General features: G+C 36.8%; 3 protein-coding genes across 19 annotated transcripts in view; 1 reads left to right on the forward strand and 2 right to left on the reverse strand.

Moving 5' to 3' along the window:
* The window catches only part of LOC125669604 (disks large homolog 5-like), a 44,382-nt gene extending 26,230 nt beyond the window's left edge, over nt 1-18,152 (forward strand). For all 3 annotated transcript variants that reach the window (XM_056162132.1, XM_048904238.2, XM_048904239.2), the window contains 21 exons: nt 1,284-1,419; nt 2,627-2,754; nt 3,146-3,245; nt 3,448-3,520; nt 3,627-3,730; nt 3,876-5,194; nt 5,377-5,726; nt 5,817-5,901; nt 8,759-8,921; nt 9,252-9,354; nt 9,452-9,581; nt 10,577-10,754; nt 11,120-11,222; nt 12,582-12,804; nt 13,210-13,424; nt 14,554-14,595; nt 14,790-14,891; nt 15,173-15,300; nt 15,605-15,714; nt 15,860-15,969; nt 16,648-18,152. In XM_056162132.1, the coding sequence (XP_056018107.1) occupies nt 1,284-1,419; nt 2,627-2,754; nt 3,146-3,245; nt 3,448-3,520; nt 3,627-3,730; nt 3,876-5,194; nt 5,377-5,726; nt 5,817-5,901; nt 8,759-8,921; nt 9,252-9,354; nt 9,452-9,581; nt 10,577-10,754; nt 11,120-11,222; nt 12,582-12,804; nt 13,210-13,424; nt 14,554-14,595; nt 14,790-14,891; nt 15,173-15,300; nt 15,605-15,714; nt 15,860-15,969; nt 16,648-16,754 (4,009 nt within the window). In that variant the 3' untranslated portion in view covers nt 16,755-18,152. The remainder of the gene's footprint in view (nt 1-1,283; nt 1,420-2,626; nt 2,755-3,145; nt 3,246-3,447; nt 3,521-3,626; nt 3,731-3,875; nt 5,195-5,376; nt 5,727-5,816; nt 5,902-8,758; nt 8,922-9,251; nt 9,355-9,451; nt 9,582-10,576; nt 10,755-11,119; nt 11,223-12,581; nt 12,805-13,209; nt 13,425-14,553; nt 14,596-14,789; nt 14,892-15,172; nt 15,301-15,604; nt 15,715-15,859; nt 15,970-16,647) is intronic.
* Nucleotides 18,153-33,467: 15,315 nt separating this feature from the next.
* Nucleotides 33,468-59,986, reverse strand: LOC125672422 (myosin heavy chain, striated muscle-like). Of its 15 annotated transcripts, XR_008802278.1 has the most exons (41): nt 59,019-59,986; nt 57,497-57,789; nt 57,100-57,243; nt 54,964-55,120; nt 54,698-54,725; nt 53,176-53,296; nt 51,034-51,126; nt 50,407-50,470; nt 49,515-49,613; nt 49,225-49,328; nt 48,926-49,064; nt 48,644-48,762; nt 48,408-48,557; nt 48,151-48,321; nt 47,750-47,932; nt 47,430-47,556; nt 46,518-46,585; nt 46,226-46,313; nt 46,020-46,137; nt 45,203-45,460; nt 45,009-45,090; nt 44,530-44,913; nt 44,171-44,380; nt 43,932-44,077; nt 43,645-43,735; nt 40,409-40,465; nt 40,153-40,239; nt 39,897-40,063; nt 39,275-39,353; nt 37,945-38,387; nt 37,451-37,800; nt 37,107-37,347; nt 36,596-36,788; nt 36,239-36,499; nt 35,903-36,142; nt 35,563-35,763; nt 35,281-35,442; nt 35,040-35,132; nt 34,820-34,848; nt 34,402-34,421; nt 33,755-33,903 (listed from the first exon to the last, which is right to left on the reverse strand). XR_008802278.1 is itself a non-coding variant. In XM_056162141.1 (39 exons), the coding sequence occupies exons 2-38, from the start codon at nt 57,698-57,700 to the stop codon at nt 34,404-34,406; spliced, it is 5,847 nt and encodes a 1,948-aa protein (XP_056018116.1). In that variant the 5' UTR covers nt 57,701-57,789; nt 59,019-59,986; the 3' UTR covers nt 33,755-33,903; nt 34,402-34,403. The 15 variants fall into 15 exon arrangements, 13 of the variants coding, with proteins under 13 accessions (XP_048764625.1, XP_048764626.1, XP_048764624.1 ...); XR_008802277.1 differs by lacking the exon at nt 34,402-34,421; XM_056162141.1 differs by lacking the exons at nt 34,820-34,848; nt 35,040-35,132.
* On the reverse strand, nt 40,445-43,462 carry LOC130054023 (uncharacterized). Its single transcript, XM_056162142.1, has one exon. It carries the CDS (start codon nt 41,864-41,866, stop codon nt 41,345-41,347), a length of 522 nt encoding a protein of 173 aa, XP_056018117.1. The 5' UTR covers nt 41,867-43,462; the 3' UTR covers nt 40,445-41,344.
* Nucleotides 59,987-72,089: the final 12,103 nt, after the last annotated feature.

Raw genomic sequence — 72,089 nt, forward strand, 5'->3', positions numbered from 1 at the left:
ACTTGCTGCACATCATCTAGTTATTGGATCAAAGGCTTTGCTCCTAATAATTTCTTTGTTGTAATACATGTCAAAATGGTGCATTTTCCAATCAAATCAAGAGCAAATTTGCATGTCTAGTTCATTTATAAATGAACTCCATAGAAAAAAATGCTTTGTAGCTAATGAAAGTATGAAATACTTATGCTGTAGAATTGTTCAAAATATGGAAATCAACAGCCATTTCATGCATAAAATGAACTCAGTTCTTTATTCCCTTCAAAAATGATTAGAACTAAGAAGGTAAATCTTCTGTGAATGGAATGAAAAGATGTTCTTGGAGTCTTTAAATGTGTGTGTGGGCTTGTATTCCTGTGAATATCAAACAAAGCTCATTCATGTTGTACCAACCCGTCTAATATATCTAGAAGAAAAACATTCTGAAATTGATGTTTGAGAACTAATTAATGAAAATACATCAAAAATCAAATTACATCAAAATGTCATGTTTGATAATTCACCTGATTGAGCTGCGTGGATAAGACTATTGTATGAGAAGAGTGCACCTGACTCTGCAGATAAATGTATGTTTGTACAGTACTGTATTATCATCTGTCTGTAATAGTCGGAGTTCAGGGGCAGTATTTCCAGATTCAGGGGAGAGATTAAGGTAAGCCACAAGAGTGAATGATGCAGGGAAAATGGTGCACTGAGTTTAATGATACAGAAAACAAAGATGAGAAATCAGCTGGGAGGGTTTTTTGTCGTCATGAATCACAAATTTTTATTGTCAGTTAGTTTTTGCATGTTAATGTATAGATGACAACTTCCCAAAGCCAGGCAGTGTTTTGTTGTTACTCAAGCATTTTATCGACTAGAGGATTTGCCAATTTTCTTTTTAACAATTATTTTCATTGAGAGGATGGGGATGGGGGGGTGGGGGTGCACAATAGATTGTAATTTGTTGGACTTTAGGGTTATTAGCTGGACAGATTCCACAAAATTTCATTTTTGCACCAAAGCAGACTAATCAGTATAAAGATTTCTACAACTCATCAATATTTTTTTATGAAGGTTTATTTGTAGTGAGTGAATTTGTACTTTTTTTTATTTGGACATTGATAATTTATGAGTTTTTCTCCTTTGAATATTGAAGATGAGGGGGAATTCAAAATCAATATTACTCAGTCATGATTCATTTGTAAATGATACCTTAGCACTGTAATAATGATATCCTTTATTTATACAGGATTGCACAACTGTAGAAAGTTGTTTTGCATTTGAATTGATACCTAATTTTTCAGAGAGAAATATGAATCAATTATGGAGAAAGAGGCAAGAAAAAATCAGCTGAATGGAGTGGGACACAACCACAGCCGAGACTCTGCCATTGATGCTGATTTGCAGGAACTGGAAACTGAGACAGTGCAGGTGGACATTGTAAGTGAAGGGAAGGATCTATAAATATAGGGGTGGATTAATTTGTACAAAAAACATAGATGGAAGATAGAAGGGAAAAAATCAAAGTATGTACTTTAACCAAAAATACTAAAGGGCCAGTAAATCAATATAAGAAAAACATGAGAGATGGTCAATATCTAAGGAAAACAGCAGAATGAAAAGTGGAACATGTATTTTTGGTGTAGAAATGTAGATATCTGACATGGGCTATGGTTTGAAAAAACAACACTCTAGTTTGTCCAAGATTGTTTTGTCTAGGGATTTTAAGTGCAGAAATATTTGACCAGAGAGTTTCTTATAATTAATCAACCTATTTTACCAATTACTACTGTTTCTGAAAATCTTCTTCTTCTTTTTTTTTTTTTTTTTTTTTTGGTGAATTCCCATGAGAATGTTTAGGTGTGATTAGCAACAAGGGATTTAAAAACATATTCTATGTTGTGGTTCAAGATCAAAAAATTTGATGAGATACTCTGCAGATTGGATAATCTACAAAAAAGATGCATGTATATCTATATGAACTTTGACCTCCCCTACCATTTCTCTGTGTGCCAGAACAGCTGAGGTCTACAATTAACTGAAATCTGTAACCATGATGTTCAGAGATAATAGGTTTCAATGCCAGCTACTGAAACCATCTCACACTTGGTTCACCAAAACAGCTCCCTGTGAAAAACTTTTTAATTCGTAAATCGAGATGTGGTAACATCAAACACTAACTTGTGCCAATTTTTGTCAGTGGGACCTGCTGTTTAATAAAGATAAAGTGATGAAACATTTTGATTTACTATTTGTGTGCCTGTGATTTTAGATCTACAGAGCTTTGTAAACAAAAAGTGTAAGGCCTAAATTTTTTATCAGATGTTTTTTATGGGATTAACATATTTTGAAATAAAGTTCTCTACAAACACACAGCATTAACATCATGTGCCAATAGGGAAAAAGTTACAATGTTATTAAAATTGGTTATTTATGTATTAGACGGTAAATCTGTTGTTTTCTTTTTTGCTTGGAGCAGTTCAGCAAGGACCTGAAAAACAATCTGCCATTTGACAATTCTTACATGAATGACTTTTAGATGCAAATCATGGCTTTTATGATCTTGATGGACTCTCAAACTTTGACATTTTCTTACAATAGTTGTATCTATTACAGTTTTTACATATATTTGAAAAACAATTTTCAGAGGGGCCTAACTCCTGATAACCTTGGTTTTGACATTGTGGGTGGGAAAGATGACCCTGTGCTTCCAAATGATCATGCAGTGTATGTCAACCATGTTGTTAAAGGAAGTGTTGCAGACGGCAAGCTCAAGTAAGCCTTCACAGAAACCTAGGTGTCATGTCCAAATTACATCTGTAGTTAAAAAAAAGCTTCTTTTTATTATATTGTGGAATGCATTAAACATGCAATAATGGACTTCCAAGCAATCATGAAAAATTGACACCTTCATGAGTTGATTTGTGATATTTACACTGTAGCAGTTGTTAATACAGTGTATTTTTCTGTTCAGTTTAACATTTTCTCTGCATTTGGATGGTCAAATCTTAAAGTTATGTCATAAGATGGATCTTATATGTCAGATTTAATTACCAACATTCCATGGAATTAAAGATTAAAACAATGCTGTGAAAAAAGCTAGTTTTGTTTCCTAAAATGGATATAACCATAGCACTTAGATATGTATCTTGAAATCTTTTTCCAGGATCAGTGATGTGGTGTTGAAGATCAACAACATGGATGTCACAAATGTTGAAAAACGAACTGTTCTCCAATCTCTAAAGAATTCATCACATGTATCACTGGTAAGGGAATTTTTAAATTTTATTATTTTGTCTTATTATTTTATTTTTTATTTTTTTTGCTTTTTACTTGACCTCGGACTAGAAATTACCCATATACAAGTTGATATTAGTGGTATATGTTATTACTAATTATTACTGAGTGATGGTTGTTTTTTTGTTGTTGTGAGTATGTCATTATAAATAGCATCTGGTACAATTTCAGCTGGTTAGGAGACGGCGTTGTGTTACACCTAGAATATGGCAGCCCATTCAACTTAACTTGTCACTGGGAAAAGGTCAGTATATACAGGTTTCAGTTTAACAGGTCAGAAAGTGCAGATCTTCTTGTGTAAGATAGAAATATTATCACATATTTCTAGAGCTACTTGAATTTTATTGTAGATATGGGTATACACATCGAGCAGGGCCTATACATTGCTCGTATTGTCCCAGGGTCCACAGTAGCCAAGGAGGGCATGTTGTCCACAGGAGACAGAATCATCTGTGTAAGTGTGAACTCAGAAATTGGTATCACTGGCTAACAAAGTGTTAGCATCATGAATATGCAAAACATCCATATAAATGGTTTTGTTTGATATGAGAACACATAAAACACTCATTGAAAACAGAATTGCTATGTTTAATTTTCAGGTGAATGGCACATCAGTGGAGAATTTCACTCCCACAGAACTTATGAAGCTCCTACAGGGATGTTCTGACCCTGTATCTATAGAAGTGTGGAGACAAATGTCACCCTTCAACTCCGCAGGATCTTCTCCCATCCCTCTCAATCATAAGGAAATATGTCAGGATTCCGGTACTCAACTATCGCCAACTTTCTCGAAGAGTGAGGACATGAAACATCACATGTGGGATGGAAATGATGCACTAGAGAACTCAAAAAGTACCAGCAAGGTCAAGACTAGCACATCTCAGACAGATGACCTGAACAATAGTCCAGGGTCAAATGACTGGACTGTGAAAGGTTCAAAAAGTGAAAAGGATCTGGACAACCATAAACCTAAAAATAGCCACAGGATTGAAAAAGCTATTGGGAAGTTTTTCAAGCCAAAATCTAAACACCATGATCGACATGACCATGATGACACCAATAAGAGACATAAATCTTCCCGACCAACTTCAACAATAAATGGCAATGTCGTGCTTGAATTCAGTTTGGGAGACCCAAAAGCAAATCATGGAACAGTGCAGAGAAAAAATGTTCAAAAACGTGAGTTTGACAATGAAAACAGTGGAACATGGCCTAAGTGTTACAAAATGCAGCCCATGAAACAAGGAACTGTCATGATGCCTTCTCCACAGAAATACCCAGACAGACCATCTATTACAAACTTCAATTTCTTCCCAAAAGGATCTGAAAAGATCCCCCCAACCCCTCCAGAGAGAACGGAAGCCTCACATAAAGCGGTTAAACAGAGCCCCTGTCACAGTCCACAAGGCAGTGACTCTACAATAAAACTCTCCAACTCCCCAATACACTCTCCCCCAATGAATACCAAATCATCACCATATGTACTACACAGTAACAGTAATTCTAGTGTACATCCTAATCCAGCCCCTTTTGTGTTTAACCCTGACAATGCCATGCCACATAATCATGTTAGGCACTTACCACCAAAAACAAAGAAGCGACCCCCCTCTAGTCACCACAACCATTATGATGTGCCCAATGTCCCTCCAAGAGAGGCATGGGAACTTAGCAGGGGGCCAAGGAATCGGCCCCGATCTGTGGAAAAGGACAGGGCACATCGACACAGTGTTAACTTGTCTCCATTCAATTCTAGTCAGCTTCATTCCTCAAATGACTCCTCTGTGAGTGGGATAGGGCTGCCAATGGGTGAATACCAGTCTGGACAGTCTGTGGTACGAAGTGATTTCTCAGCATTTAATTCACCACCCCCATTTCATGAAAGGCATCCTGTTCATAGTAACAGAATGCAACATAACAGGTAAATATACTAGTAAATTTTAAGTCTTTATATTATCTCACTAATGATACAAATAGAGGTCATCACTATAGATATAGTTAAATATTAGATAAAAAAAATTGTATTTGTAATTAAGTTTTATTTTTGTCAAGTTACAAAAACTATCATTAACTAGTAGAAATTGTTATTGCTTTTTTAAACAGCGGCAGTTCCTTGGTTGTGAGACCCCAAGCTCATTATTCAGTCCATGGCAGCCAAACAAGTGCCCCAGTTGTTGTCAGTCCATCTATTTCCCCAGCCTATAACTCACCCCCCGGATCATTCCCAGACATTGAACCTCGCCGATCTCCCTTTGACTACTGTAATTCACCTTGTCCCTCAGTCATGAGCTCTACCAGTGATCCTTATAGCTACATTCCAAGTAGAGCTTCCTCCGAAAGGACTGTGTCAGACATTGATGGATCTGTCAAGCCCCCCTATCCAAAAAATAATTCAAAACGGATCTACATACCTAATTTCAACCCCAGCAGGAACTCAGGCTCTGTGGAAGTTGGTAAGGGTATACCAGTGTTGTATTAAAATTGAAGTAAGGGACATATTGGAGTCCATGATATCTGGTCTCTAATGTTGTGTTGTGTTTTAGTTGCAGCAAGAACTAGTCCTACATCACCGAGCCATTCCGAAGAACCAGATACTAGTACAGAGTCTCTTCATCACAGAAGGAGAAAGTAAGAACACAATCAATACTTACTGTATGTGTATAAGTGGTATTTAAACCTTTGCAACATGTATATTAGTGATATTGGTATCTTGGTGGAGTATGTGTATTTTAGTGATATTGATATCTTGGTGGAACATGTAAAAATGGTATTGATATCTTGGTAAAACATGTGTACTAGTGGTATTGATATCTTGGTAAAACATGTGTACTAGTGGTATTGATATTTTGGTAAAACATGTGTACTAGTGGTATTGATATCTTGGTAGAACATGCGTACTAGTGGTATTGATATCTTGGTAGAACATGTGTACTAGTGGTATTGATGTCTTGGTAAAACATGTGTACTAGTGGTATTGATGTCTTGGTAGAACACGTGTACTAGTGGTATTGATATCTTGGTAGAACATGTGTACTAGTGGTATTGATATCTTGGTAGAACATGCGTACTAGTGGTATTGATATCTTGGTAGAACATGCGTACTAGTGGTATTGATATCTTGGTAGAACATGCGTACTAGTGGTATTGATATCTTGGTAGAACATGTGTACTAGTGGTATTGATATCTTTGTAAAACATGTGTACTATGGTATTGATGTCTTGGTAGAACATGCGTACTAGTGGTATTGATATCTTGGTAGAACATGTATACTAGTGGTATTGATATTTTGGTAGAACATGTGTACTAGTGGTATTGATATCTTGGTAGAACATGTGTACTAGTGGTATTGGTATCTTGGTAAAACATGTGTACTAGTGGTATTGATGTCTTGGTAGAACATGCGTACTAGTGGTATTGATATCTTGGTAGAACATGTATACTAGTGGTATTGATATTTTGGTAGAACATGCGTACTAGTGGTATTGATATCTTGGTAGAACATGTGTACTAGTGGTATTGATATCTTGGTAGAACATGCGTACTAGTGGTATTGATATCTTGGTAGAACGTGTACGAGTGGTATTGATATCTTGATAGAACATGTGTACTAGTGGTATTGGTATCTTGGTGGAGCGTGTGTATTAAACCACCACTGTGGTCTAGAGGTAGAGCGTTCACCCCGCATGTGGAAGGTCAGGGTTCGAATCCCGGCTGCGACAGTCTTAAGTCGTTAAAACTGGTAGTAAAAGTTCCATCGCCAAATGCTTAGCATCAGGTGTGAATGTCACGGGTCCTTCGAGATGACCTTAAAAGTGGATGTCCTGTGTCACAGTAGGTGTGGCATGCTAAAGACCCCTCACTGCTCAATGACCGTAAGCGATGAACATAGACCTAAGTTTGAAGCCTTTCACCGGTATGGGTGACATCTCCATATGAGTGAAAATTTCTCGAGATGCAATGGTATATTAATGGTATGATATCTTGGTGAAGTGTGTATTAGTGTTATTGATATCTTGGTGTGTATTAGTGTTATTGATATCTTGGTGTGTATTGGTGTTATTGATATCTTGGTGTGTATTAGTGTTATTGATATCTTGGTGTGTATTAGTGTTATTGGTATCTCGGTGTGTATTAGTGTTATTGGTATCTCGGTGTGTATTAGTGTTATTGATATCTCGGTGTGTATTAGTGTTATTGATATCTCGGTGTGTATTGGTGTTATTGATATCTCGGTGTGTATTGGTGTTATTGATATCTCGGTGTGCATTGGTGTTGTTGATATCTCGGTGTGTATTAGTGTTGTTGATATCTCGGTGGGTATTAGTGTTATTGATATCTCGGTGGGTATTAGTGTTATTGATATCTCGGTGGGTATTAGTGTTATTGATATGTTGGTGGGTATTAGTGTTATTGATATGTTGGTGTATATTAGTGTTATTGATATCTTGGTGTGTGTTAGTGTTATTGATATCTCGGTGTGTATTAGTGTTATTGGTATCTCGGTGTGTATTAGTGTTATTGATATCTCGGTGTGTATTAGTGTTATTGATATCTCGGTGGGTATTAGTGTTATTGATATCTCGGTGGGTATTAGTGTTATTGATATCTCGGTGTGTATTAGTGTTATTGATATCTTGGTGTGTATTAGTGTTATTGATATCTCGGTGTGTATTAGTGTTATTGATATCTTGGTGTGTATTAGTGTTATTGATATCTCGGTGTGTGTTAGTGTTATTGATATCTCGGTGTGTGTTAGTGTTATTGGTATCTCGGTGTGTATTAGTGTTATTGATATCTCAGTGTGTATTAGTGTTATTGATATCTTGGTGTGTATTAGTGTTATTGATATCTTGGTGTGTATTAGTGTTATTGATATCTCGGTGTGTATTAGTGTTATTGGTATCTCGGTGTGTATTAGTGTTATTGATATCTTGGTGTGTGTTAGTGTTATTGGTATCTTGGTGTGTATTAGTGTTATTGATATCTTGGTGTGTATTAGTGTTATTGATATCTTGGGTGTGTATTAGTGTTGTTGATATCTTGGTGTGTGTTAGTGTTATTGATGTCTTGGTGTGTGTTAGTGTTATTGGTATCTCGGTGTGTATTATTGTTATTGATATCTCGGTGTGTATTATTGTTATTGATATCTTGGTGTGTATTAGTGTTATTGATATCTTGGTAGAACATGTGTATTAGTGTTATTAATATCTTTGTAGTCAAATAAGTAAGTGTTCTAATTTATATTGAACAAAGAAATTAAAATGTTATTGTATGTTGTATAACTTTTAAAGCACTATGAACATGAAAAATCAGTTTTGAAAGATTTTTGTCTGGAAAATAAGCACTGATATTTTATTTTAATTTAGGTTGTATAATTGCTTAATGGTGTGAATTACACACACATGGAAGACACTGGTTTCTTGGAAAAAGGGGGAGATTTTTGGTTTGCATATCAGGCTTCCTTATCCCTTTGATTATTTTCAGGCCTTTGATGGGAGAGACAAGGAAGATCAACATAGAGAGGAATTCTCAGTTTGTGGGATTTTCCATAGGGAGTGGTCCCCATGGAGGGGTTTTTGTCTCCTCTGTACAAGAAGACAGTCTGGCCATGAAGGGTGGATTGGTCATTGGAGATCAACTCTTGGAGGTACAGTTTTTAGAAGTCTCATTACTTTGATTTATTGACCTTGGAGGTACAGTTTTTAGAAGTCTCATTACATTGATTTATTGACCTTGCAAAACAAATATTATTTGTAAGTTGGTTTTGTCGTGTTTTGTTAGATCCCCCCCCCCCCCCTTCAATTTTATATGTATTAACTGTTGCAATAAATCATTAAGGGCAAAAAGCATTTACATAATTCAGAAATGATATTGTCACTCATAGAAGTCTAAACTAAACTTATTGTACTGAACCAGCAGTGACATCAGTTTCATTGAATACTGAAAACTAAAACTAATAATTTACATAATTATGCAGATTTGTGGAATAAACATGAGAACAGCCACACAAGATATGGCAGCTAAATTCCTACGACAAACAGGAAATGCACTCAGTTTACTGGTCCAGTTCAACCCAGATGGTAAGGCTATCATATCACAGAAAGATATTAGTTCAGTGTATTGTATAGTCTTCAGTTTGTATTGTAAAATTATCTAACATTTTTATTATTCTTGCAGAGTACAACAGAGCAGCTGACTCTTCAGGGGAGAGCACTGGAACATCTCCAATGAATTCTCCCGAGTCTGACACATTTAGAAGAAGCAAAAAGATCGGCTCAAAGTCCAGCACTCACATTAGGATTCCTAGGTTGGTTTTGTTGCAGCTGGCATTATTCTGAGTTGATGTTTATTGTCTATTGCAGTCTGCAGAAATAACATGAAGATTAAGGCCACATCAAATAGATTATCTGGTTCTCAGACAATTGTTTTTTTTAAAAATGGGTAGGTAGGTAGGGGGTTTAGTTTTTCAGTTTATCTCCATGTCACAAATGGGTAGGGATTTTTTATCCGTGGTTTTGTTTTTTTGTGTTGTGAAGAAAGTTAGAGTTTTACAAATGGTATTCAACACCGTTTATTATTTTCATTTGGTCTTTGAGGTAGTTTCAGTTTTTCCCAGGCCTCCAGCAAAACGGCAAACACCGACTTTTTCTGTGCCAAAGGTTCATCTGACGAGGGCAAATCAGTCTTTTTTTCAGACAATTTCACTTTTAAATATTTCCCAAAAAGTTCAACCACTTCAGAAATTTTCACTGTTGAAAAAATCTTATCGCTGTCAGCCGGTTTTTTTTTCGACCTACGAAAACGTCATACTTCAACTCGGCCTTGCTTTCATCAATTTGTTCCTTCACGGTTTCAATTTTTTTAAATTCACCGCCCAGAAGTTTCTTGCAAAGCGTATCAACTGTCAAGGACAAGTCTACCAGTATAATTGTCCGTGGAACAATCTGTTTTGAGTTAAAAATAATCTCAATGCTGACAAGAACTGTTTCTGTCACCATATTGTTTACATCAACTAAGCAGCACGTCTCATTCAGGAAGACGCTTTACTATTTTGGCACCAAAACATGAATTTTATTTTGACGGATAAAATATGGGTGGCGGCAATTTTTTTCCCGGGGCGGCAATAAACTCGTGTTAGCGGCCGATTTTAGGGGGGGGGGGTGTCTGAGAACCAGAGAATTGATTTGATGTGACCTAATGGTTTACAGTTTTTACTTTCAATGAAGTTTTTGATGCTTTAAATTTTAAACCGCCTAGTGGAGAAGAGCATTGTCGTTATAAAGCTGGGCTTTATTTTTGTAGTTCTGACTTGCCATCTGAACCACCCAGATGGTTAACAAAAAGGAAATCTTTGCCCAATGAGAGCTTAGATATATCCATTGTTGGTCAAGCAAACTTTGGAATATTTGTCAAAGAGGTTCAGCCTAACAGCTGTGTTTTTGGACATGAGGGCTTGAGGTGTGGAGATCAAATCCTGGAGGTAAGAGCTTCATGGTTGATTAAACTTTAAAGTATATTTCTTTGAACAAGGAGGTTATGATTTGATCGTTTTGATAGGTATTTGTGGAAAAGATTGCAAAATAATTACATTTGGGATTTTACTCAAATTACTACAAAGACACATTTAATGAATAGCAAGAGGCAATTTCATTTTGGAAATGATCTGTGAATGAGATTAGTAATCTGAAAGCATTGTACCTGAAATTATTGTTAGATTAGGCCAGTCTTGGCAGAGGTTTGCAATATCGGAAACTTCTTGTAAACAGTGATTTTGTTTTTAAAATTTGCAAAAGAAATTTGTAAAAGTTTGAAATAATCTACATTTATCTTCATATTTTTTTTCAGTACAACAATGTTGATTTTTTAACAATTACCCCAGAAAAGGCCTCAACAGAACTAAACAAACCTTGTGCATTCATCAGAATGCAAGCACAATATAACCCAGCAAGTAAGTAGTGGAAGGAGATAGAATATTCACTGGAATTCTCGTTCATGAGCTGATGTTCATAAACTTCATCTTTTAGGCCATTTTAGTCATTTAAAAGACCTAATCTGGGTTTTTTCTATCTATGTGTTAACATTTGAACATTTTCAACTTCCTCTCAGACACTACTGGGTCAATTTTTATCAAATTTGGTATATAGCATATAAAGGGTAAGGGTAACAAAAATATGAATTTCATGGCCCTAGGTGGCTGAAGATAGGGGAAAATCTCACCAACAACAAATTCCTTCTTTGAAGATGTTTTTACTTCTGGACATCTATCAAGCAAACTCGTTTACTTAATCATGATGCATAAGAATCCTGTACCAGATTGTGAATTTATGACCCCTGAATAAGAGGTTCTGGTGCTAAGATGCAGCTGTAATATTAATTCATTTAGTGAAAATGTATTATTTCATAAAAGATTTCTTGAATCCTGGACATCAAACAAACTGGAGGGCGTAGTAAGGTTGTTAAATTCATGGAAGGGAGGGCTCTATGATTCATAGTGAGATTGAATTATTTATTTAAAAAACAACTTCATGAATCATTAACATCAAACATCCAGACTAGGTGCATAGTAATAATGAACATGAAGTCCTTTACAAAGATTGTCAAATTCAAGGCTGCTGGGTCAGGGATTCTGGTGCTTTGATGGGGCTCTCGGGCTTGCATAATGAAAGTGCATTATTTCTGTTTTAAAATTCTTGAAGACTCCTGGACATTAAAGAATTAAACTGATAACATAAAATAGTGATAATGAACATAGAGGCCCTTACCAAAATTGTGAAATTCATGACCCCTGTGTCAGAGGCTTAGATTGTAGGGTGTGGCTCTATGGCAAATATAGTGAAAATGTATGAAATGTTGTATGCATGATTATATTGAGCATGGTTGCCGCTACCAAAATTGTGAAATTCAATGGCCCTGGGTCAGTGGTTCAGTCCTCGGGGTTTGTTATGACCTTGGATTATGGTGAACTGGCCAAGTTCAAAGTCACTTGTAAAATTGTTAGAATTATCTTTTATGCCATGAATTTTTATTGGAGAGATAAAAGAAACTGTAGATAGCATGAGGTTGTTAATGAAAAAAGTTACTTGTCAAGGGCATAATTTTATGATGGAAAAACGTTTGTGGTCTAAAGAAATGAATATCACTTTAGATAATGAAGAACTGACTACATTTAGTTCTCATCAGAGTTTGAATGAAAGATTATTCAAATGCAACACATTTTTTTTGTTATGTGATAATTTGGTGGATTAAGGCCCATTGGCTGTTTGTATGAAAAGCAATTATTAGTTCAAAATGTGTATAAATTTTGCAGAATACAGACAATTGTGTAACCAGTTTAACAGCGAGTCATTTTATGTGAGGGCACACTTTGACCACAAGCCAACGGGTGATGGTGAACTGAGCTTTAAGAAGGATGACATCATGTTGATTGAGAATACACTCTATGATGGAAAGCCAGACAACTGGTTTGCCTGGCTAGTTAATGATGATGGTCATAAACTAAACTACAAAGGAATCATTCCAAGTCAAGACAAGTAAGTCTGCCAAAAGCATTTTCCACAAACAACAAAGTTTTAATGATAGAAAAATTGTTGTTTGATCAGAAGTTCATGACTCCACTGAATTAAATTTGCAATCTCCAGGGCATGTATGATATATTTTTGACTGAAACTCAAAAAATATATTGATATCATTCATTAAAAGTTTTTACATACATGTGATTTAATATCTATCTGCTATATATAGAATTTATTATAATTTATTTTATGAATTTGCATGTATATATTAATTTTTTGTTAGATTCAAAGAAATTGAATTTATCTGTTTTACTGTATTTTAGAGGCACATATATATGTCAGATGTAACAAGTCTAAAGTGATTTTTTCGTATAATTCAATTTAAAACTGAGAATTATTTTAATTCATGTATTTGTTCTGCAGGCTAGAGATGGAGTTGAGGAGAAGTTATTCTGAGAGTTTAAGTCTCCACGACATGGAGGAGACCCGGGGATCCACTCGACGTATGTCTGGATCTGCCAGAAGTAGTTTCTTCAGGAAGAAGGCTAAACACAAGAGGAATAACTCCAAAGACAGTCGGGAGTTCAACTCCTTCTCTGAAACCTCACTCACCAGTGACTCGGTACCACTTCTCGAAGGTAGGAAAATGTCGTAGAACAGTTACACATCCTTTACTTTGTGTCTGCACATTCTTGTATACAGTGCACAATTTTGAATTTGCTCCTGATTAATGTCATGGACTTTTGTTTTAAATCAACCTTTACTCAGTTTAAAGGCAGTTTTAATCTTTGAGGGATACTATTAGTTACACAGTTAGTTAGTGACCTGATACGGAAAAATGCATGGTGTACTAACCGTGTAACGAATTTATCACGTCAAAGACCTCTAACTGTATATGTGGGGGTCTATGTCATACAACTTATCGCTTCGCCAATTTTGTCACGGGTCGCAATTCGAACCCGTTAATAAAAAATTACTCGCTCAATACGGATTTTTCTCGCATGATACAGTTTTTTTCACAGCGTCATGTGAACAAGATCTGACGAATTAGACTTCAACAATTTTGTCTGAGGTGTGATAAATAACTTGCCGGTTCCTTCGTTTGTACTCTGAAACCTCCTAACGGATTTTGTTCAAATTTTGTGTGATTGTTAGTCACCATATGTACTTGATCATATTGCGCCGTCATTGGTATTCGACAAATTTTACAAAAGTTATGGGACTTTGTTGAATTTGTACATGCTACATTATAGGAACACTGTGTGGACACAACTCTTCTGAAACCTCTTAACCGATTTTGTAGGATTGTTTGTCACAATATGTAGTTGATCATTTTGTGCCATCATTTTGATTCGACAAATTTTACAGGAGTTATGGGACTTTTGTTCCTCAACTTTTTTTGTGGCGATGGGGGACATTGCTACACGTAGCAATCTTGTTGGTTTGGTTATGTAAACAAAGTATGTCAGACCTGCGCGAATGGTGCCTTGTACAAAGGTGAAAGGAGAATTCAAACATTTTTGGGTACAAGATTCAACTACTAATTTTTTCATCAGACTTGCAGGAATTACAGTCCAACATTTTGATAGGGGGTGCCCTGTTTTGCAAAACCTTTGTTATGTTTCTACAAGGCTATATTGTCTACAGTTTTCATTTCACAGTTCTGGCCCACTGTGAAAATAATGAATATTAAACTTTTTCAAAAATAAGTCTGTAAAGAGTATTTCAATGAGAAACTGAGGTTTTTGACTGTCTTTTATTTTGCAGACCTGGCATTCAGCAAATACACAAAGGTGGAGAGGATGGAATGTAAGTATCAAGAGTATTTATAAACAATTTGTAGATTTTTTTTTTTTTTTTAATTCTCTGATAATTTTGTCAAGTATACATACATGTAAAACAGCTTTGTTAGATAGAGAACAAAGTTAACTTCTGACTTTGATATTTGATGTCAATATTTTGGTCTTTATTTCAGAATACATGTTTGTTATGCTATGTTTCAGATAAGGATACAAGGCCTGTGATACTGTTGGCACCACTGGCAGACTCCCTTATCAAAAAACTAGTGGCTGAATCTCCAGACAAGTACAGCACAGGGCAGCCTAGTGAGTTCATAACCAATCACATCAACAAAACTGTTCTAACTCACAGAGACAAGTGTTTCTGTCACAGTGCAACTAATTCCATGAGTATTAGCTTGGTTTAAAAAAGATTTATTTCATGTTCCATGCTTTATATATATATATATATATATATATACTATGGAATATAGAATGCATGAATTAGAAACTTTTTTTGATAACAGTTGCATGTACATTTAAATGTGTAGTGTGTTTTCATTACAGCAGTATTAGGAAATAACTGATTTTATATTTGTGGTATATAGCTGTGATGCAGACGACTAAGCAGGTGATGGAGCAGGGCCTAGCAGATGGTATTTACATTGACTACTGGTTAGAGGAGGACAAATTCCAGTGTATCCGAACAGCAATCATTAAGGAAATTTGTGATCAGGTATGTGTATGTGTACTTGTGTTAGCGCATATACAAAATTTATGGTATTTGTAGGGGTCAAGAACAATTTGCCACAATCATGAATTAGCTAATCTAGTGTCTGTCTTTTTGTATAGAAAAGATCTGATGATGAATTAACCAATTGTGTCAAAATTTGAAGTCTTGTAACATATCTGTACTAAATGTACTTGAATATTTGTGCATATTTAACACCATGTGTGTGGGTTTGTTTAGCCATTCTAAAGTTTATGTTTCAGAACTCAGATTTTAATACTGTAGATCATGAAACTCTTTCTTACCACAGGGGAAGCATTGCCTGCTGAACATCAGTCCATCTGCCATAGAGCGACTTCACAGATTACAGATCTACCCAATTGTTGTGTTTGCCAGACACAGGTCTCACAAACAGTTAAGGTAGGAATGACATCCTGGAAATCAATTCTCTCTCATCAAAATATCACAAAAGAGCTACAGTATATGTTCCATGGTAAAATATCTATTTACCAATATAATGTATGGATATGTTGTGGTTTTAACTGGTATTATCTGTCGTTTGTAGGGAAATCACTGACCCCCAGTTCCATTCCCAGAAACTCAGTGCTAAGTCTGCCAAGGATCTGTATGATAAATTCCAGAGGCTAGAAAAGGACTACCAGCACCAGTTCTCAGGTAGACTTGTCTCTCTGCAATGTAAAGCACCCAGTTTGTCTTTGTTAGCCAGTCAGATGGATTATAAATTCTTTAATTTGCGTTGAGAGGATGCAAAAATGATATTAAAAGCATACTGTGGCATCATTTTAATTTGTGGGGGCCAATGTCTGTGGGTAAGCAAAATTCTGCTGGTTCATGGGGACGTAATTTCGTGGGTAAGTGGTATGATCTCACTTTGAAAGATAACTCTACCTGGTTTTAAAAATGTTGGAGGACAGGTAAATTCATGGGTAAGAGTGACCCACGAAATCCAGGAACACCAGTCCCCCACGAACAATGATGATTCCTCAGTAAACGTTTTGGCTTTGGTTTCACAGAATTTTAATAAAAAAATTATTTTCAACCCCTTAGAAAGCTTAGGAAATTTCCATCTAGAATTGATATGACACCATGATGAAGACGTTAAATTACATTAAAGTCAGAGTTTCAATAATTTATTCATACTCATAAATATGGATCTTTATGATGAAAAAAAAATTCATGTTTGAAATAGAAAAATTTGATAGGGAGAAAACTTCATTTTCTCAACTGATGTTGCATAGATTTATAAGTTTTTTCTAATGAACGTGCAAATCTACATACCTCTGGTATGGTTAATACTGCTTTTGTGTATATCAGTTACTTGTTTCTTTACAGCTATAATCCAAGGTGGCAATTTGGCAGAAATGCATCAGCAAGTGAAGACTGTGATAGCAAATGAACAGAAAAAGGCTATCTGGGTTCCAGTGTGTCCCAGGGTGTAAATAGGAACACCACATATTATCTGGGACACATGCTGGGTTCCAGGGTGTAAATAGGAACACCAGGTCTTATCTGGGACACATGTTGTCTGAGAGTATGGTCAGACAATTTGAGGTTGCTGTGGAAGTTGTGAAATCCCAGATTCACTTAAACGTGTTGAACTTATACAGATGGAGTCTGTAACATTCTAGTCTGGATTTTTACCAAAATATGCTTACAAACTATTTTGTTCGACTGTCTCATGGGATACAGAACGAAGAACTTGGTCAGCAGTCTGCAAGTCTTTGTTACAATTTGTCATTCCTGTTCCTGTTTATAAGGATCATAACAGAAATTGTCCATTCATTTACGTCATGTTTACTACTGTGATAAAAGGTGTCGACTGACACAGTTTTGGTGTTGTGACCTAGTATCTATATTTAGTGGTGAATGAGCAAAATCATTAGCGCATCATTGTTACATTTTGCTGTGTATCTTACAAGATTTTTTTTAACATAGCTTGGGAAGATTTACTTCTTATTTTGCTTTTTTCTTTTATGATTATGTTGGCATTGACACAAACCCACCTCGGGTTAATGGCAACCTGCTGTAAAAAGAGTTATTAGTCATTAATCATTCCAGTCCTTGATTGCAAGAAACAGGACAGAAATGGACACACATGTAAACTGTAACATCTAGCAATTGTTATTCATATGTTCATTTCTTTTATGTGAAAATTGGGTAGGGAGACAGATTGCTAAAAGTAGGGTTTACCATTACTATACAACTTTCATTCATTTACATTTTATCATGAATTTATACACAGTAAAACTGTTCGTATTGTGATCTCAGACAGCAGGCGGCTAGTGGGTCATTTACTGAATTGGCTTCGTTATTTTACTTTAAATGTTTAATGTTGTGTGCAGTTTATTTTGAGGCATTGATTACTTTAGTTGTGAAGATCTTTATTTTGAACATGCAAAATTATCAGCAAGCATTGTAATTTGTATGAGAGTGTATGTGATGTCGCTAAGTTTTCTTCATATTTCAGTCTAGAGCTATGTGAAACTTTTAAATGAGCATTTTATATTGTATTTAATTTATCAAAGTTGTGATCTATTTCTGATCAGATTTTGTTTTGTAGCCCCCTTTTCTTTTTTTTTTCTTTTTTTTTTTTTTTTACAATAATTTAGACATCTTTTTATTCAAGTTTCAGAGTTGCATATTTGTTTCTGGAATCTATTTTTAGTAGTATGCATTTTTTTTTAAACACTGAAATCAACCATCATAGAATAGCAATGGGTATAGATTGATATCTGGGTACAGAAATGGTGATTAATTTTATGTACATTTCAAATTTCTGTTATAGTTAATCAGGGACATTGCACTAGAGAAATGAGAAATAAAAAATGGGAAATACATTACGTTGTTTGTTATACAAGGGGCATTTGAAAAATTCTGTATAAACTATGTAACTTTCTTCCCATTCTGTTGGAATACATTCTTCTCAAACAATGCCATCAGAGAGATCATGTTTAAGTGCTATGCAACACCAGTGCTGCCAGTAGGCCTTGTCATCTCTGCCACTATGCCTGATGGACCTGAAGCTTTTGCTGACTGTTTTTTTTATCGTCCCATTTGTGATTGGGACACTTGGACCCTCAACAGGAAGTTCCTCTGTAATATCGTTTTGGTTCTAAGGGAATTCTACATATAGTAGTTTGTCATAATGCTGTTTCCATGCCAGTTTCCTGGTTTTCTCATTAAGGATGTATGCTACACCAGATAATTTGATGTAGATATGTACAATAATATTTTGAAGTTGAATTTTTTAAGTTTTATTTTATTTTGTCAAAAAACAGTTTTAGTAGAAGGTAATCTGAATAAAATTTAAAACCCCTGCTGGACTCGAACCTGCGACCTACAGTTCAGCAGTTGGTATTCTAACCTACTGATATACTTGGCTAGGCATTTAAATGGAAAAGGAAAAGTCTAATATTGCTGATATCGATTTTTTCATCCATGTTTGTAAAGAAAGTCAGCCATTATGACGATGTAGAGTACTACCTTAAGAGATAGTTTGCCCTAATAATTCCTAACTGGGTTTTCTCCCGTTACATCTTATTGTCACGATACATTTCTTTGACTAGCTTGTAAATGTCTCCAGTCTTTAGGTCGATGTTTTGGAAAAGCTCTTTCTCTGCATTATTTTTTGCATGATGAAAAATCCGCTTGGCAATACTTTTAACAGCATTATAGTCTTCCCTGCTACCACCTGCATTCCAGTTCCTGAAACAACGCCTGAACAGTGTCGTTTCATCACCAGGTCTCCTTTCGCCATTGATGCATAGTTCACAGACCACATACCTCAGTTGCAGCCTCATATACATCATCTTTCAGTACTTTCCACAGTCCATCAACAGTATCTTTCTTGGTTCTTGTCACCTTCAATGGAAAAATCATGGCAAATTCAGCATTAAGGCTGAATCCTTAAGTTTCCAGTCGTCTGCCTGGGGTAAAATTGTGCTTACTTTTACACATAGCCTGAACCTTGAAGTCACATACAACTAGCTTGTGTTGTAAGACATATTCTTCATTGAGAACGACTTTAACATTTATCACATATTTTCTGAAACTAATACAGTATAGCATGTAGTCAATCTTTGTACTGACATCTCCAGATTGGAATGTGACTAGGTGTCTGTGGTGCTTCTTGAAAAGGGAGTTGTTTGCGACTGCATATTCAAGCACCCTTTCACCTTCTTTGTTACACTGACCTACGACGTAACCACCATACCATTCCTAGTATCCGCCTGGACTGCTTCCTATATGTTCATTCCAATCCCTCGGAGGATGGGAGCCATCAGGCTCTGGATTTCCTCATAAAAGCTGTTCTTATTTTCACTAAGGCCAAGCTAAGGTTCATAGATGCACACCACAGCGAACACCTTCTTACCCACGAAAATCCGTATAATGAGGATCCGATACGAAATCATCTTCACCTCAAACATTTTATCCTCCAGTCTTTCTGCCACCACCTGTTCCTTTCTTATTTCCCGACCAGGAAAACTTGGAGTCCTTTGCATTTATTTTTCTGGATCCCTCATTCCTCCAACTAGTCTAGCTCTTGAAGGCAAAGGAGATCAACTTTCCTACGAGACAACACTTCTGCAATCTCATTAGACTTGCCCCGCATCGTGCCTACGTTCAGAGACGCAATTCGGAAAGGTTCTGGTCGTTCATTGGTTTTGCTATATAGGCCAGATCCACCCCAGGCCTGCCAAGCCCGGGACATTACCAGTTGCTCTGCTGCTGCTGGCACTGCCCAATCGACCATTTTGGTCAAAGCTAGAAAGCTTTTACTGATTTTCGAGTCAAAGGTGTCAGCTTTCTTAGGTCACCTAAGTTGCTCAGGTGACCTATTGCTATTGGAGTGCATTTGTCGTCGTCCATAGTGCATTAACAATAGACCATTTTTTACTTCTAGATAACTATCATTCTAATTCTTTTCAAATTTGGTTTGAAGCACCTTTAGGACAAGGGGGACATAAATTATAAATTTCAGGACTCCTGCGCCCCCATAATATTAAGGGCGGGACAAAAACTCCCATAAATTGACCAATTTTCAAAAATCTTCTAAACAACTCCACATTTGTAGGAAAAACTGAATGCATAGTTATGTAGAGCAGAAAGGTTCACATCAGACTGACTGATTTTCCTACTGCAGGCTCTTATATACCACTGGACCATGCCTATCCAAAGGGGCGATCAGTTCCTTGGACTATTCTATCATAAATCCCGTCTGCGTTTGGAAGACATGGACCTAATATATCATAATTATTGTCATACTATCCACGCCTCTGTATACATACGACCCGCATGTTTATCAATCTAAAAAGACAAACACTTTTTTAAATTTAAGATTCAAAATCTGTAGAAAGGAATGTATTTTCTTTATTAACATAAATACTTAAAAATCTTCAATTTTCCTTTTTAAATAATCATGTTCCCTATGAAATGGTCTTGTGTGTGCCTCACACAATTACGAATATCGTTCGTCTTTTTAATGTCTGTGTTTCCTAATCATTCCAAATGTCTTCTTCCAACTTCTCTACACACTCTCCGTCCTTTTGATATATTCTGGTGATCCGTACCGTTTTCTGATGGCTGATCCATTGTGTCTAAATGCTAGCATCCAACATAATTACCTGGTGTTTGCAACCTGGGCAATGCTGCAAGGATACCTGTTTGTTCTCATCATCGACCATCCAAGGTCTCTTCTCGCTTGGGTCTATCTGTTGCTTCCACTTCTAAAGCATCGCGCTCAAAATCACACGGCCTCCAACCTCTGTCGGCGCGGCTTCGAATCCTGCTCGCGTCGATAAGTGAGAAAGTTTCCCAGTTTAATTTCGGAAGGTCGGTGGTCTCTTCCCAGGTACATTGTATCTGGGTTCTCTCTTCCACCAATAAAAAAATAACTGGGTGCCAACTGATTACTGAAAAATTGTTAAGTGTGGCGGAAAACATCAATCAATCAATCTTCTGCTCTACGTCTGATTCCGGGTAATGTAGGTCAATCAATCAATCAATCTTCTGCTCTACGTCTGATTCCGGGTAATGTAGGTCAATTAATCCATCAATCTTCTGCTCTACGTCTGATTCCGGGTAATGTAGGTCAATCAATCCATCAATCGTCTGCTCTACGTCTGATTCCGGGTAATGTAGGTCAATCAATCCATCAATCGTCTGCTCTACGTCTGATTCCGGGTAATGTAGGTCAATCAATCAATCAATCTTCTGCTCTACGTCTGATTCCGGGTAATGTAGGTCAATCGTCATCCTGTTGTGTGGGTTCTGCTGTCTTCCATGGCGCCGATCTTTTTCTTCCAAGAAGGATCGAACTCTACCTCCACCAACGGTTTATGACGTTTCATTACTTCTCCTCGAACGGTATGAAAACCGTGTTCCTCTTCTGGTTTGGCTAACATGTCATCGACTTCATCTTTGCAACTGATATCTTCAATATTTTCTTCACCGTCATTCTCAGAATCTGCGATATAGCCTGTTTCTGATTTGCTCTCCCACCTGTCTTCATCCACCGAACTTTATGAGCTGGAATAGTCATCAGCTGGACCAAATTTGCCTTCTTTTTCACTCTCCCTCAGACTTATTTTAAAACTCCCAAGGTGACCTTTGAGCTGTAGCTCGTGCTCAATTCCTCTCACACATAGTTTGCCCATTGATACATCAACGAGGCATTTATGGTGTTTACGAAAATCTAGGTCCAATATTCCCTCAGTATTGATATCAGCAACGACCACGTCATGATCGAATGAGAAGGTCCCAGTAATATTTGGAGCTTACACCTATCCTTTGTCTGCAATGGAGCTCCCTCTGCTAACACTATTTCTTGTGTAACGGGGGCCAATTCATTCCTTCTTGAGCTTTCAATTTTCTCAAATATCGTATGCGACAAAATCGTCATAGTGGCCCCTGTGTCAACCAATAAACGACAAGGGACCTGGTTGACAGTGGCCTCAGTGAATAATCCAGATTGAATATCTGCTCTGGTTTGAGTGATTGTACCACTTGCAGTCTTGGACCCTTTATCATCTGATCGTGTCTCAAATTGTTCCACTGGTTTACTTGGGACATACTCTTTTTTTCTTGGACTTAATTTGTTTTTGCTGTAACAGTCTACTGCTTTATGTCCCCGCTTTCCACAATTGTGGCATTTTTAAAAAAGGGAAAGTATTACCAGAACTCAGCGATGAAGGCGTAAATTCATTTACGCTGTGTTGCTTTGTGTTTTCTTTAGACAGAGTCAAGTGGGCTATTTTGTCCCCCGGAGTCTTTAAAGAAGATTTTAATTCATCAAGCAGTTGTTTGATTTCTTGATTCACATGCATATTAGAATCCAAATCTTTAGACTCATTACTGACACTATTAGCTCCTTAGGCAAAACCGATATCTTGCCTTCGTTGTCTTTCTGCCTTACATAATGCTTCTATTTCGACTGCAAGTCGGATAGCGTCATTCAGAGTCCTGGGTCTGGATTGCTGTATTCTAAGTCTCGTGTCAAAGTCGTTGAGTGTGTCCACAAAATGATATTTTGCAATCATTTCTGTAACTTCTCTAGGTGATGTCGGATACGCTAAATGTGCCAATCGCCGAATGCTTTCTCCTAGTTCCAGCAAAGTATCTTTGGGTTTCTGGCGTTTCTCTCTAAGCATAGCTCTGTAGAGCTCAGTCTGATTTGCAGGGGCAAATCTCGCTTCTAAAGCCTCACAAAGATCTCCATAAGCACATACGTCATCCAATTTCATGTTACCTAAACCGTTTGTGCTTGTCACCTAAGCGACGCTGCTAGGTATAGCCTTTTTGTCTGGTACTCCAAGAATGTATATTGCAACATGCCTCAATGTGTGCCTTACAGTCAATTCATGACCAAATGCCATCAAAAGTAGCAGGCTTCATAACCGTTTTACCATGTGCATCACCGTCACTAACACTGACGATGAAATTTAGCAATGGTCTCCGTGAAATAGGAGGCATTATATCCTTTGACACTTTCCTTTTGAGATTGTATAGTATTCTGTCTCTGAAGTATCCAAGCTAATTCTTGGTGTTGAATGCCTCTCTCTGTGTTCCTCGGTAGAAACCAAAAGACGTGTAGCTGATGTACATGGACTAAACAACTTATATTTATTCTTCTCGTCCTGATTGTCCAATTCATCAGGGTCATACAGCAAGTAACCTGGTGTGTGTTGCTCGGTTTGACCCGCAGACTGCTTTGTACTATGTGTTTCTGGGGCTTTCTTTCCTGTCAATCCCTCTATACCTGTATCACACACCTTTGATTGTATATCAAACCCTGAATCTAAAACTACGTGTATTATACTTGTGCACTAACAACCCTAATGAAGCATAAAACTGAGGTTGAAATCAAAAATACAAATTCTAACAAATCCATCAAAAATAATTACGTATGTACCCTATCCCTTGACCAGCTGCCACCAAAATGTAACGTGTTACTGGGTTCTTTACAAGAGATGGGGTCATATATTCTTTACATGCATTTCAATTCACCGGACCACTCCATCTTGTCCATAAAGTTAAGGATTTTGGGGGAAAATTAACATCACACAAACAAGTTGAAACAACCCAACATTAAGTACCCCTTTTCATAGACAACGAGATGGCCACTGGATAAGGACCCTAGGTACTATATTTCCATATGAATGCAAGATAATGTATATGGTGTGGGGAATTTGACTAGTCCACAAGGAAATAACGTGAATGTGATGGCAGATTCTTTCCCAATACTTAAAGACGGAAACGCAGTCATGGACATTGTTCATATAAAAGACAAGTATGAATGATGTCACGTTTGATTCACTTTTACCTTACGTCAAGAGACAATTAGGTCCACATCATATTCGTACAAAATTTTGCTCTGTTCCATTCAAAGTTTTACATACATAATTTGAAGAAGCCAAAACTAGTCTATACTTGAATTTTTCAACACCTGAATATAGACTGAACTCAATTATTATGGATGTTGCCAATCACAGGCTCTTTAAACCACCACGGGTCATGCATGATATTCCTTCCAAATCATGCTGCCAGTTCCTTAAGCTCAAATTTAAAAACAAAGGAATATATGCCGTCAACATAAGCAACATTCTTCGTCATAAAAGAGTTCAGTCGTGTATACCAACTTATTTCAAGTTTTAGTCAACACCCAGTATTTCCTACAAATATAATTCTACTATTGCATCCAAATTTTTTAATCATAAACAAACTTTGCAGTGCCTGGATATAGACCATCTTATACTTAATCCACCTTCGTGTTCTTGTTCCTCATCTTCTTTCAACTATAGTCCAGCTGGACATGTCATTACTGGTGATGTTAATATAGTTGAAAATGAGGATCTCAAATCACTTATTCTAAAAGGTCCTAAATACATAGAACTTCGATCTTTCAATTGGCGACAAAACTTTATCTCTATTATGAATTCTGCCAAAGATTATGCCAGACGATCGGCTAAATATGAAAAAGAACTTGATACATTGTCAGAATGAATTAAAAGTATAAGAGGAATATTAAAATCCCGCATTAGATATATTAAAACAAAAGTACGTATCATCTATCCTTCTGTGTTTAATAAACCAGAAGTAATAACAGAATTAGATAGGTTACATGAAGAATATGTTTTGGTTCCAACTGACAAACCTTGTAACAACATTGTCTTTGTTTGTAAGGTTCATTATTACAACAGTATTTTAAACGAACTTGGCATTAATTCCACTTTTGGTAATCATACTTAAACTTCAACTGCCCTTTCAAAAGATCAAATTTCAGTTTTAGACACATTCAATATCCCAGTCAATGGTTTGAATGAATAGGAGTTACCGTACCTATACTGGATTCTAAACTACATTAAACGCCTTACAAACAAAGATAAATTGCTGGATCCAGTAAGTGCTTTACCAAGCCCATATCGTTGCTCCTCACGAAGATATCAACAGCTGTGAAGGAGAAACTTCAAACTTACTGTGCGACTACATATGCCAGAAGTGGTGTAAATCAATTGTGGATTCTACAAAACTCTATAAAAAAAAAAAAAACTTTTAGTAAACTTGAAATCGCAAAACTTTTCTCAAATCAACAACATCAAAATGAATGGCTTTTCTACACTTTTCACGACCACATTCCTCACGATAGATTAAAGACTAGACTTTTTGACATCATAGACAGTTGCTTCTTCAACAAAAATGGAAAACGGAAATATTCATATCTAGTGATCAGTCATCCAAATATTATTTTGTTAAACACCATTCTGATTCCATGCACAAGTACATGTACTCTGAAGTTTAAATAAAAAAAATATGTTGAGTTCCTTATTGACAATATCTTCGTGGTCTTTGGTGATCAGGTCTTCCAATAGTCTCTTGGAATTCCCATGGGCACGACTTGTGCTCCTTTGTTATCTGGCCTATTTTCATATTCATTTGAAGCAGAATTTATCAAAAACTTCTGCATGAGAATAAAAAATATTTGACGTGACCTTCAATTCGACATTTAGATATATCGACGACGTTTTATCTATTAACAATAATTTTCATTCATATGTTGATCAGATATATCCCCGTGAACTCGAAATAGAAGACACCACATAGTTGTCCACTTCTGCTTCATACTTCGATATTTATTTAAAGTAGATATTAACGGCAAAACTTTATCACAAACGGGATGATTTCAACTTCTCCATTGTCAACTTCCCATATTCATGTAGCAATATTCCATTATCACCTGCCTTTGGTGTTTATATCTCTCAACTGATTCGATACGCAAGAGCTTGTTCTGCGCATGGTCAGTTTTCAAATCGTGGTAAGCTACTGACAAACAAGTTGATGGTACAGGGGACCCAACAGTCTCGTTTAAAGTCAGCATTTCGCAAATTCTATGGTTGTTATAACGACCTAGTTTGCCAATACAACCTACCATTGGGTCAAATGCTGTCTGACGTGTCTCATATCGATTGTTAGACCGTTCTTGGCACACTGATTTTGATTACGGATAACTTAGGATATAGGGCTCACGGCGGGTGTGACCGGTCAACAGGCGATGCTTACTCCTCCTAGGCACCTGATCCCACCTCTGGTGTAACCAGGGGTCCGTGTTTGTCCAACTATTTACTTTGTATTGCTTATACGAGTCATTAGAATGATCACTGTTCGTTATCTTCACCTTTCGTATTTATAATCTTCCTCTTACTCTTCTTGAGCTATTGATTGGTACCGAGTTACTTATCTCGGGTTTCTAATTATATACAGAGGGTAATTCGCTGGCTGGGCTACTTGCATCGTCCTTCTGAGCCAAGTTCCTATTGCTTAGTGAAAGTACAGGGTGCCTTACCCTTATTCAGGATAATTGCACCCAGTACCCCACTGCAATTCCTTAAGCTCTTTCCACTAATGCTTATTCTTTTTCCCTCCCTAGCCTATTACTTATTTCTATTTTTGGTCTACCTATTCCTTTTTCTACTCGCTTTCGGAGCTGTTCACATCAGACTAACTGATTGTAATACCCTACTGCAGGCTCTTATATATTTCTGGACCATGTCTATCCAAAGGGGCGATCAGGTCCTTGGACTATTCTATTATAAATCACTTCTGCGTTTGGAAGACATGGACCTAATACACTATATAACTATTAATCGTCACAATATATTACATTGTGTAAAGTCTTTCATCAGTATGGGCACTTGAGAGCATTTGCGTTTTAAGTTTATAATACTGCTGAATATTAGAATTTAACTTAGATATGCAGAGCAGGAAAACCATTATAGATTTCATAGCTCTTTGGGCTATATATATGTCGTAATAAAACCGTATTTTGTTAGATGTTATGAAACAGACCAAATTTTGTCAGTATGATAAACTTGGAAAAATAATACGATTGAGCAGTATCAGCAAATTATAAACGGGTATTATTGGTCTAATTGATGTAAGGAGAAATTGGTGATTTTCTAATGCATATTTATGAAGTAGTGACGTTTATGGTGGTTGTGCGCAAAATATTATTAGAAACAGCATGGGAGATACGGTATATAGTCGTACGTAATGGTGATTTCATGTTAAACATGAAATTTAACTCCCCTTGCATTGCTCGAAGTGATTCTTTCTACCCAGTTATCCTTCTGCATGCCTGTCTGTATCGCTAAATACATGTGTATCTCCAATTAACTGTCTGCAGGCCGTACACGCTTTCACGTTGCCTTGTAGTTGTTTACTTTCGAAATTCCGCGTACAACGTCACTATATCATAAATATTTCGAAATAGGGCGTTCCTTTCCGACCCGGAGAATACATAATTAAATAGGGAATTAGCTTGATTACTTTTTAATCCAAATGAGTTAAATTTAATAATTTGTGTAAAGTGTGTAACTTATATAGCTTGATATAAAAGACCATCTTCCGAGTCTGGGGTTTGTGATCCGATCTGTTTCAGATAAACCCTTGACCGAATAGGCAGAATAAGACGGGTTAGAGACCGAATAGGCAGAATAAGACGGGTTAGAAATCCAATTCTTTGATTGGCCTCATTAGAAGACGCATGGTCCAATCAGAAACATTGTTTTATTATACCGGAGACTCAATCTTAAACAGAAAACCATGCGGTTTTGTCAACTTTGTGACTCCCGTTTGCTGTCAGGGGTATACATCGTATTTTAATATTTTTAGCTAAAATTGAATATATGATGCAGAATGTTTAATAATACTTGTTTAATTGCGAACTTTATAACAAGTCATGCTCACGCTAAAGAAAAGGTTTTTATTATTTAAACTAATGTGGTTCCTAGGTAGCCATTTTGTCTCGCTCTCCTTGTTTAATACGCACTCTTTGATTAGTCAATAGCATAAGTCAATAAAGTTCATAAATGTGTAATGTCACTAGATGGCGCACTAGCAAACCAGTCTTACTCCGTCTATTCGGTCAAGGGTTTATATGAAGTGGAGCGAATTAGAAACCCTTGACTCGGGAAGATGATAAAACAGTGATTTTTAATCATACGGTGATATCCAAAGAATACGGTATATACATGTATATAGCTTTAACTAATAACCAGGTGACTGATAAGGTACGGTATGTGGGTCTCTTGTTGCAAGTATAAATATAAATGTCAAACCTATAACTTGGTAACCTTTTATTATGTAGTCATCTAACTTCATAGGCAATTGGATTATCACTAGTAGATACCCCCCCCCCCCCCCCCCCCCCCCCCCCGAGGCACTTGTTTCTGTAAATAAGTTATGACGTCTGTATACCAACAATAATGTGGATACCCCAACTACTAAGTAGTTTTCATGTCAGAATGTCACCATGTATTGTAATTGGGGAGGAGGGGGGGGTGTGTGGACATGCCTGTTTTAGAAACAGGTCTTCTTTAAGTATGATATTTTGATTGAATTCTAAACCAAATGTTTCTTTAAAACATAGTCTTCGGGATTTTTAAAATTTCATATCGACCAGTATTTATTAGCCTTCATTGTATTCCCTCCTGCTGCAACTGTAGAGAGGTTTAAACCTATTCATTCCGAGTGGGTGGGAACAACAAAGACCCCTTTTATCTACTATATACTAACATGCATTTATTTGTTTAGGTGTTATGTATAATTGCATCGTCAGAACCCATGAGTTTTCTCTCCGTTAAACTGCATTCAACGTTGAATGCAGTTTAACGGAGAGAAAACCCGTGCGTTCTGACGATGGTATAATTGAGGTATAAAAACTTCGAAAGGATGGACAATAATAATAAATAATAATAATAATAAATTTATTTTGTAAAGCGTAAAATCCATATTGCTCTAAACGCTATTTAAATAACAATAAAATAAGTAAAGTAAGTTGTCTAAGAACAAATAACTAGTATGTGAAGATAAGGAGTCCGTTATGGTTGCACAACATAGTAATCTTGAGTTCGAATTCATCTGCACAGACTAGTTGTAATGAATTGCAAACAGAGGAGTCTTTAGTTTATATTTAAAGATACAGAGACTAGCTGCCGTTCTGATATCATATGGTAGAGCATTTCACAGTTTATGGCCAGGTACATTAAAAGCTCGAGTTTTAATCACAGATGAGATGGTAAATGACACTTGTAGTAGGCTCTGATCACTGGACTGCAGAGTTCTGGAGGGAGCATAGGGTGTTATGAGTTCCTGCAGATAGGATGGAGCCATGATGTTGACTGGTTTGTACACTAACACCAATGTCTTGAAGACGACTCTTTGCTGAACTGGCAGCCAAATGGAGGGAGAGTAGTACTGGTGTAATGCTGTCATATTTGCAGGTGCCTGAGGTGATTTTGGCTGCAGCGTTTTGGATGGATTGGAGCCGCTGTATCTGCGTTGATGGTAAGCCGTAGTAGAGCGAGTTGTAGTAGTCCAGCCTTGTTGTTATGAAGGCATGGACAACACATTACAGCGATTCCCTGTCTAGCTATCTCATCAGCTGGCTCAGGTTCTTAAGGTGGATGAAGGCACCTCTGCACACTGATGATATATGTGCCTCCATGGCCATGTGACAGTCAATGGTTACAGTAACGCCCTTGGCCGTATTAACATGAGTGATAGAGTCATCCCCTACTTGCAGTGATAGTATGTGCAGCTTTATGGCCATTTGTTTGGAGGATATCACTAGCACCTCAGTCTTGCCTGTGTTGATCTTGAGGTGATGCTGAGCCATCCAGGTTTGAACTGACATCAAGGAAGACTCCATCTGATTGACTACAAGAGCGGCCTGTTGGACTTTAAAGCTAATATACAGTTTATTATCGTCAGCATACATGTGGTACAGGACATTCTTCTTTCTGAGAAGGGCCCCAGGGATGCTGCGTAGATGTTGAACAGAACGGGCCCGAGGACCGATCCTTGTGGGACACCGCAGCCCAATTCAGTGGCACGAAACTTCGCTCCCTTCACTTAGACAATCTGGGTCCGATTAGTAAGAGAGGACGTGAACCATATCAGCACATTGTCCTTAATTCCAAGTTCCTTGAGTATTTGCAGCAAGCGTGAATGATCTACAGTGTCAAAGGCAGTCGATAGGTCCAACTGCACTAGCAAGACAGCCTTTTGCTCTCCAATGACACAAACCACATCGTTGTGAACTGCCGTCCCAGTACTATGCCCCTGACGGTAAGCACTTTGGTATGGCTCCAGTAGATTGTTCTCAGTGAGGTAGGTTTGTATCTGTGCTACTACAACCTTCTCAATCAACTTGGATAGATATGCAAGGTTAGACACTGGCCGGTAGTTCTTTGGTATGTCAGACTGAATGAGTATGTTCACCTCTTCCCTGCACTGAATGTAAATCTCTCTGTGTACCATGAATCCTGATTTGCGCCACAGTCTCTCAGCTTGTCTGCGTCTCTGCTTCGCCTCTCTGATAGAGCTGTTGTACCACTCAGATTCTGGTCTGATGGTGATCGTGCGAGTTCTGAGTGGTGCGAACGAGTCCATAATGGAAGAGAGTTCACTGCTGTAGAGTAATCCCAGCCGATTAAACATACAGAAAATATTCACAATATATCGTATAAAGGCCTCATTCTGGGCCTTTTATTTTATTTTGCCAGTTCTTCAGTTTAGATGAATATCCGGCAAGACAATCGCCAAACTGATTTCAATATTGATAATGACATTTACCTGATAACTACAATTACCCTCCCCCTTTTTTCGAGATTTTACGAAAATGTCAAATTGGGTATTTTGTGCAGTTTAAGGAAGGACCAAATTTTCATTAGACTGGGCATTGCGATCCCTTTCTACATCTGCGCCTGTTTACAGTAAAACACAGTTATAGCGAACGTCCAGGGCCAGCGAAAACAGTTCGTAATAGTCAACTTCGTTATATCCAATAAATGTTTCGTTATTTTCTTTCATAGTGGAATAAATATCACTTCGCAATAAGCGTGAATTCGTTTTAAGTGTGTTCGTTATAAGTGTGATTTACTATTCATAGTTTTAAACCCTATTGGTAATTCATGAACAATTAATTCTCAGTTTGTATCAGTGTAAATGAGTTCTAAAGCAGATGGAAAGTATCATGTTGTAACTTCTGGATGAAGGCAGTATGGAAGACAAAAGCAGCAAAATAGTTGTATTTTTTTCATGTTACGAACCATACCATTGAATAGATACTGCCCATTTGTCTACAAGTTGGTATGCTTCGAAATCGAGAAACCGTTTACATATTATGTGCAAAAAACGAATTATCTGATTTTATCACAAGGAAAGGTGAAGATAACGAACAGTGATCATTCTCATAACTCCTATAAGGGATACAAAATAGAGAGTTGGACAAACACGGACCCCAGGGTACACCAGAGATGGGATCAGGTTCCTAGGAAGATTAAGCATCCCCTGTCGACCGGTCACACCCGTCGCGAGCCCTATATCTTGATCAGGTAAACGAAGAAATCCGCAGTCAAAACCAGTGTGCCAAGAACGGCCTAACAATTGGTATGAAACACGTCAGACAGCACTTTGACCTAATGATCATTGGCAAACTAGACCATTATAACGACCATAGAATTTGCGAAATGCTGACTTTAAATGAGACCGTTGAACTCCCTTGTTTGTCAGTAGCCTGTCTCGATTTAAAATCTGATCATATGCAGGACAAGCTCTTGCGTTTCGAATCAGTTGATAGATTTGAATATCACTTGCAGCTGATAATGTAATATTGCTACATAGATGTGGGAAGTTGACGATGAAGAAGCTGAAATCATCCCGTTTATCATAAAATTAGGTTGTTAGCTTGTCGTTAATGTTTTAATTTTCAATATAATACCCAAGTACCAAGCAGATATGGACTGTGGTGCCTTTCATTTCGAGTTCACAGGGATATATCATATCGACATATGAATGAAAATGATCATAGATAAAACGTCGTCGATATATCTAAATTTCGAGTTGAAGGCCACAGCAAGAGATTATTTCTTTTAATATAGAAGCTTTCGAATAAACTCTGCTTCATAAGAATATAAAAAACAGGTCAGCTAACAAAGGAACACAAATCGTGCCCATGTAAATTCCAACAGACTGTTGGAAGGTTTGGTCACCAAACTACGAAGATATTGTCAATGAGGAACTCCAACATATTTTTTATTTCAAATTCAGAGTACTTGTGCGTGGAATCAGAGTGGTGTTTAAGAAAGTAATTTTTGGATGACTGATCACTAGATATGAATATTTCTTTCTTTTTTCTCTCCCATTTTTGTTGACGAAGCAACTATGATGCCAAAAAGTCTAGTCTTTAAATCATCGTGAGGAATGGTCGTGTAAAGTGTTGTAAAGTCATACGTTTTGATGTTGTTAATTAAAGAAAAGTTATGCGATTTCGAATTCACTAAAAGTTCTTTAGAATATTTGATTTACACCACTTCTGGCATATGTTGTGGCACAGTACGTTTGGAGTTTCTCCTTCACAGCTGTTAATATTTAAGTTTATTGTTAATTAATTATTTCCACCAATGGTACTGTCATTTAATGTAACAAATAAACCGCACCAAACAATAGCAATAGAATTTAGTTTTAGTCAAGATGCTACTGTTACAGTGAAAAATACTGAACACGCTCTTCATCTTGTAGATAACAAGTCGTAATTTAGTTGTACTCCTAACTACCAGGAAAAAGACATTGTATTATATACGTGTAACTTGTTTGTGTTTTAGCAGTTCGCTTGCTACAAACACATTTTCTTATTTCCTTTTAAAGAGTTCCAATGTTTACAGTTTTTGACAAAGTTCGGGCATGTTTGAAAGTTTCCTCGCCGTAGAATACCTATTGATATTATTTTAGTTACCAACACGATGTACATAGAGCAATAATTTTAATCAACGTGTGAAAAGAATTCAAGCGATTACACAGTATCTCTGTACGGGACAGCTCTGGAAACAAATGCCCAGTAAACACTAATAATTTGATCAACGTGACTTGATTCAGTTTGTAATGTTGCTGTTTTTACATGCTTTACATATTTATTCACATTTTAAAGCATGCATCTCTGCTGGTGCACAGTCTGTCCCCGAGGATACTTGTCGCTCGATATATGTTCTTTCATGAATATGGGATTGATCACGGACCTTCACCTTTCATACAGCAATATTTGAAAATTGTTTGTACCGCGTATCCTTAAGTATGAAAAACAACCACAAAAGATAATAAGAAATACAATAGCTTTAATGTCTATGTCACAAAACACAACAGAAACCAAACTCTACATTTTTGTTTCATTGTGCTATTATGTCGTGTACACTCAAACCTATACAAATTATAGATGTGTACTCGGAATAAAAATAAATAAAGACTTCGAGACAAATGAACAATGTATAATAAATAAACAAAACTGCACATTCACGGATAGTCCATCCTAAAGAGTTTAGTTACGTTACCGCCCATTCTTCCCAATGACAAACTGACAATGTTTTTTTTATAATCTTATAAAAGATGGAGGCACAAATGCTAAAGCTACACATTATTGCACAATTCCGGCACATTAGTTTAATAGCTGTCATTAATATCAAAAGAGGGCGTGACAGAGCGATAAGAAGACGATGCGCGCACACGTGGTGACAGGAGATTTGGATTCGAACTTGGCCCCTGAAAAAACAAGAGAGAAAAACATGTCAGCAAAGCATGTCAATTATTTGATAGGTCAGAGAATAAAAATAGATTATAGGTGTAAACAGCAAAAAACCGTTACTTACACTTCAAGATCAACTGAAAACATGTACACAACTGTAACACTGCTACCATTCAATGGTCAACAAGCATCCTATACAATCTTTGGTCTGTTTATAATTTTTCTTACAACAGAGGAAGAATGAATAGGGGTAACATGCTCAGATGTTAACACACATTTTCGTGTCATCAAGAGTTTATTGAAAATTTATTATTTTTGAATTCCATAATGGAACAAAAAAGAAAATGTTAACTTTAGAAAATATAACAACAAACAAAAACCATGCTTGAGGCATGACCATGTTATAAGCATGAAGATGGAGTGAAGTCAATGCAAGGATCGCCATGTTGTTGTAAGGCGGAAATGAACTCATGTAGGTCAAAAACAACCAACCAATCAACAGATGGAAAACTTACGATTACTCGGACTGTCGGATCTGTGGAGGAGTAGGATGAAGTTATACGTGGTGAGGATTTTTAAAAAAAACAACTTTTGATGATATTATTGTTTCGTGCATGCCAGGAGTTTGAAGGGTTTTGCCTTACATATTACCCATTATTTTGGAAAGATGGGGAAATTTCAAATGTAGAAGTTTGCATGCTGAATTTTTTCCCATAAAATTGGTATGTATTAGACTTCAGTACAAGATAAATATTATTTTGGATCAAAGCCAAGAGCTTGGTGAAATTCTTACACCAGCATGCCCAAATCTTGATATAAAATGGGGTAATTGGATATCTGTGTATTTTGCATGCTATTTTTAGAACATCATACGGAATGATTGGTAAAAGTCGGGGGCTTGGATCACTAAAAGGTCAAACAACTATAACTTACTCTACTAGCTAAGGAATGTACTCATCATTCTCCATCACGAGAGTGTAGGATGGAAATAAAACAATTTATTAGATTGGTGTTCTGATGCTGTGATGCTCATCATGAAAAGTAGTCAAAATACTAACACTAAAACTAATCTATTTCAAATCCAATTTCAAACGACAAAACCTAGAGACAATTCCAGACACTATAACGACTCCTACACGTCTTGCATTTTTACCTTTACAAAGGGACCGATCATTTATTTAGGAGCAACAGATGATGCTGCCCTATCGGTCCTGGCTACACTAACCCCTCGGCCGACAATTGGTGTCTGGAAAACGTCGTGTAGAAAGAGGCCAACGTATTATATACAATTATTGAAGATTTGGTTAGTTATAAAACTATATGCTACATGTCCTAAGATATTCTAGAGATTTAGTTTTATAATACATTTAGATATCAGAAGTAGATGGACTTACCACTGAGGAGGTGACAGAGGTGCGGGATACGGACACAGAGCTCCTGTTCTTTGCACGGAGTTTGGATAGGGATCCTTCAGCAGTATCGGCCCTCTCCTCTGCGTCTTCCAGTTCATGCTGAACTTTGCGGTATTTAGCCAGATTAATAGCGGCAATTTCCTCCTATTCATAGTGAAAACAGAATAAGCTTATTTTAGTATTTTGTTTATAGTTTGTTTTCAAATTTCATAAAAGTAAAAAAATCCAATAGGAAATATTTAGAAAATGTGCTGGGATACGTACAGCTTCCTCGACTTGTCTCTTGTAAGTTTTGATCTTGGCCTGCAATTTGTCAATGAGTTCTTGAAGTCTTTCGTGGTTTTTGCGGTCTTCATCGGCCTGGAAGGCAAGTTCCTTCATACGACGATCAGCCTTGCGCATGTTTTTCTGTGTTTCAGCATGTCTGCGCTGTTCACTGTCGAGTTCTCCCTCAAGTTCTCTTACCTAAGATATTCATAAAGAACAATAGGTATGTATATCTATTAATTTATGAGAGATTATCTTAAAAGGGGAATATTAGTTTTACATTAGATATCTATGGCTGAATCTATGAATCACTGACTTTTTGACGAAGAACACTTACCCTCTGTTCAAGCTTAGCAATCATTTTCTTTCCTCCCTTCAGAGCCTGAGCTTCGGCTTCCTCGAGTCTGACCTGAAGTTCTTTGATTTGTCCCTCAAGTCCTTTGCGGAATTTCTCAATCTGTTGACTGTGTTCTTGCTCTGCACGGAGTTCGTCAGCAAGACGAGCGGCGTCAGCTACTGCTTTCTTGGCACGTTCATCAGCAGATTTGACTTCGTTGTTCATATCATCAAGATCGGTCTGAAAGTAATGCGGGTTTGTGTAACTTTATTCACATCTAATTCATTTAACGTGCTGTACTATAAAATACATTTACTAGGTATTGCATTGACATACCTGCATAGCTTGGATATCGCTTTCAAGCTTCCTCTTCTGTCCCTGGAAAGATGATACTTGGGCGGATAGTTCATTGACACGTTCGTTAGCTTCTGTAAGTTCGCTTTCAGCTGCTTTTCTAGCCCTCTCAGCTTGTTCAAGAGCTGTTCTAAGTTCCTCTACTTCACCTTGGAATATCATGCAGCGGCGCTCAGCCATGTTGTAGGCTTCACGGGCCTCCTCCCTTTGCCGTTGTTCCTCCTCAATTTGAGTTTGCATTTCCTGTAAGGAAATATAGTATATTTGTAATGACCTAGTTGCAGATTTAATATTCAATTACAAATTAGTTTGTGTGTTACACAGTTACAATTCATTTACTTTGCTTTGTTGTTGATATTTCTTGATGTTCTTTTCCAAGTCAGCTTTTCCCCTGTTCGCAGCATCCAGAGCAATTTCAAGTTCATTGATGTCTTGTTCCAGTTTCTTCTTGATTCTCATGTTCTCAGCTTTGCCCTTGGCCTCAGCTTCAAGACTTGCCTGCATGGAGTCCATGGCACGCTGGTGGTTGCGACTGAAAAATAAAATACAATACCGTGTAGCGGGTTTATTACGCGACTCTAAAATTTGGCGATTTGCTGGCTGAAAGGTATGCTAATAATTTAGCTAAATAAATTTTGGCGGACAGGGAAGAGTTTTCTCTCTTTCAAATACTGAAGCCGCAATTGATTGCATATTTGGCGATTGAAATTTGGGCGGAAAGCTATCTAACCGCTAGAATAAGCCAAAATTATAACCCCGCGGAAAAAACCGGCTATACGGTATTTGAAGTTTGCGCACCACTTATAATAGCTATTTTCGGCCAAACCTTTTAATCTTTAAAATGGCTCACCGAGTATTTTCAAATTCTTCTTCCTTTTCATGAAGCCTGCGGTCAATGTCAGCACGGACGGTGGAAATCTCAAGTTGAGATCTCATTACTTTAGCTTCTTCTTGTTCTAATGCAGCTTCAGCTTCTTCCAGGGCAGCTTGCAGCTCTTCTTTTTCCATTTCTAGACGGCGCTTGGCTTTCTCAACTTCGTGAACGCTTCTTCCTCCCTCAGAGAGTTGATCAGTCAGCTCGTGGATCTCATCTACACACAGAGTATGGTAAAATATTTAACTACAAGTACGTGTATATAAAATCTCATTCCAAACACCTCTTTGTGATCCTAAACGTTTTGTTTACAAACTTACCGGCAAGGTTCTTGTTCTCTCTTCTCAACTGTTCAATAGAGTCCTGACTTTCTTCGTACTGAGCCTTGACACGGAACAGTTCGGCAGAGTATCCACGGGCCTCCTTCTGAGCATTGTCCAGTTCCTGTTGGAGATCGTTGACCTTCTGTTGCCATTCCTGGATGGTCTTATCGAAAGCTCGTTGTTTCTTCTCCAGTGAGTTGGCATTAGCGTTAGATCTTTCGACGTCGATCATCAGATCCTCCATCTCGCCTTGCAGTCTGGCTTTGGCTTTTTCAAGAGCACTGACCTTGGCATTAGCAGACTCTGCATTTTGCTCGGCTTCTTGAAGTTTGGCCATGAGTTTCCTCCTGAGTAATATAAACTCAGTGTTTAAGAAATAGTCATGATTGCTTTTATACAGTAAGATAAAGCATGCAGTATTTATTGATGTAAAATGTTTTCATTATAGGTATTAGATATCACATATTATGTATCGTGTTTTAAGCACATACTTTGCCTCTTCGAGTTCTTCAGCACGAGCTGTGCCTTCCCCTTCGAACTTGGCTCGCCACTGCTGCACTTCGCTGTTGGCTTTGGACAGTTGTCGCTGAACATCAGCCTTAGATTCTTGTTCCTCCTCAAGCTGTTCACGGAGAGTGTCCATATCAGCGTTCAGATTTCTCACATCACTCTGCAGTTTCTGTCTAATTCTCGTTTCCTCCTCCAGTGAACGTCTGGCTTCCTCCAGTTGGCTTGCGAGGGCTGTTTTTTCTTTGGTGAGTGTACCAATTCGGTGTTCAGCATCCTCTAGCTGGGCATTGACGTCTGATGATTCCTGGCTCAACCTAGACTTCTGATTGTTGAGGTCATGTAACTGTCTGTTGGCTTCATCGATCTTAGCGTTGGCCTCTGATAGTTGGCTTTCAAGTTGTTTAGTAACTTTGTCAACAGAACCCTAAATACAGCAAGTTGTAGGTTTGGAATGAAATACATGGATTTAAACGAAATTGACATGAAAATGGAATACTAGTAACACAATTTATCAATAAATAACTATAATTTGTATTTGTATATCATTATGGACTCTGTGGCTGAAATATCAATGATAACACATTCACATGTATCTAAATTAAAAATACATTCAATAAATTATTTGATATATCTTTAGCTTCGTAAAATCTGAGAAAACATTAGAGAGATAATTCATTGCCCTTCGATTGAGTTGTTATTGAGTGTACACATGTGTATTTCATATCCAGTCATATAAATGCAAATTGATATAGTACAAACATGCAACATTCAAGGGTGCTCTTTTATTGGAAGTGAAGTAATCGTTAGTCAATAATCTCCAGTATACCCGTTCCTGGTCGGCTTGCTCCAGGGAAACGATAAGGTCTTCGCATTCTTCCAACAGCTCCTGTCTTTCACGTTCCACTCTGAACATGCATTATCAATGCAAGCGTTAGTAAAGGATTTAGTCAGCAAAATCAATATCCAGTATGAAAATGTCGATGGGATATTCCTCCACTCTTTTAGTATCTTTCGTTATGCAGCTTAAAGTAGCAGTATAAGTCGAGTGTGAATACCTCAATAGACTCCACATAACGCATTAGCACAGCAATGCTGAAGCAGTATATTTTAAAAAGGACATTTACTAACACTTTTTTCATCTTCTTCAAAAGAGAAAACTTTATCAAAAAGATTACAAATATCTTCACTATCCTTGAACAAAACAGATAAGTTTGGACTTATGCGCAGCTCTTTTTGCCTGTTGTTGCAATTTCTGAAACGAAGCCAAACGTTTCATCCAAACAGCAAAGCCAACTTAATTGCTCGCTGTACCTTATTTTTCATAATATTTTGAATCTGAGCCTGGAGGTCTTCAATCTCACTCTTCTGCTGATTCTTTTCTTTCTCGGCTCTACGAGGTATTAAAGGCAAAACGTACAGGAAAAAACAACAGAGTAGAAGGGGGTAGGATAAGGATATGGATGGGGCGGCCGATACAAGGAAAGGAGAGAGGAGCTACTCTATAGAATATTACTACGGTCGCTATGGATAGCATGCGCCATTGGTGACCTAACTACCTTTTGTTTTGTAACATGTTGTATTTGTGCTTGGAGATCTTCACACTCTCTGTGGAGATCCTTTTTCTCCTTTTCGAATCTGTAATGCCCCGTTTTCAGTTTATTTTAAGTAAATTGTACTTCAGATGTCTTTCTAAAGATAACGCAATGCTGCTAACAATTTTCCTATCAGCTATCGTACTGCAGTAAGACAATAATGTTACTGATACTCCATGACCTCCTAAGATTTAAAGATTATCAAAGCTTGTTAGCAGTGATCACAATCTTCAAATGATTTAGACTGCTGGGCTTAATTTCAAAGAATTAATCAACATGTTTTTGTTCATATATTTAAAGGATCATTTTCTTTCTTTTTAATACTAGAAACATTTAATCACCTTGACTTAGCTTTTTGAAGTTGGTCAATTTGGTCAGCCATTTCATTAGAAGTGTCGGATTGCTTCTTGCGAAGAGAAGAGACCTGTGCTTCATGTTGAAGAGTCTGTTCTTCTAAGTCACGGCGAAGCTTCAACAGTTCTTGTTCCCTCTTTTTGTTCAAGTCAATCTACAATAGTGCAATAAAAACCACCATTAGATATTTGAACAAACTGGAACCATGTTTTGTTTATCATAAATAAAATGTGACTTATTTACCTGAGCAGAGGTGGCACCACCAGCTTCATCCAAACGTTCGCTAAGATCTTCCAATTCTCTACTAAGTTCAGCTCGTTGTTTCTCTACCTGGAGAAAGATGCGTTTTATTCAATTAGTTATAGACCACTCGAAAATGTAAAGATCAAACTTGATTAAATCTGGTATTAGTTTCAGTAGGGAAATCTCGCTTCAGCTTACAAACATATTCCATCTACGTGAATTTTGTTGATAATAAATGGCTTCATGTTTCCCTTACCTTAGTTCTTGAAGCCCGCTCTGCTTCAAGTTCTTCTTCAAGTTCTTCAATTCTAGCCTGTAATTCGCGAACAGACATACTGAATAACAATGCTTAATCCAATTAAGAAAGAAATTTCTGAAGCACCAGAGGGAATCTCAGTTAACGAAACACAAAGTACGTAGAAAGTTTTGTGAACAAAGAGAGAAAATAAAGCGATGTAAACTCCCCAGAGATATTCTTAGACTTATTCCGCCGGATTATCAGTAGCTGATTCAAATACTTGAAGAACAGTTAGTGAGTGCATTTTCAAAGCATGAGTCATTAAGTTTGGCGAGCGCTGTTGAAGGTTTGCTTTACAAATTTGTGTATCTGACGCACATGCATGATCTGATAAGTGTTGGAGTGAATGTGAAAGATGTCAAATAGAATTTCCATCAGTCAAGATTTCCACTATTCAGCATTTCTGTGAGGCATCTACTTGCGCTGCGAATGAAGAACAGTAGTAAATGCTGACATGCAGAAGCTTCTATCTACACAGATGTTTGCCTTTTATATCAAAAATGTACTACTGACAGTAACATAACCAGTAAAGCTCTGGAATGCTACTGATCTAAAGCGTACCACTCATTTTCTAGATTGTTCTACAAGCTATTTTTGTCGTCAAACGCTTTGTACTATATGAGAAATAAGCACTACTGTATTCTATCTATTTCTAGATACTGCTCAGCATCAGTACTTTGATTATTTTTGGACATTAAAGTTTTGTTTCTAAACCCTCATTTCCCCATTTTGTTCGAAAGCGATTTTAATTACTTTATCTTTGTAAGTACACTAAAAGTATGTTTCACCAATGATATGAATTGTCTTTATTTCATAACAAATAAGTCGCCGTCATTTACCTTCAAAATGATACTACATCCCTTTCACAAGCCATAGTTAGCAGATGGTAGAAATTCATCTGCCAAGCCACAACACAAATAGCCACAACAAAAATAAGCTATGAATTTGCAGCCAGCGAGATGTTAAATCTGAATACTCTACTTCAAGCAGATTTTTAAGTCCCGGTGAGAAGATGGCCAAATCAGCGGTATCTCTAATAATTTTCTTGCTTTTAGCACTGAGACGTGGATTCACTGGTTCATATGCTCTGCTAAATAATGCTGGATGGTGAGCTATTCCTTCTAAAACCGCAGGACTTGTTCCTCGATAGTTTCGACTAAGATCACCAAGAATGTCGTCCGCCTGATATTGAACCGTCTTTTTCGAGGTTGATACCGTCTTCCTTGTAGTCGTCTTCGTCTTTACGTCGGATGCCTCCTTTATTTGAGGCTCAGCTTTTGTAGCATTTACTTTGGCTGTACTTCGAACTGAAGTGACTGTCGCTGCTACCGGGGCTGGGGTGGAAACCTCCTCCGCCTTCGACGTCACTGTTTCATTTACGTCCACACTAGCAGTCATCTTGAGGGGTTCGGCCATTGCGATGAAGTTCGAAATTAAAACTAAGTTGCAAGAAGAAACACGTGACACAAGGAAGTTAAGTCTCCACTAGTGAAAGTCAAGATGGCTGACTGAGTCCTTTGCCTCCTTCCGAAGTCGACTTCCTGTACCTGAGAACTGCAATACTGAAGCTAACAAAACTCACTGATGTTTGCGCAGACAAGGAGGCATTGGAACTGAATCACTCTCACAGCAGCCAGCCTTTAAAGGGATCATCTGTTATTGTGTCTCACTAATCAGTGTTGTTCATCATTTGGAAGTATGCCAACAACTAGAACGACTGTGATCGTGTACACAAGAATTCCCCGATCATCACCTTCACCAAAGACTTACAACGGACTGACATCCACATTGTATAAATGTCAAAGGCATTAATGTAAGATAAAGCTATGTCTATCACCAGGGGGTTCTCACAAATAACATACTATTACAACCCATTCAGCACAAGGACCTTTCTTTAGAAAAGTCGCTTTCATGTATCCATCTGATACAGACATCTAATAACTAATACATTGTGAGAGACATCACATGAAAATACAAAATGTATCTTATTACAAATTGCTGCAATATGATCAGTAGCTATCCCTATCATTACCATTTTTGCAAGCTATTATATAAGACGTAGTAATGTTTCCGCATGCCAAAAATGCTTGGAACGCTGACAATATTTGTGTTTTGCAGAGTTAACAAATATTACGCACAAGTTTTGAGAACACGATGCATAATAATATTGTTCTATGTCTGCATTTATTTCTGTTCGTAAAAAAGATGAGCTATAATTTATCTGATCCATCATTTTGAAAATGATATTCTGCTAATTTTAAAGGTCTTTCTCCTCTTTAGCTCTGATATACGGCCCCTGATGAAATAGTACAACATCAAAGTTTGAATTATACATTTTACAATGCCCCAAGATGTTCCTTCATACCTTAACTCAGAGGTTTGGCATTTTATTTTACTGAAATGTTCATCAGCATTAAGAGCTATGCCGTCTTTTGAAATCAGGTTTGTCTGTTTTTGTTAAATCTCTACTGATATTCATCGAATGACCGGTTTTTTAAGAATTTGTTTATATCGAGCACAAGGTTGTCCAGATTTTTCTTTTCTTTTAGAAGTCGTTTTTGTAATAAAGAAAATTATATCCAAAAGGCAAGACTGAACAATCTTGTGCTGGTGATAAAATTCTTAAAAATAAATACGATAAAAATCTGAAAAACTATAGGTTTTCTTTCTATCTCATTTACCTGTATTTACAGGTAGTAATTCTGTAGTTTTTAGGCTAAGGGTGATCATTTAAAACTTAGTTTTCTACCCATATTTTCCAATATCCCAGGGGATAAGGACTGTGCACTTACTGGAGATACATCAGTGTTTAATATTCACCAAAATGTATAATAGATAAATCGATTTTTCAATGAAAAGAGGGATGCTAAAACAGGACCACAATCTAAAGCTAAAGTGGGGAGGTTCTTTGGTATGTATTTGTTGTGTATGAAAACCAATAAGCAGAATGATTATAAATGTTGAGTACTTCTAGTTGCACCAGCTACTGTATTAATATCATTTAAACGTTTCTAAACACCCCCTCCCCGAAGATATTGAACAGTGATCAATATCACAAATTCCATATTGAATTTGTAATCTACTAAAACATATATCAAAAATTTGGATTGTGACATTACTTGACAGTCAACTTGAAATTAAACTCTTTTCCCTTGAAACAGTTACTAGCAATATTTTCTAGATTTTCACCTTACCTGTAGTTCTTTGATTTTTCTTTGCAGAGAAGCTACAAGTCCTCCCTCATCTTCAAGACGAGCATTGATGTTAGCAAGTTCGGCATCTTTCCTGAAGTAACGAAATATTGGTACGTGCTTAATGCTCTAAATAAAATGTGGCTTCTTAACAGACATACCGGTATGTATAAATGTTTCGACAACTATCAAGTCAAAGATAATCATACATACGATCTTTACAAATTATTTCATTCTTTAGCTAAACTAATTATTACGTTTCCCACAATTCATTTACATAAACTAATTACTTTCTATTGGCCTCTTCCAATTCTCGTTTGATGCGTTCGAGATCCTCGACAGAGCCTTGGGTAGATTTCAAGTCTTGCTCAAGTTTTCTCTTGGCTTTCTCAACGTCACCTCTAACCTTCTTCTCTCTTTCAAGATTGTCCTCCAGCTAATAAAAAAGCAACAAAATGTCGACTTCCGTTAACAACAATGTTTTCGTTGATTTCCCTGAAGTTAATTTTTGTACAATACAAAAACCAACCTCATCAAGAGTGGATTCCAATTTCTGTTTCAGTTTATTGAGATGATTGACTTTATCCTCCTCAGCCTGCAGTTTCTCGTTCAGTTGTTTGGAGCTCTCATCCATGCCTTTCTTGTCTCTGTTCAGACGAGCTATCATTTCATCCTGTGATGCCATTTCGTCCTGCAGAGTCTTGATTTGATTGTCTCGTGTTGATTTTTCTTGTTCAGCCTGAAATAAGCCATTACCTTTGAATCATTGAATTTTTTATCGAGTAAGGATAAGGGATATAAAATAATCGGCCGCTTAACATTCAAATCGACTAATATACCCATCCGTGTGATTTCTAATCAAGTCCTATTACTAGTAAACCATCTTACCTTAGCCAAAGAGTTTTCTAAATCCTCTATGTCCTTCTTCAATTCATCATTCTCTCCCTCCATTTTCTTTTTCAAACCTTCCAAATCTGCGGCTGCATCTTCTTCATCAAGAAGCCTCTCCTCCATATCTTTCAGTTGACCTTCTAGGTCACCCTTCTGGTTCACTAGTTTCTCAATTCTGTCTTCAGCATCAACAAGAGAATCTTGTTCAGTTTGTAGCTGAAGATAAATGTCATTTTTCTGTTCCAAAAGGGTAACATTTTGTTCCTCCAACTCTTTCTTAATACGGTTGACCTTTTCAAGTTCCTCTTTCATTTTTTCCATTTCCTCAAGCTTCTTTTTCATTTCCTCCTCAGCACGAGCAATGTTCAAGAGAGGTTTGACCTATAATACAGTATTATTGTATGTCATTTGAAGAAACGCATATAGCACTACAAAACAACTTTCAATGCTAAAATGACCGTATGATAAAAACTTACTTTGCAGTACAATCTCCACCACTGCCAGTTGCGGAGCATCAACCATTTTCTAATGTTCCTCTGAATGAGAGAAAGTCCCACTCTGGAAGAAAATAACATTGCTAATATATAACTGATTTACTTTATTTTGTAAAAGCATTTTAGAATTTGCAGTCAAATGTTTAAGTGTTGTTAGTCATTTATTATTTCGATACCTCTGATCCTGGAGCTTCTTGTACTGTTTGCGGACCAGATATCCACGAATATGGGCTTGGAACATGGAAATAATCTTTCCAAGACGCTCATCTCTCATCTCTTCCAGCATTCCGAGTACACCGGCCTTAAAGAAGACCTTAGTGTTACCCAGTCTGTACTCTGCGGGGTCTAATTGGAGAGCCAAAAGAATCTTCTCGGTGACAACTTTTCCATCAGCGAATCCTTGAGGGATAGCGTTGGGGGCCAAAATAGAGTATCTACAAAATTTAAATTTTAGATTTTACCCTAGTTATAAAATATATTGGTTACCTGATTCATAGAGCAGGTTGTGGCAGATTAGTGACTTGGGTACTCGCTTCATAATCGGAGGGTCCCGGGTTCAATTGTCGGTCCCAGCAGGCGTTTCAAACTGGAGATGTTAGCAGATAATGACTGTTCCTTCGACAAACGCTTGACATCAGAGGTGAAATTTACGGGTCTTTCTTATATGACATTAGGCCGGAGATAGTGTCACGAGAAGAGTTGGAATGGAACCCTCAATATTACAACCATGAGGGGCATGCATATGTCAAAAGTTGTGGTACTTCATTCACAACTAACCAAGTCACTATGAGTGATTTACTAAGTAATATAATGTAAAAACAATCGTTTACAAGTCTTGCAGAAGAGCAAAGCCATATCTGAGTACCATCAATGAATCCTAAAGGGATGGCGTGGTTTCTTATGTAATCGTATTTGAAAATGACAAGACTGTTTCAAGTTATCGTATGGTTCATTTTCGAATATGAGCATAAGCACTTCTCATAAACTGCTTACCTTTGTTTGAACTCAGAGTAAATGACTCTGCTTGGGAATCCCTTCCTACAAATTCGGATACCTTCCAGCACACCATTACATTGGAGTTGGTTCAAAACCAATGCAGCATCAATTACACCTGGATAAAGAAAGATGTTTAGGAACTTTTTTTTCAAATGATTAATCATATTCAGAATTTGACAAACGGGTTAGAGCTGTGAATTTACCAGGTTGTTTGAATTCGTTGGGGATGATACAGCGAACGAAGTGAGGATGTGTACTGTATAAGTTTTTCATCAGTTTGTTCAGAGATTCCTGAAGTGAGATACAATGAAAAAGTGAAGATAACGAACAGTGATCAATCTAAAAAATCCCATAAAAATGCAAATTTGAAAGTAGGGCAAATAGAACCCCAAGAAACACCAGAAGTGTGATCAGGTGCGAGGAAGAGTAAGCATTATCATTATGCTTTGAAACATAATATTTCATTATAAAAACTTTACGCATAAAGAATCTTACCCTGTGAAGAGCTGAGATGGTTTGGAAGGAAGCAGATTTCTTCTTTTTCTTGGTTCCTGCAGCCTCAGCTGTCGAAGAAATGCAAAATCAAAAATAGGACCTAATACTTTGTCAATTCCGAACTAATGTTTGAAAGGAAAATCCAATCTCATCTACGCCACTACTTTATACTACATGTATTTACTGGACAAAATGGAAAAAGATTCTACTTCACAAAACATGTAAACACACAATACGAAAACTAGTCGCGGAAATAGGACAGAAAAATCGTCAAATCTGTATAAAACAACACAAAACAAACGATTACTACACCCATAGAGAATGACATAAGTAATCACAATACACTGTGCCGCAAAAACCAATTGAACAACACACATGTACTATGGCATCACAATATTTAATATTTCTTAGCTAAAGAACTATGTTATCTAATTTTAATTTTAATCTTGAATGCGTTCAAATTTTTTCATTTATTCAAAGACACTATTATAGAAATGTATTCTGACATACACATACAATTCTAAATACACATGGCCAACTCATTTCAAGTTTACTCATAAAAATAAGCTACATATATTCTAAATATACATATGATAAGCATTTAAAACAGCATGTGAACATTGATTTCGATAATATCATTGTTCTAGGTATACCATGATTACTTACATTTGGATCTACCATCCTCTGTAAGTTATATCAAATAATATTTTTTAAAACTATCAGACTAAAAAAAGCGACATTTGACAAAGTGATGTTAATGGTAGGACTATATATGGAACTATAATTTAAAAGAATGACATTTGATCAGTAAATATATTAGTACATTACACTATATGAGTAAAGGCCAAAATTATAAATGCTTAAAAAGAGATTAAATCATATCTATCTTCATTCTAATTCTTATTACGTTACCTGGGTCCACATGAGTAGCGAACAGAGTCTGGACCAGATGTTCCTTGGAGTGGCTGAGCAGCTCTACAACAGTTTCGTTGATGGGATCCTTGTTCTTTTCCAGCCAACCGGATATGTTGTATGGTACCTGTTAATGAATGAAAGGTGAAGATAACGAACAGTGATCAATCTCATAACTCCTATAAGCAATACAAAATACAAATCGTACAAGTGAGGGTAAGAGTGTGACAGTAATAAACAATATTGTGTTGTGTATTGCATGCTTTGCCTCAGGACATTTTAAAGGATATACATCCCCATGGTTCCACTTTTATACTTACACTTCCAGCGTAGTGATGAAGTTCAAAGTGAGGAGATGGAAGCCCAGGTTTAGATGGTTTTCCAGGCTTTCCAAAGTTGGGAGATTTCCCCATGTGGTTGGCATACAACTTCTCCTTGAAGGTGTTGTCATTGGCTTTTGGGAACATGCATTCTTCCTCCAGAATAGACAAAATACCCATAGGCTGTAAATGCAAAATATTAGGCCCGTCAACATTTCATTTCACTAGTACTGACCATCGATATAAACTTTGATAAAATATATTAATCATATGTGATCCAGATAACCAAAGTTTCTTCAACTATTCATAATACATATATGTATTGTGCATTAGGGTATAATATTGAATATTGAGTCTTTTGACATTTAATTTCCTTGTTAAGCGTACGTGAATTATCGCACCTTTTCAATAAGATCAATGCAAGCTTGCAAATCCATTCCAAAGTCAATGAATTCCCACTGAATACCCTCCTTCTTGTATTCCTCTTGTTCCAGGATGAACATATGGTGGTTGAAGAATTGTTGAAGCCTTTCGTTGGTGTAGTTGATACACAGCTGTTCAAAGCTGTTAAACTGCCAAATTGAAATAATCCAAAATATATACGTCCATCAAACATTTTTGCTTTGTAAGTTATCATTTTAATTCACTCTAAACTTACGTCGAAGATTTCGAAACCAGCGATATCCAAGACACCGATGTAGTAATTTCTCTTGGCCTTGGTGTCAAGGGTCTTGTTGACGCGCATAACAAGCCATTTGAACATACGATCGTAAATGGATTTGGCCAGGGCACCAACAGAGTATACAACCTATCAAAAGAAGAATAGTTCAACAATCCGTGTAGGGATATATAAACTTTGATATATGTATGATCACTATTAAATGTAATACTTACCTGATCCTTGTTTCTACCCTGGGTGACGACTTCAGTTCCAACCTTAATCTTGGGTTTCAGGAGAGCTTTCAATAAATCTCCAGCATTCACACCCAGTAGGAAAGCTACTCTTTCAGCCTCTGCAGATATAATTCTTCTTTGTTACGGGTTATACTGAATAATGATACATTCAGTATAACCCGTCATTTTATGGAAAGTTATAAAATGTACAGAGATGTGAAAATATTTCTGTTTTAGGATCTAGATACATTTTCTTTCAATAAAAGTGAACTTTAAACCTACCAGCAGTGCCATCAGCTTCTGCTTGCTCTTCACGAGGTCTCTGTTTGAATTTCATCTCTCCCATGTGGAGGATGGCACCAGTACATTTGTACATACTATTCTTCTCATCTTGTGTGAAACCAAGAACGTCAAAGGCTTCCTACAAAATAACACACAGAAGGATGATGTGACAGAGAACACAATTTCTGCAAGCCTTTCTTGGTTTTTAACTCAACTTGACTCTCTCCAAAATGATTATTTCAATTATTTGTGCTTCATTTTGCTATTCCTCTTGACGCTTAGTAATGTTTAATACATACGTCAGTGATCCTCATTTCCTCAATGTCATCGATTCCCTCGACAGTGAGAGCTCCTTGGTTGATGAAAGAGAACAGAGCTGGATCGCAGTCGCACAACAGTCTCTCTGCAAATGAATAAGTGATTTTTACCATTACATGTACATATGCAATTCTCTCAGCATCCTTGCTACACAGTTAAATGTCCATCATCACTTTAGTTTTCAATTATTGAACTGTGCTTAAAATTGTGCAAAGAATATAACGGTTACAAGTCCCTGGAGTTGAGGGAGTAGGTACATCTTAAAACGGACCTTTAATATCCTTCAGTCCCCCGGACAACAGCTGGTAGAAGATGTGGTAATCTCTCTCTGCTGGTTGTTGGAATGTCACACGAGATTTCTCGAGCAGGTCTGGAAACGGTATGAAAATTGTTTTATGAAATATTCACACTATATGCCGGAGTTACGTCTATAAAATACTTGAAGATGAAAGTTTGTAAAATAAGTCATCGTACATGTGTGATTTATTTCCTTTTCAAATTACTACTGTAATAACATTTAAATGCAGTAATGTGTTAAAGTGAGGTTAAAACCGAACGCGAGGAGGCCAGGGCTACTGAATGACCTACCTTTAGCAATGTAGAGGAACACGGATAAAAGGAAGACATTATTTGGTTTTCTTGGTATGGTTGCATGCAGTTTTAGAGGACAAACATTTTGTAGGGGAATAAATTGGTTCAAAAATCAGTCTTGATTCAAGAGCGGAATGAATGATTTTAACTAGGATTTCAGAAAAAGAAGAGCAAACAAGAAACAACGTTTACGTAAATGCCAGGAATGGAATGGAAGTATCTTTGTTACAGGGTGATTTTCAAACTATGACTTTTTCTAATTGAGAAAATATTTAGACACATTAATAGGCAAGGTAAAAAGGAGGAATGTTGAAATGGCTGTATGATGATTAACAGATCATTTTAACAAAGGCTTAGGTGTGAATGGTTGTGCAAGGGGAGGGAGAAAACAGTAACCATTTTTCTATGTGGTGTCAGAACCATAGGACTGAAGGTCGCTGAAAATATAATTCACGTTAAAGTGACATAAGTTAAATTGCCTTTATATCATATCAATGTGATGCTAGATAAACTACAATCCTCTAAAATCTTCTCAGAAAACAAAATAAGCATATATGTGTACATAAACTTACAAGTTTCAATATCTGCTCCAGCGATTTTTCCGGTAGGTCCAAAGTGAATTCTAATAAATTTTCCCTGTAATAACGTGAGGAGAATTCAGCAAAACATCATGGAAAGAATGTGTTATTCTTGCATTAATCTTTTCAATTTGTGAAAAATTCCAATTATCTAAATTGTAATTGATGCAAATATCATTTTTATTCATAAAAAACATCGGTCGATTATCAACAAGATTCTGAAGGTAGGTGGTCTAGGAGAGGTATAGAAGAAAAGATGATGTATGGATAGGAGGAAAATTTCAATGAATGTTGGGACTAAACTATTAGGTGTTTGTAAAGATATACATGTTAATATCTGGTGGTAAAGTCACACTGTTAAATAAGAAATTGAATTTTAAATTTCAGACAGGAATCAATCATGGGTTCATGCTTGCAGATATTTGGGAAATTAACACGAGGTAAGTTCATACATCCCTTCTTCTGCTGAAAACACAATTTCTGTGGAAATTTTAAGGTCGTATGAGGTGTTATATATATATATATATATATATATATATATTATATATATATATATATATATATATATATATATATATAATTTTTCATAATTTTTTAGTTTATCCAGAGGTTGTTACTTACGAAGCGAGAGGAATTGTTGTTTCGAACTGTCTTGGCGTTACCAAAAGCTTCTAATACAGGGTTAGCCTGAATGATCTGGTCTTCCAGATTTCCCTGCGTACCGGGGATATAAAAGGAAGGTTATCACACACTGTTAACGGCTAATTAACTCATAGGTGGTTATTGGATGGTTAGTTATCTTCCATAGTTTACACACTCCTTACTGTAGAGTATACAATTTTGTAAAGAGGGACCACCACTTTATGTTACATGAAAAAACGAATCTTGTTTTATTCCGATTCTAACAAAGACATATTTAAACAATGCATCAGAACTGAATAAAAGAGCGAATAGTTGTGGAAGATAACTAATCATGTAGGGAAATAAAACAAATAAAACACTGGATCGGATTTGGTGAAGTTCTGCATCCGGTATGGAGGTCAGAAACTGAAATAAAACACGCGCAGGCAGTGCATGGTGGGAAGGGTCCAACCAGGGAGGGGAGAAATCATTTTTTTTTTACTTACGAATCGGGAGGAATTGTTGTTTCTCGTAGTTTTGGCGTTACCATAGGCCTCGAGTACAGGGTTAGCCTGTACAATCTGGTCCTCAAGTGTGGTGGACTGTATTCAGAAGGGATAAGGTAAAGGAAATGTGGAGGGGTAGCAGGGAGGAAGGGGGAAGAGAAAAAAACAATGCATTATATATTTGTTCATATCAATAACAAGTCTTAAACATACTTCAAATCAAATTAACATCATCTTAAATTCTTGAACGCTGGCAGCATATTATGCAACTGTCAACCTAAGAATCATGTAATATTGATTCTTGAAAGAGCCTATAGATAAGTGTATATGATGTTTTACAGTTCTATGGAAAATCTTAATGTTTTGGTTTTTATTCTGCTTACCAAACGAGCTTTTTCAATTTCTTATGTTTTCTATACTTGTATGCATTACTTTTGAAAACACTGCTCAAATGTAATAAAACAGTAAAATTTTGGAAGAATTTTGCATGCGACAGTTGGATTTGTAATATTTGAACACTTGCTAGCAAAATACAAAAAAGATGTTAACTATAGCCTCTCTATCAATGAATCAGCCTCTACATGATTCTTACATGGGCTGCTTCTTAAATCTAAAATCTAGGTAAATTAGGAAATATTCAATATCATGTGAGTGGGTTAATGGGTTACGTTCAAAAGTTAGTGACGATTCCGGTGTAAAGGGTGGGTGTCAAAACGAACAGCAAACTGGAGTGACGCCGTGTGTCGCCCCGTGCTTTCGTGATTACATGATGTCACAGGAGACTTGCCAAAATATGGATGTGGCACACCATGCAATGAAACTTCCTACTTAGTGTCATTTCTGACGTCATAAAGTATGTACAGTATACAGAGGACGAAATTGTCAAACACGAAAGGGTGAACAATGTGAGAGAAAACTGCAAGGTGACCTTCAGACGGCTGAAGTAGAACTAACTATTAAACTAATGTCATTCTTCTGAACTGTAGTTAACAGATTTTTCAAAGGACGTTCAAAACTTGTTTTAAAATGTTTAGGTTTGTACGTCCTTCTGAAATATCTCATTTGGGATCAAAACTCATGCAATTAGGCTGTGGTCAGGAATTGTTTAGGGGGGCAAGTCTCCACTTTTGTTCAACAGAAATAGTATCAATTTTCCATTACAACTAGTAATATTCTTCAATTCATGACTTATAAATTGTGACATCATGCTCTCATCGAAAGAGGCGGCTCCCGTACAACCTTCTTCGAGTCTTTTTTCTCCTCGTCATCGCCCTTCTTTTGTAAACTTGCAGCGACGTGGGCAAAATACTGGATGACCTTTTTGGTATTTTCAGTTTTACCGGCACCAGATTCTCCTCTGTATCAAAATATTCAATAAAATCTATTGATTTTTAAACATAACATATAAAGCTAGTTGTGGAGGAAAAGCATCACTGAACTCCTTCGGAGATCGTTGCCTTCCACCACAACTGATGTGAAGAAACCGGAATCATCGAGTTTTCAAAGGGTTTGCAATACTTCCACGTGGACTGTTCAAATGAGGTAAAATTTGACGCAGAAATGCGAGTATCATGTGATTCCTTTGAAAACACTCGTGGACTCGATTCCTCACAATGCATTATATATGGAAACTTACAACATACGGACCACCATCGTGTCCCCGCTTTTGAGATTCACGGTAGATATTAGCTGCCACTCGAGCAAAATACTGAATGACTTTCTTGGTACTTTCTGTCTTCCCAGCTCCCGACTCACCTCTATGTTCAGAAATAAACAATCAGCGCAGTACGTTTGCTATATGGATGTGAAAGATTAGCCATTGTGCTATTTTAAGGGTGTGAATTTGATTATTGAGATTATCTATACATAAATGTATATGTTTGATCTGTAATCCAAACAATAATCATGTATTTTATTATAGACATTGGTTTTAATTAACTTAGCATAGAAATGGTGCTTTTTTATTTGTTACTTTTCCACATGTGATTAGCTTATTTGTCCTGAAGAAGAGACGGTTGTCCCGAAAACCTGATAATTTTCACCGTTTGTGTGGTTGGGTCCTTCCATTGCTTTATATAATTTCTCTCTTGATCCTGCATGTACTTGGTTGACACCTTTTTGGGTATAAGATTGATTGATTGATTGTATCTTGTTTAACGTCTCTCTCGATAATATTTCACTCATATGGAGACGTCACCAAGACTGGTGAAGTGCTTCAAATTTAATCCTTTGCTCGGCGCTTATGGCTATTGAGTAGTGAGGGTTCTTTAGCGTGTCACGTCTACTGTGACACGTCCAGGACATCCGTTTTTAAGGTCATCTCCGAGGACCCGTGACATTCACACCTGATGCTGAGCGTTTGGCGATGGAACTGTCACTACCTGTTTTAACGACTTAGGTCTGTCAGCCGGGATTTGAACCCCGGCCTTCCGCATGCGGGGCGAACGCTTTACGTCTAGGCCACCGCGGCGGTCTGGGGTATAAAGGTGTTGTTGGTTCTATATATATACGTATATATATTCACCCAAAAATAAACGGATTCGGTTGAGCATGCACGAAGATGTTGAAATTACATAATACAAATGTTTATAAGTGACCGCTTTAAAAATGTTTCAGAATTGTAAAATATAGGATACCTTTCTAAAATCACAGAATACATGTGATGGTATGTAAAAAATAAAATAAATTTTAGCACGTTTGTTGTATTAAATCTTTCTAGGTTACGTTTTATTTTATATCTATATCGTACATGTAATTCATGTAGTATATGGTTAAACATGATTTCATTCACATACTCGTGTAACACACGGGAACTGCTTGTGTACACAGATATACTGAAATTCGATTAATTTCAAATAAATCAAATAAGTCCCTTGAATTTCAATAAATAAACAAATACATTTGGAATCGTAGAATATTTTCTCGAGCAGGTTTCGTTGATCTCCTTGCCATCTTTAATAAATGTTTTTAACATTTTTGTCTTATTTTGTGTAATCCGAACATCTTATTTTCGGTTGAGTTATCAATAATGCTTGGTGTGTTATTTTTTTTCTACAAAGAGCGACTGCATGATGACGCCCTGCTCCCGTCGTGTAAAGTGATAAAGATTCGTGTATAATGTTGTGAGTATGATTTAGGTTACTAGATCGCATACTTACGTGATAAGCATGGATTGATTTTCACGATCTGAAAACGAAAAAAAAAACCACACCATTAAATATGAAATATATATCTTGTTAGTTTGTGGATTGCAAATGGATTGGATATATCATGGTCTTTATGGTGAAATGATATTGATCGACACGTCCGTCCCCTTAAGGGACAATAGGTATTTCTGTACATGAAACTCAAAATTGTACAATTGCATAGGTAACTCGTTGTTCGCATGTTATGTGTGAATAGAATTGTACGAGTTATGTTTTACCTTGTACCATGAACTGGTAAGCATTGTCTGCGATGGAGAACAAGTGGGGAGGCATCTCCATTCTCCTTTTTCCTCTGTACTTAGCGATGATGCCCTCTGTGTAGATTGGTAGACGACGGTAGGGATTGATAGCCACACAAAACAGCCCAGAGTATGTCTGTACAAAATAGAGACAAAACAGTCCAGAATATGTCTGTACAAAATAGAGACAAAACAGCCCAGAGTTTGTCTGTACAAAATATAGACAAAAAAGCCCAGAGTATATCTGTACAAAAATTGGACATGTATATTAATAGACATTAAAACATATACATTGGATATATATAACTATAGATACTTTTTATATATTATTTCTTATTTTAATCCAATGAGAGAGAGAGAGAGAGAGAGAGAGAGAGAGAGAGATGATATCATATCGGCAAAATGACGGTTCAGAGTAGATGTGCATAAAGACGAAAATCGTTCAAATTAGACTTGTACGTGTTCAGACAAAACATGCCATTGTATTTCTGTACAGATAGTCATACAGACAGATCTACGATGCAGATGATACAGTGAAGAAATTAGAACCTCAATTCAAAGTTTGATTCAGATCATTTTAAGACTACACTATAATCATTATCATATTCTTGATTAGTGTAAGATGAAATAAGTGTAGATATGTATACATGTACTTGTCTTTGATCTGTAAATTTTTAATATATATCCTTCTAATGCATATTGAAAGATGATATTGTCTCTAAGTTGAAAGAATGTAAAATTGTGTTTACATTTGAACATGACGCATATTTCCGCGCAGTCCCTCACCCTGAAGGCATGGCGTACGACTTTGAGAGAAAATGAATACAAGCATGTACAAGAATTGGGCAAACCGACAAATGCGAAACCAAGCTGCAAAAAACAAAAACCAGGAAATCAAAGCAGCATTGTCTTAAAGGATCAAAAAATGTCAGGAGCAAATCTCTGAAAATGAATATCTTTTTCGCCCAACGCATTCCGTTGCATTGGTAAGTATATATCATATCAACAGTAAGTAGCTGCCAAACAGCTAAGCACGCCGCGGTTGTATATATGCAAAGTTAGGGAGAGTCAGGTTACCGACTTGGGAGCTATTTATAGCTCTCTTTCCCATACCAAATAAGTATTTGCCTTAGGTGAGCGAACACATCAATGCTAGGTGTGTTATCTGCTCTTCAACATTGCAAATGTTTAGAGTGGGAAGATGCAACTTGCAAAAAAAAGTAATCTGATATCGCGATGAAACGATAATTTTCCGCAGACTTGAGTGCTTCTGAACTCTAAGGCTTATAAATTCCATTGCATTCTTTGGCTCGCTTGTGTAATGTAAATATTGATAATTAAACTTTAAACATAGGGTGCGTACCATACTTTGCAGTTTGATCTACATATTTCATCTTCGTCGATGCGTTGTGTGTCGTTTTAAACTGTGTCTAAAGCTCTCTATCTACCAAATAATAGTTTTCGTAAATAAATAATCTAGGATTTCCATGCTTTTATTTTTCGTTAGACAAATTAACTGTTACTGTACGTACAATTCATTGCCATGTTATTGGTGAGGTTACCATGAGAACAGGTATTCGTAATTTCCGGTTTTTAAGCCATCTCTCAAGTCGCCAGATAACATTACAGATTGTAGATTAAACGATATTATCTGTTTAATTTACTTGTATAGTACATCGTTTGAAATCTTCCATACTTAACTAAAATATTTTCGAAGCTTATTTGAGCATCTCGGCTGCTTTCAAATCTTCGTCTGATTAATGTATCTTGTATGTTTAGTCAAACAATATTGCGTTAGAGAACAGGAGGCATGGAATAAGACCCTAGAGTTGCTTCGTGTACACCAGGAGGATAGGGGGATAGTTCACGGACGGTGCTCATCCAAAGCTGGATTTTTAACGAATTGAAAGGTCCCAACACCTTACAACATTGGTAACAATTACACGTGCTTAAAGAACAATTACACGTACACGTGCATAGAGAACAAGCTAATCATCAATCGGCTTTGCATATGTTTCTATGTTTTGCAAGTCCATATGAATTTGGAGAAAATATGATTGATTTTGTGCACTTTGTTTTAGATATGATAAAATAATGATATCCAAGCTTGCTTACGTAGATCATTCCCATGTAGTATCGGGATCTCAAGTTATGCAAAACAGAGGCCTCGTTCAGATAGGTCATGTTGGCCATGTCTTCAATCTTCTCAAACTTGGGTGGATTCATTTGTTGGATATCATCCTTCTTTACTGTACGATTCTGTTAAGACAATTTAAAATTGTTGAAACATCGATCATTTATTGGTACTTTTTGACATTTTAAGGCAATACTTGTCAATTCCAAATTAAGTATATTTGTCATCAAATATTCATATTGTTGCATGTGTTATATAGATATATAGAAATTCAAGGGAACGTTTTAAAATAACATACATATACATTGCTACATGTACATGCAAACAATATAGAGGGACAGATAGGCGTCCACTGCCACACCCTTTAGCCACGCCTACCTCCTGCTTTTCAATAGTCTTGACTGTGATTTCTTCTCCCTTGGAGGACTGAATCTCAGCACCAACAAATCCTTCTTTCTCATCAGGGACCCAGCACATTTTCTTGCCATCAAAGGGCTGAGTCTGTTCCCTCAGCATCTTCTTTCTGTCCACAGCCAGATATTGAAAGTCTGGATCGGAAGGATCGAAAGCTCCGGATGCCATGATTGCTGTTTCGTCGAATTTAACACGAAATCAAGGAGAAATGTACTAGACCTGACACGCAACAACAAGGCCAACAGCGAACAGACAGCCTACAACGAGAAAAAGCATAACTTTACACGTTTGGATCCTATGCATTACTCTGAATCGTCCACTGAGACTATACGATAGTTTAATACCACCGAGACACAGCTAGGAAAAGGGGAATATAGCTGTATAAGCTTGCCTCAATAGTGGATTGAACTTCAAAAACTGCAGCTTGCATACTAGGGTGTCAAAGATGTTTGATTTGTGTTTTATGAATCACATCGAAGTAAAATGCACAAGAGAACATATATGTGCACTTACCGAAGGAAATAAATAAACTATTCTATTTTCTTATGAGAACGACACATATATTCTAAATTCAACGATGTTCCAAGGTGCTGTTAATCCACTTAATCGATATTAGCATGTCAAGAAGTGCTGGTTGGTAACAAATTACCACATAGGTGTAGAACCATGTTATCTGATAAATGAATGCATGTCAATCACCTGTCTCATCGATAATAAACATATATTACATATCTAAAATGGGTGAGGATGTATCTCCGTGTATTAATCATATCAATGTGTCAAAACTCTCTGGTGTATTTTACTTCAAATGATAACTCCCACTTTTACATTTTGACCTTCTTCAAGGTGATAAAAAGAGAATAAAAATTGTTCTCTAACAACAAACTAGAACCTGTTCCTGGAAATCGGGCTCTCAGAAATTATCTAAATATACCGACTCGCTGGCAGCAATCACTGCCTAGGGTGTTTTGATCGGATTTGAGATGAAGCAAATGTTTCAGATGTTCAAGTTTGCTTGCGTCTTTTGGGGGAAAATTATTTTGCAGATGTTTCCTGGCTGTGGGAGATAACGGCAGACATGTAATGTTAGTGAAGAAAAATCCAACAGAATTCTTCGGTGTCTTAACAATTCAAAGGCAAGTGTGTCCAACTACACAAGGTACATGTAGACATGTGCCAAACAAACTTTAATGAAATGAGTCCGTGTAAATCATTTCAACAATTTTTCAGATACTACTAGATCAGTTCACGGTGAATATTTAATTACCCAATCAAAGTCCGCTAATATTAAATCTCACACTTCAAAGAACGTCAAGATGAGTAAGAAGAACATCAGGATGTACATATTTCCACAAAAAAAAAAATTTATAAGAATTTCCGATTTTGTCATATTGTCAAACAAATGAACACGTACATACGTGCATAATTAATTAGTCATAAAGGTGAAAGAAAAGTCAAATATAAAAGAAATCACACACATACTTACAGTAAGTGATGAGGCTGTTCTGATAAGATGTTCAGCTTCCGTACAGATTTATAATCACTGTAGCAGTCGACAATTTTTAGCCAAATTGATGTGTATTGGAGGAAAGTTTTACTAAAGTTTCCAAACAGCCAATCAAACTCTGCGTTATAAAAGAATCGGGAAAGGCCTAAAAAAGCTGCGGCGAAAGGAATCCAAGATGGGTAAGCGCCCCGTGGTGATAAAACGCGACAGATAGTGTGGCGTTGGATAGGCTTGTTATTTGCCTCCGGAACTTACGGATTCTGACAGCTTGTGCTTTGATTGTATTTAGATAATATCAAACACTGTTAGTACCTAATGTCGTGACTCCACACGGAATAAAGGGCTTGACTAGGGCTGTCTCCTGGAAGAGCCAATTTGATGCACAGATCATGCATTTTATCACGCTTTCTTTCTTATCAATCTCTGGTAAATTTTCAAAGGGTTTCAAGAGGTGAACTTAGCATAAAGGAATGATTTCGTACTAGCTTTCTTTTTATTCGAATTTTTGCAATCAGTAAACTTTTTGCAAAATTTGTTTCAAAGGTTTCCGTGTTGTAATATAAAACGTACTTTCAAATAGTGATAAATGACTGTTCACTTTACATCCCTCGCCTTTAATTGTGGCTGGGATATTCAGTTTTTATCACTTCACTATTGCAAGTAATAATCCTTTGCACTTATCATCAACCTTTCGTTTTTGCTGCCAAAGTGCCAACTCTGTTCGGGCAAGCTTTAAAATTAATTGCACTGGATTCTTAAATCCAGTGGAAACAAAATTTTCATCGTCACCTTTGCATGTTATTAGGCAAAATGAAACGTGATAAACTAAAGGAATCCATCCCATCCGCTGGTTAACTCGGTGTTAGCTTAGAAGTTTGAAGTGCATAGTGTAAATACACTGACTACGGTTTATATCACGTGGCACCACATTCGCGTGCCATGTTATTGTTTTGTTTAATACATAATTAAAATCATTTGTGAATCAATGTGGGGTTTATTTTATCATGAACATTGTATGCTTTACAATAAACATTCTCCGAGGTAGATCGAAACGATAAAAAAAAAAAATCAAACTTGGTATGATTTTGATTTTAAAAAAATTATAAATGATACAAATGGTTCCACGTTTGAGTAGATCATGAAAAATATTTATCAGAAGTATCGTTTACATGTATGCGAATATTTTCTAGTGGATTGTGATTGTGGTACTGTGTGAAACAAGGTACTACACGTCGGGACTCTATCGTGTGCACTACAACATTTCAAAGAACAAGATATCTCGTTAAAAAGAAATCTTATTCTCGCATAATCACCAATGTATGACCAGCTTTAGCATTTGAGACAGCCATGTGAGATTTGTTATATCTTATACTGCTACGAAGTCACTGATGACGTCATATATTTCCTATGATTTACGTTACATATAGGGAAATAAAATATTTTGTATTGTTTTCCTCAAATTTCGATTTGATATAGATGTAAACGATAAAAGAAGCAATAATTTCTTCCACTCTTGGAGAAATAAATGACAAAATCTTTTGATTTCTTGAATTACTTTTAATGGGAGAACTTAAACCCTTAAAATTTCCGTCATTTTATTAATTTTACCTTAATATAAATGACAGAAAATAGTAAAAATGACTAAATAGGAGACATATTTCAAGCCCTATAAAATCTGTAAACTCCAGGAGCTTCTGGGGGCTTTGTCCCCACCAGAATTTCGCCCTGGACCCACTATGGGGGCTGAAGGCGGCCCCCAGACCCCCTGCTTCATAAAGTTGCACCCCTAACCACAATTCCTGGATCCGCCCCTGCGAAGGGCCTTAGGGTTTGAAGTTTATACACGTAAAGTGGAACACAATTCAGCATAGCCTCGTCCTAGACCGCATACCCGGTCCCCTCGGTGGAATTTCCCAATAAAGAAGGATTATATTAGTATCTACTTTTTCTTACAATACAGTATATCTGTTTAGAGCTATCGGGGTTTTTTCTTTTACCAATAAGAAGATATATGCCATGTTGCACGTACAAAGATATCCCTTTCCTAAGGACAAAAAGACATGGTCCTTCAAAGACATTTCTCAAGTCAAAGAAGATTCCTTTTCCTTTCAAAACAAGAATTAGGAAAAACTCTTGACCTTGTATCGATAAAGAAATGTTTCATCGTTGTGTATTGTAAAGACATATATTTTACCATATCTTTCCGCAACCTATTTAGATAATACTTACCGAAAATGAGATATCTCTTTTTTGATAATTTGAGACGACTCTTTTCTATATAAATATCGAATTCTTGAAAGGAGTTTGATTAAAAAAAGAAATATATCTTCAACAAAAAAGATATACTTATATGTATGTAAAGTGGAAGATATACGTCTGGCAAGATTTATAATTTGGTTTTTACTTTTGAATATACAGTGAAGGTGTTCAAAAGCTAAGAATTTTTCTCCATCAACTTAAATTTGAACTTTTTAAATTCTCTAGTTCTAGTTCGGCACGGATATTGGATATATAACTACATGTATGTGTAACTCCGAGATAATTCCTCTACTTGGAATAATTGAAAAAACTAATTTCAATAGTTTGTCCCTATTTCAACTCCAAAGGATTCCTCTACTTGAAATAATTTAGAAAAGCAATATAAATTTTCATATTTTTTAATTTATTTAGAATTATTTAAATAATAAATGACTTTGTTGTTTGTATTATGGGGGTGGGGTATAACAATTGGAAGTATAGGGCAGAGTCAATTATGCAAGAAAATACTAGTACAGTTTATATACCCCCCCCCCCCCCCCCCCCACACACACACAATACAAACAACTAAGACTTATTTTTCTATCCATAAATAGCAATATGAAAGTTAAATTCAAAGGTCAGTACTTTCATATATGAATATGATACATTAAAGCGTACTGGTTTATTAGTCCCCTACCGACGAAGTCGACGTACGGGGACTTAGGTTTGCGCTCCGTCCGTCTGTCTATTTGGCCGTCAGTCCTGCAATTCAGTGTTCTGGACTTTTTTATGTGCTTTCAGATATTCATTTGATATTTGGTACATTGCTTTGCCATAACAAGTTACAAATGTACAGATCAAGTTCGAATTTCGTCTCGGACCATTGATTTTTCACTAGATTATGGCCCTTCGACTTAGAAAAATAGCATGAATTGTCAGTTTTTGTAACTTACGGATATGTCATATGATATTCAGTACATCATGATGATTGCTTTGCCATAACAAGTTACATATCGATTTTGAAGTTTTCTTGGTCTAGTCTTTGTACCTGAACAACCATTCCTATCCTGGTTTCCCAATCTTCCCTTTTACCATAACCTTAGTCTCATAATGAACTTCGAATATTGTTGCGGTCCAATAATTTTTGCCTCCGGTAGGGGACTATGTATTGCTATGCAATACTCTCAGAATGCTTGTTAATGACAAAATGTTGGTAGTGAAAATATAAAAACCGGCATATAAAAAAAATACTGCCTAATAGAAACTGAAATACACATAGCATTCCGTGTTAATTTCCATAGTTCCCGCTCACTGACGTCATGACAAGGTGCTGGATTGAATGAGAATGGGAAATTTACATCCAATTGTATATATGGGGAAATTAACACATTGGAGTTTCAAAGGGTTATCACAGAGAAAACGGTTGGAAATGTAAATATTGAAAGACACTTGCGCAAACACTGACGTATGGTATCAACTCCGCCTGTTCTTATACAATAACTCACTGTAATAATCCTGAATACTCGATGTAATTTTTATGTGTTTTTATCTTTTATTGATGGCAATGCTGTACAAACTGTTTCATGTTCTACTCTTGGTTGGAAATAAATAAATGCCACTTTTATTTGTTGTATTCATGATCATGCTACCGTCCAATTCCTGGTGCCAGCCAGAGTTAACTATGTTTGCAAATTCAGAGCCTACTGTTAACGAAAACATGCAACTTCATACATAGTCTTACTGCCGACTCGGTAACTAATACATGTGTTATTGAATCTGCTCAAAGAAAGCCATTTCAAAATAAACTTGCGCAATAGTTTGCAGATAAATATATGTTATTACAAAGGAGAATGAAAGGAAAAATACGTCCACAAAAACAATCTCAATGCTGAAAACGTTTTTTAAAGAAGAAAAAAAAAAATCATCATTTCCCTCTTTGATTGAGGAGTTGGCACTTGATGTTGTTGGTTCATGGAAAAAGCTACAAAAGTTAATTAGCTGCAAAAACAACCCACGCAGAGATACTGGGTTAACTTGAAGTACACGATGGTGTATTGGAATAATATCACCTCTTCTATGATACATAAGACTCCAGCTGCCATATGTGTGTTGTTACAGATCATTCTAAATCCTTACGTCACCTCTACCCCTTCCACTGTTATGATACCTCAAGCTGGATTTAATTTATAAAGAAAATACAAAGTGCACAGTATTTCAATATTTTACAATATTAAACGCATAATCAGAAACATGTTATAGGTCTCCGATTATAGCACAGTCACATTTGAATTAATTAGGCGTGGAGAGAGAGAGAGAGAGAGAGAGAGAGAGAGAGAGAGAGAGAATATAAAAGCATGGCTTCGGATAAGTACCACAAATCTTCTAAAATATTGGACTGTATAGAGTACCCGGCGTCTAAAGCAGAACGGTTTATTTCTAATAAGCAAATATTTAGTTTTGGTAAATATCAACCCTTGATTTAAAAAAGAAAAGCTGCGAAATCATCTTTGTGGTAGATGAAAGGGATTGGAGAAGCTTACCATTAATTGCAATCTCCACGTCCGATCTCGGAGATGCCCAGCTGACACACTTGACCGAACCCAGCTATAGTCTCTTAGTTGATGAACAAGGTTTGTGTATGTCTTTGATCTCATACATTATATGCAAATTTTAGGATGCTTGATACAAAAAATCGGATGCACAGGTTGATAGATATTGTTGGCTTCGTTTGGTAAATTCCAATAACTTGTGAATTTTCTATGATGTTTAAAACTTGAAATATATTACCCCTCCCTCTAACTCTACACAAATCTTCCCCACTATTAGGGACTTCATTGAGAAATCATGGGAATAAATCACATCCCATACGGTAAATTGCGGTCCCACTAAAAAGAGACTCTGGGGATTTTTTATTTTTATTTTTACAGGTGTGTAAACTGTTTGACGACATTGATTATTGGTGACAGTGCAAATAATCAAACTTCTGTAACAAATTCCCGTACATCTATAATTTATTGAAGAAATACGCCCTCCGTTCGCCGCTCTTTAATTTCTGTAATCTTCTGTAAATATAAAAACGGAATCAGTCCAACATTGCAATTCGTCAAGATTTTTCATTTGTCCAAAATAAACTAATTTGACGAATAATTCTAATAAGTATGAATTATCACGAAATTTCAGTTCCTTATATGAAATAGATATTGGAATCATACTTATAGAAATCAACGAGTAGCGAAGGGATATCAGTTTTCTCCAATAAAAATCATTAATGAATAAAACAGATTATAGATGGATGAAAAATTCGTTAGATTTATATGTACAATGTATATTATTATCAATAATCAATGTTGTCAAAAGTTTACATATTTGTGCCGATCCAACCTTTGGGAAATCCAAAGGTCCGTGTTTGACCTTCACTTCATTTTGTATTCTTTATAGGAGTTATGATTTGAGTGTCAAATTAACATAAACTCAAATAATTGAAGACGTCTTTAATCATTTAAAGATATCATCAATTCATTTAAAGATCTCTTCAAATAATTTATGATATCTTCAATGCTGAATTATTGCGCGCATTAATTAAATTCCTGATAGCATTTTTATTCTGCTGAATTGATGAGCGCTATAATTGAATTGTTGCTTTCTTCAAATGAATTGATGATATCAACAATTAAATTCAATTAAAGACAGCAGTAATTCAATTAATGCGCGCATCAATTCCTTAATGCGTGCAATAATTGATTTACTGCTATCTTCAATTGAATTGAAGCACACACCAATTCAATTAATACGCGCAGTAGTTGAATTAATGATCTCTTCAATTGAAATGATATCATTAATTCAGTTGATGCTCGCAATACTTCTTTTAGAGAGAGAGAGCAACTATATATAATTAGAAATATCTTCAATACAACATATCCACAATTGAATTAATGATCTCTCTAATCGAATTGTTGCTCTCTGTGAAAGAATTGATGCGCGCATTAATTCCATATAGAAAAGCATTGTAAGTAATTAACGATATCTTCAATTGAATTAAAGAGATCATCAAATCATTTATACCGAGCTCCAAATTAAGATTTGCAAGCAAACATTCTATCACATTAATGCGCGCATCAAATCACTTATTGCTCTCTTCAATTGAACTGATGTGCGTATTATATCAATTATTGTGCGCATCCATTCAATATTGAGGAGAGCAATAATTTTAATGTTAATTTGTCGCTACATAATTTTGAGATTGATCACTGTTCGTTATCTTCACTTTCCCCCGTAACAATTAAAACTCCTCATATTTCTCTATTTAGTAGACCCCGGTAAATTGTATTCATTATACTTTTAAAAAATTACTTTTCATTTTTTATTTTTAAAAAGTTTGATTATAGCAAGTGTTATTAAGGGAGATGGCTTAAAAAAATAGAGTCTTGGAAAAAAGATACTAGTAATGATATGGCAATCAAATTATCTTGGGTAACCCCGTTTCGGAAGATACAAAAGGACAATGCTGACTGCATCTCCAGATGTAAATATAGAAATCAGTATAATATGTTTTAACATTGTACATGAAATATTACACGAATACCATATAATGAAAAATGCACAACAGTATGATGAGAATATTGAACACTGAATCCCATGCCAGGCATACATGTAGAAGGGCTTACTCGCAAATACTGGAACATCTGCCTTCTAAATAGAGTAACCATATCAAATGTGTAGCAGGATTCAAGGTGCCTAAATAAAATTAGGCAAACAGAGTAAATTCAGTTCAGCATTTTCTATCTCATCCTCACCATGTTCATGAGAAAACGAATGAAGTTTAAGTCGGAAACAGTTAAACTGATAATGAGTTCAACTGATTCATTATTTTACAGACCCCTCTTATCGGAAATGATGGCATGTCCCGATCATATATCTATCTTGTATATATTCTTCCCTATCAGAGAAACTGAATTTCCATACAAAATTTTTCTGAATATAAATCCTACGACTTTGTAATTGTTGTTTACTCGTACTACATAATTTTCAATGCATTGGTTGTCTTGATGTTTCACGGGGTCAGGGGAAAAAAATTCCATCATTATTTCGTTGTCGACTGATTCTAGATTATAATTATCTTAAAACATCGCACTATATATCGCCGTCTTGACATTGAAAATAATACAAATAAAACAATATACTAGACGGGGGGAAATGATTGATCTCTAAGAGATTATCTGCTTTGGGTTATTTTGTTATGTAACACTACGTGTTTTGCCCGCCAGTGATCATGGCAAGCCAGGGGAGTCTGTGTAATTCGGAAACCACAAAGAAATCTTGAATTCTGTCAGACATCAATTTAAAGAGGCGCTTTGAATATTTCATTTTCAAATGGATAAAATATTGTAGATTGCGATGTTTATCTCTCTATATAATATATCAGCAATACCTTTCACGAAGAAAAAGGAATTTCGCTGAAGTTTCAAAGAATAAACATTTCAACAAGAACATTAAACTATTTTAGAAAGAATATATAATGTTTTACTTAACTATTACATTATCAATATACATAAAGAAATATATGGAATGGATAAGAAAGGAGATTTATTCATAATTCCAATTAGAACTGGGGGAAAAGCCTATAGGGAAATATGTCACACAAAAACAGGCAGGAGTAATGATGTACAAAAGAACTTAGCAACCGTACGCAATAAGAGATAAATGGTACAAGTGGAAGAAAATATCAGGAAACGCACATGGCATCCAAGGTTTTTAGTAAAACACAGAAATAATTTAGAGGATGCTACTGGGAGTACACACAAGGAACCGTTAATACCCCGACTGAGGAAATATCAAACTCGCAGACGCATACAACAATGAAAAGGGTTTGGGACTTGTATAAACCATGAGCAATCGTATGAAAATACCATGCAGCAGTTAAAGTCAGACGGAATTTTATATCCAAATTCAGCCCACAAAGCGAATATGTTTAATAAACGGTGTGAGAGACCCTTTTCATCAAATCAACGAAGAAGAATTCCAGCGAAACCAGATGTGATTTGAAAGGTATCGAACTAATGAACATTAACACCGACAAAGTAGCTGGACAGGACTAGTAATATCTATGTTTTAAGAGCACACCTTCTTTGTATAATCTCGTGGGGATCCGGGTTAGAGTAGGTCCTCAGTACCCCTTGCTTGTTGTAAAAGGCGACTAAATGGGGCGGTCCTTCGGATGAGACCACAAAAACCGTCACAGCAGGTGTGGCACGATAAAGATCCCTCCCTGCTCAAAGGCCCTAAGCGCCGAGCATAGGCCTAAATTTTGCAGCCCTTCACCGGCAATGATGATGTCTCCATATGAGTGAAAAATTCTCGAGAGAGACGTTAAACAATATTCAATCAATCATATTTGTATAATACACGTACATGTATTTAGATCATCAAATAACACCGAGCAATACCAACAATGGAAAACTGTAAGTGTATGACCAAACTTCAAAGTAAAAAGTTGAATTAAAATCCACCTATGACGTCATTCTTTTGTTCGAACACTCCATTATTTTGCAGGAATGGAGTGTTCGGAAAGTAGGTCAACCTTTATACAAGTAGATATAAATGCATGCAACAAAAGAATGAAAAACGTAAGACATGATTAAAATGCACAAAGTTTAGTTTTTATTAATGTTTACATTAAAGTAATTCCACCCGCCTGTGATGTCATTAGATTTTGCAAAATCAATGATTTATTTACATTTATGCGTGATAGGAACATACATTTTATTGGAGTCTTTCCCAATAGTTATTGTAAAAAAATCTTGTTAAAGATAAACTATTTTAAAAGTCTAAATTATAGATAAATAATCAATAATACGTTTTAAGATATTGAATCCAAGGGCAATAACTCTGTTTCTATTGATTGCTTTATTAAGTCTATTATGCGATATATTTCCTTTATTTTTACAGACATTTTGTATATTTTTGTGAAGATACACTTTCATGAAATTGTTATGAATGCTACTATATCGTCATAACCAGTTTGTATGAAATTTTGATAACGCTGTTTAAGGAAAATTGCAATTTTCTGACGGTGACAGATGATTCTGTTTATGTACGTCTCGTGTCTTAAAAAGTGTGATGACATATGTATTTTATTTGATAATTTGTTAGTTTTAACTCTAATGAATGGAAATAAATACATTTTTCAAACTTGTATCAGATAAAACTGCGAGTATGGAGTTACCTTAACAGTGACATGAATTTGATTGTCAGATTTCATAAATAAAGGTGGATTTTAAGTGGGTCAATGTACTCGTATCACTCCATTCCTTAAAAGCAATGGACCTCGTCCCCTTCGGGATCTCGGTCCATTACTTTTAAGGAATGGAGCGATACTCGTACATTAACTCTTACGTAATTACCCATAGACCTGAGTCCTTGACATGCATCGCCTGCAAAGTCGTATAGCATACCAATGCCAATAACATCATGGCCCATGCCGACCAAAACAGCATTCTGAATCCATTGGAATATGATTTTCGCCGAGAACCGAATCAGTCGTTCTTGTGGATGACGTCACAAAGAATATGGACGAGGGAAAACAAACGGATTGTCTAATAATGGATTTCAGACAGGAAAGCATTTGATAAAGCGAGCCATATATACTACTCAAAATTTGATAAGGATCATAGATATTTTTCTGTTTAAAAAATTAATAACTGCATAACTGGCAATATTGTGTCCAAGTGAAATCAAAAAGTCTTCAACAAACTTGCACGTGCATTTCATGCCATGGGAAATGCGTTTCTCATCACAGTTTATGCTTTTGCTACCATTGCACGATTTTCACTCAGGCATCGGTGTCTGATTTTTTCTAAAATTTCAAACTCACTTGAGTGTTTACACTACGTTTATCAACACAATGCCCCCTCAATGTGTAAGGCGTCGCCTGACGACAGAACAACTGGGCAGGTGTATTGGAATGCTTGACGTTGGCTATTCACAACGTGACGTTGCAAATGTACTAAACCTCAGCCAGAGCGTTGTAAACAGGGCCTGGAACCGACAGCAAACTTTTGTTACAGCAGCACACCGACATGGGGGTGGTCGTCAGAAGTCGACAACCCAACGTCAAGACCATGTTGTGGCTCTTCAGACACGACACCATCCCTTCTGGACAGCAACCAACCTACGTAACGACCTCCTGAACGCCTCGGGGGTGAATGTGTCCACTCAGACGATACGGAATCGGCTTCACAATGCAGGTCTCAACTCGAGAAGGGCATGTGTTCGAGTCCCTCTGACTGTTCAACACCGGCGGGAGCGATTGGACTGGGCTGAAGATCATGTCACTTGGACACAGAACGATTGGGTTCAAGTTCTGTTAACCGATAAGTCCATGTATTGTTTGGACTTTACAGACAGGAGGCACCGAGTGTGGCGACGACAACGTGAACGTTTCCATGATGCCAACATCAGTTAACATGACCGTTATGGTGGTGGTTCCATCATGGTCTGGGGTGGAATCATCAGGGATGGAAGAACAGATCTTCATGTCCTGGAGAGAGGAACAATGACGGGGGTGCGGTACCGGGTTGAGATCCTCGATGTTTACGTCAGACCCTACGCTGGTGCTGTTGGCCCTGAGTTCATCCTGATGGATGATAACGCCCGTCCTCATCGCGCCAGGGTGGTGGAGAAGTACCTTCAGCAGGAGACAATTGTCCGTATGGACTGGCCAGCGCGCTCGCCGGACTTGAACTCGATTGAGCATGTATGGAACATGCTGCAGGTTGCCCTTTCACGCCGTAGAGCACAACCCACAACTTTGGCAGAGCTCAGAAACGCCCTCGTGGAAGAGTGGAACAACCTTCCCATTGGAAACATCCGGGTGCTTATTGACAGCATAGCTCGACGTTGTCAAGCCGTCATTGATGCAAGGGGAGGCCATATCCGGTATTGACACTTCATCGACTAAGTGCAATGATGGACTATCCCCCAAAACTGTGTAATTCTTTCTCTGGTTTGCTGTTAACTTTTTGTAATGAAATGCCTTTTGATGTTGTTATCAGATTTCAAGCATTCCGTATTGATAAAAGTTCATGCCGTTCATGAATTTTCATTCATAACCTGAGTAAACACGTTTCTGAGTCAAATTTATGTCTTTTGTTATATTAGTGATAAATTACACACATATAACCTAGTGATCCTTATCAAATTTTGAGTAGTATATAGTTTCCTAGAACAGATATATTAACTTATCATGGGTATTATTCAAGGGAGAACGCACGTGTGGATTCACAACTTCATAAACAACAGAAAACAAGCAGTTGTAGTAGAGGGTGGGTTGGTTGTATATTTTCCCCATATGGAGACGTCGTCATTGCCGGTGAATGGCTGCAAAATTTAAGCCTATGGTCGGCGCTTACGGCCTTTGAGCAGGGATGGTTCTTTATCGTGCCACACCTGCTGTGACACGGTGCCTCGGTTTTTGCGGTCTGATCCGAAGGACCGCCCCATTTAGTCGCCTCTTACGACAAGCAAAGGGTTCTGAAAACCTATTCTAACCCGGATGTACAGTGCCGTCTTGTACTCCCCTATGGAACTGATTAATGTTACTGCCAATGGTAAAAGGTTCCAATCTCGGATGGTGCGAGGGAAAAAGGAGAACCGATCTACATAATTTCTTGATGTCAGCAGATGGAAGTATGTTGTTCTCTGGTTCTGCTGTCTGTCCGGTTCTCTGGTTCTGCTGTCTGTCCGGTTCTCTGGTTCTGCTGTCTGTCCGGTTCTCTGGTTCTGCTGTTTGTCCGGTTCTTTGGTTCTGCTGTCTGTCCGGTTCTCTGGTTCTGCTGTCCGGCAGGGTCAGGTAGTAGTTTGCTGGGATATCTCTTAAGTTCTGTAGGATCTTAAATAATATTAGGAGGCGAGTCTTAATTTACTCTCCCCATTTTAAGCTGTTCCCAGCCAAACGAGCTGTACATGTAGGTGACATTGCCTGGTTGTCAATCCCAGTAGTTCTTCGTCACAAATTGTGCAGCTCTGCGTTGGACTTTATCTGGCCGGCGTTACTCCCAGATAGAAGCAGTGTATTCTAATGTTCATTACTATGGTCTCATATATGCTTTGGCTTTCGCTGATGTTGTTCATGTGTTTGTCACTGGTAGTGACACCGAGAGGGGTGTTGCTAAAACGTGGAACGGAAAACGAAACGGAAACGAATAATATTGTATGCATGCAATATATATTACAATGTTACGAGGAGGTAATCATTTTAAGCTTGCTAAAGTTATTGTGAACAAGGGAAGCAGAAATTACAGGGAGAACGACAAGTCATCCTCAGAATCCGCCGTTTTGTGTACTACATACAATGCATGCATATAACCCCTTTCGAATCTTATCAATTTATTCTGGCTGCCACTTTTAGAAAAGAATAAATGATTTTATGAATAAGAGGTTTTCACTCAAACACCCCAAACAAAATAAAAAAAGAAAGAAAGATTTTCAACAATTTCCCCATAAATATATTGGCCAAAATCAAACTTGCTTTTAATCGAACCAGATATTTTGAAGATAATTGAACTTGAATTCGACTTTAGTTCTACATATGGTATACATGTAATATTTTATGTAGACATCAAATCTTAAAGCGTACGAGTCCGGTGTGTATAAATGATTTGACTCATTTGGGATCAGTGTATAAAAAGTGAAAGTCCGTAAATGTACCGATATCCTGCGGATTAATGATGAACCGAAGAGATGCAGCGGGAAAAGGGGAAAATGGAAATAGAATCAATGAAAACTATTTTGAGGTGAAGATTATGACCCTAGTAA

Source organism: Ostrea edulis, chromosome 4 (assembly GCF_947568905.1).
Source record: "Ostrea edulis chromosome 4, xbOstEdul1.1, whole genome shotgun sequence".
Lineage (NCBI taxonomy): Eukaryota > Metazoa > Mollusca > Bivalvia > Ostreida > Ostreidae > Ostrea > Ostrea edulis.

Coding starts and splice junctions, on each gene's coding strand:
- LOC130054023 (XM_056162142.1), bottom strand. CDS start 41,866: ATGGCCGAACCCCTCAAGATGACTGCTAGTGTGGACGTAAATGAAACA.
- LOC125672422 (XM_048908667.2), bottom strand. CDS start 57,700: ATGGCATCCGGAGCTTTCGATCCTTCCGATCCAGACTTTCAATATCTG. Junction 48,558..48,643: donor AGGGTAGAAACAAGGATCAG/GTAAGTATTACA, acceptor TTCTTTTGATAG/GTTGTATACTCTGTTGGTGC. Junction 48,322..48,407: donor CTGGTTTCGAAATCTTCGAC/GTAAGTTTAGAG, acceptor TCAATTTGGCAG/TTTAACAGCTTTGAACAGCT.